The sequence below is a fragment of the Bos javanicus genome, chromosome 29, assembly GCF_032452875.1.
Source record: "Bos javanicus breed banteng chromosome 29, ARS-OSU_banteng_1.0, whole genome shotgun sequence".
Taxonomy (NCBI): Eukaryota; Metazoa; Chordata; class Mammalia; order Artiodactyla; family Bovidae; genus Bos; species Bos javanicus.
In genome coordinates this window covers 1,311,747-1,369,710 of record NC_083896.1, presented here as the reverse complement: position 1 = coordinate 1,369,710, position 57,964 = coordinate 1,311,747, and the positions used below count along the sequence as shown (strand labels likewise).

At 44.8% G+C, this 57,964-nt stretch overlaps 1 pseudogene; it reads left to right on the top strand.

Annotated features, from left to right (window-relative positions):
• The first annotated feature begins 6,121 nt into the window (after positions 1-6,121).
• LOC133240904 (uncharacterized) lies at positions 6,122-51,688 on the top strand (annotated as a pseudogene).
• Positions 51,689-57,964: the final 6,276 nt, after the last annotated feature.

Sequence of the window (57,964 nt, the reverse complement as noted above, 5' to 3'; positions counted from 1 at the left end):
CTGCTACTGTTTGAATCACGCCTCTGCTTCCTTTTCTCTCACCTACGTGGCAGACACATTAGCAGGTTAGAATATGGAGCCTAGAGAGGCATCACTCCAGGGACTGTGTCTGTGGCTGTGGGTCGGGAAGAAACTGGGGGTGAGTCAGGACTGAGACTTTGGGCTTGGGGTTTGGTCAGTGACAGAGTATGTGTGTGTACATGTGTGTGCCCACACACATGCGTGCACGCACATAAGTGTGTGCTTGTGGCAGGGGGAGTCCTTCTTAGGTCACCAACACTGTTCACCAGAGGGAAGCTACTTGACCCTAAGAGAAGATGTTGTTTTAATCTTACAAAGGGGGTACTTCCCAGGCGGCTCAGCAGTAAAGAATCCACCGGCAATGCAGGAGCCACAAGAGATGCAGGTTCGATCCCTGGGTTGAGAAGATCCCTTGGAGGAAGGCATGGCACCTCAATCCAGTATTCTTGCCAGGATAATCCCATGGACAGAGGAGCCTGGTAGGTTAGAGTCCATGGGGTCACAAAGAGTGGGATGTGACTGAAGCGACTTAAAACCCACACATACGAAGAGGAAAACTGAGACCCAGCACGTTTGAGACCAAGCCCAGCTGAATACAGAGGTCAAACACTTAACACCTTCAACAATGCTTCCTTCTGCAGGGACTCAACTGGTGTTATAATTAAATCCAATATGAATCCCCAGAAGCTGACAATCCAGAAAGACTCTTCTGGAACTAAAAAGGGGCTGAAATTTATCTTCCCTAAGCTGCGAGAGGAAAATATCCAACTTCTTGTGTTTTCAAGGGTAGCATAAAGTCCCAAACATTCACATTCCCACCAGGAGCAAGCCTACCCATGTCATACACTTAGCTGGAATTTGAATCCCTCAGAGAAGCCTGCTGTACAAGTATCAAGTATTACAATAAAAGTGTCTTTTTTCTCACTGATAGTAATATCAGACATACATAGTTTTTTAAAATTTAAAAAAAAAAGACTTTGAGCCAAATTATACCTACTCAATTCTACAGTAAAGGAAGGCTTGCTCATTTTTATAAAGCTGTAAAATCCCATAAAAGGGAACTTTCAGGATCTCTGCTTTCATTTGCACAAAGACATTGGGCCTCCCTGGTGGCTCAGACAGTAAAGAATCTGCCTGCAAGGCAGGAGATCTGGCTGGGTCGGGGAGATCCCCTGGAAGAGGAAATGGCAACCCACTCCAGTATCTTTGCCTGGAGAATCCCCATGGACAGAGGAGCCTGGCAGGCTACATCCAGTCGCAGAGAGTCAGACGTGAGTAACTAACACACACATTGGAGCAGTAATGAAAAGTTCAACCAAGACCTTTATGCGCACTGCCTCTGATTATTGAAGTTTAAGTCTTCAGCTAAAAAATGGAAAGGAATCCCTGCTCCACCCCACTGCCAACAACCAAAGCAAACTCTCAAGCCAGGAATGCCAGTCGATTCTCTCAACTTCATTTCTTCACAACTTTCTCCCTGCTGGCAAATGTTAAGTTTCTGTTTGAAGAGAAATGAGTTTCATTAACTTGCCTGTCTTTGTAGTCGTCTAATTCCTTTCAGGGTTTCATGGCATTTTTTAAATTTTTTACTCGGGAAAATAAGACCACAGTAACACACAACTCCCCAGAGTCCCGTTAAAGGCAGAACAGTTGAAACAGTTGGCATAGATGCAACAGAGCAGGAGCCTCTCCACTTTATATAGGTTGTATCTCACTACAGGTTTTCAATTCCAAACCGGAAAGCAATGTTTCTTAATTACCTTAACTCTCAGATTCATAACCCTTAAGATCTGCATCAGTGACACATATACCAGCTGTCCCTTTGGTCTGGCACAATTTTAACATCAAACGGTGTTTCTTGTCAACGGTGCCCTTGTCCTCAACTGAACCTCATCATTATCAGAAAACACTGACATGGTTTCTGAAGTATAAATCACTCAGTCATGTCCAATTCTTTGTGACCTTGTGGATTGAAGCCTTCTGTGTCCATGGAATTCTCCAGGCAAGAACACTGGAGGAGGTTGCCATTCCCTTCTTCGGGGGATCTTTCCCACCAAGGGGTTGAACCTGGGTCTCCTGCATTGCAGGTGGATTCTTTATCACCTGAGCCACCAGGGAAGCTTGTAGCCTATACTTAAATCTCTAATTACTCTGCACGTATTTCCTGAGCACTTCAAAGGTGCAGGCACTGCACTGAGTTTTGTGAATGGAGAGGCAAGCGAAAAAGACACAGTCCTTTGCCTACCTAGAAAACCTTGCAGACCAGTAGAAAAAAAAATAAACATGTAATTACAAATGATCTTAAGTGTTTTGAAGAAAAAGAACAAGGTACTATGAGAAAGTTTCATAACAGAATTTAGCTCTAAATTGAGAGGGTGGAGAGGAACTTTCTGGAAGTGACCTTAAAGCAGAGACCTGGGAGGTAAATGGGGGGTTGGGCCTGTGAGGGGCCCAGGGGCCACATGGTCCTCCTTACTCAAAGATTCTGTGTTTCTTGGATCATGACCAAGACAAGGAGTGTGACTTCTCAAAGGCTTGTTGCTTTCAGAGAGAAGTCCAGAGAGCCCCGTGTGCACACAGGCACAAACCCAGGACAGGATGCCCAGGGTCGTGCTTTGCTACTCAACCCGTATCCCGCTCTCTCAACTCCTGACTCCCAGCAGCAGCTCGTAAAGGCTCACCTAACCATAAAGAAGGCTGAGAGCCAAAGAATTGATGGTTTCAAACTGTGGTGCTGGAAAAGACTCTTGAGAGTCCCTTGGACTGCTAAGCAATCAAACCAGTCCATCCTAAAAGAGATCAATTCTGAGTGTTCATTGGAAGGATTGATGCTGAAGCTGAAACTCCAATACTTCAGCCACCTGATGCGAAGAGCTGACTCCTTGGAAAAGACCCTGATGCTGGGAAAGACTGAAGGCAGGAGGAGAAGGGGACGACAGAGGATGAGAAGGTTGGATGGCATCACCAACTCAATGGACCTGAATTTGAGTAAGCTCTAGGAGATGGTGAAGGACAGGGAGGCCTGGTGTGCTCTAGTCCATGGGGTCGCAGAGCAACATGGGGACACGACTGAGCACCTGCACACCAAAGTGTGCATCACTTAGGCTAGCAGTCCAGATGAGTGCTGTACCTGGTTCCTGTGTGTGTGCAGCCTCCACACCTATGCTGTAAGCTCTCAGAGAGCAGGTGACTCTGCTTTATTCTCCCTGTCTGATGCTCACAATGCCTAGAAAAGAGCTGGACTCGTAGCTGCTCTTCAGAGGACACCTGCTTAATTGAATCAGGCTTCATCTCGGCATTTAGTCATATGGTAAACATCTGATATGAAAAAGGAGCCAAACTAGACAAATAAAGTATGCTTTAGAAGAGCTGAGATTAAAAGAAAATATCATGAAGAGCATAGGAATGGAAGCACTTTCTGAAGCTTCCGGAAATGTAGCTTGTAAGACTCTGTGAGGCCACAGTTCTAAGACTCAGCTGTAAGACACAAAACGGATTTGATATAACAGCAGTTTACTTGTCTGGGCGTGGGGAGGAGAGTTGGGGTGCTTTCAATGTGTGTTTATATTGAGAGTTATATCCTGATTGCAGAAATATTAAAATGTTCCCAGAAAGTATCTTATAATAATAAAATAGTACCTGTCTATGGTTTTCATGGAACTTAAAAAATTATTTTCTCTTTTTTCTGCCTCATATCCACAGCAATTTTTTTTTTTCTGTTCTTTTTTTTTTCGTGTGTGTGTGCCTCAAATTCCTTCTGAGAAATGCTTCTTCCTCATCAGAGACAGCCTGCTGAGGTATTTGATCAAGGTATCCAGTTCTCCTCTAGCGCAGGAATGGGCTCCTAACCCAGCCGAGGACACTCAGACATTGGAATGATGATTGAGGGTCAAAAGCCTGGCCCCAGATGGAACCTACTTATTCTAGATGTGGAATGCAGATAAGACTGTCTAGAAGCTTCTGCTACAGCCATCCTCTAGAACTGCCTGGCTCCAGGCACTTTCTGTTATCTACAGCCAGGAAATGCTAAGTCATACAGTGCCCTTAACTGTTGGTGCATGTAAAACTGGCGATCTTAACCTGGGGTCCACGGGCTTGGAAATGGTCCACGGACGGGTGTCAGGAGGTCCATAGACATGATGTAATTTTTGCACATGTACTTGCACATGATGTAAATTTTGTACTAATAAATGCATTTGCAGGAGGGTGAGATGGCATACAGATAGCTTTTGTTAGATTCTCAAAGACATCCCTGGCTGAAAATATATTAGAAACCGTTGACTCCAGAATAAGGATTCTTAAGCAACATCAGTGGATGAACTTGGTTGGGGAAAAATGATAACTTTGTTTCCCCTAGCTTCCATGCATGTTCTTTTCCATTATGAATATAAGTGACAAATCACAGTAATATTAGAAATATCTGTGACTTCGCCACCAATATATTTTCATACCACTTTATAGTATTACAGATATCTCCAAATATAATTTACACCTCTCCCTACTTTAAGATTACAGTATTATTAGACCCACACTGCTGCTGCTGCTGCTAAGTCGCTTCAGTCGTGTCCGACTCTGTGCGACCCCATGGACTGCAGCCTACCAGGCTTCTCCATCCATCGGATTCTCCATTCAAGAACACTGGAGTGGGTTAGACCCACAACTAGGTCTCCTATTCAATACGTTAATAAAGAAGCATTAAATAAAACATGATCACCAAATACTTTAATATTTTATAACAGTCTCAGTATAATTAGCTTCCTTTGTAATCCTCTATGCTCTATTTTATCCAAATCACCATCCTGAGAGGAAGTCCAAGAGCTTCATCAGACTGCCAAGGGGTTAGTCACTGGTCATACGAAAAGGTTAATAGCCTCGCTTGGGAAAAGTTTGGTAGGACGGTAGGACTGTCTCCCGCCTTGCCTGTACTGGCTTCTACAGCGTTACCTGTGTAGCAGCCTCCCTGCAGTCCCTCTCCTTTCAACAACCTGATGTCTTGGCTACCATTCTGCAATCTCTGAATCCCTCCAAAACAGCCTGTGATCCAGAGAAACACACGAACACTTCTATGAATCATAAGACAGAAAGAAAAGCCAAAAATTAATACGAAATTTTAAAAATAGAAGGGTCTGGAATAGGTAAATCCATGGAGACAGAAAGCAGTTGAGTGGTTGGTTGCCAGGGGCTGAAAGGAGGAGGAGAGAACGGGTGACTGCTTAATGGATGCAGGGCTTCCTTCTGGGTAATGAAAACATTACAGAGCTAGGAACAGATGATGTCGGAGAGCACAACCCTGTGCGTGTGCTAAATGCCGTTGTATTACCCACCATAAAAGGGCTAATTTTATGTTATAGGAATTCTCTCTCAATAAAATATAAGATAAAATAATCAATAAGTACGAGGAAACTCCATTATAAAGTCACCTGGGAATTCAAGGCCCTACTTAGGGGAATAAAGAAAAAAGGTCCCAAAGTTTCAAGCTCTTTTGCCCCCTCTCCTCCCTGTCCTGCCCCCCAAGCAGCCCATGGACACTGCGACTGTAGATCACTCGTGAAATCGCTAATGTATACCCTAGGCTACACAGGAAATTCTGGTCTGCACTTATGCACATTAAAACACACCACTAAATACTCATCTGACAAGCTATATTTTAAACTTCAAACAAGGTTTTATTGTGCCTGGATGCATTTTAATATACCTACTAAATTTTCACTGGAGTGAAAAATGGCTGACAGTGATGACTGAGAAGGGAGGAGAGGGTCTCTCCCATCCTACCCACACATTCTGCTTTCGCTTTGAGAAACTAGGGATTGGCAGCCCCTACCTCCTGAGAGCTCGAGAGAGTTTTCAGGGAAGGTTTCCAGCGTGATCTGATAGCCTCAAACAGGATCTGAGAGGTTACTGGAAGGCTTCCCATCCCGGTAGCTCTAGGACTTCAGCGTCTCCCACCAGGGTTCTCAGTCCTCGGTGGCCTCCGTCAGAGAAGGCTAGGATTAACCTTCCACAAGCCCCTCTCACATCCTTCATAATCCCCTTTCTGCCTGGGCTTTGAAATCCTTTTCCTGTTCACCAGCTCTTCTGACTCCACACAGTCTGTGGGATAATGCCCAAGTATCTCAGGTTGAAACCGTTTACCTCAGATTGGGACTCGAACTCACAAGACCAAGACAGGAACCCAGACCAAGCCCATGGTCCTCCAACTGAGGTCACGGACCTGCTTTCAGGACCCAGTGAGGCTCAGGTTCTTACTATCTTGTGGCAGAAAGAATTCAGTGAGAGACAAAGTGAAAGGTAAGGAGTGGTTTTATTCAGAGAGAAACACACTCCACAGAATGTGTTGCAGAGGCTGTTGCAGAAGGCGAGTGCAGCCTCAGAATGTGGTGTGGTTAGTTTTCATGTTATTGTTGTTTAGTCATTAAGTCGTGTCCGACTTTTGCGACCCCATGGGTTGTAGCCCACCAGGCTCTTCTGTCCATGGGATTTCCCAGGCAAGAATACTGGCTGCTGCTACTGCTGCTAAGTTGCTTCAGTCGTGACCGACTCTGTGTGACCCCATGGACTGCAGCCTGGAGAATACTGGAAAATACTGCAGTGGGCTGCTATTTCCTACTCCATGGGATCTTCCTGGACCAGGGATTGAACTCACTCCTCCTGGGTCTCTTGCATTGCGGGTGGATTCTTTACCACTGTGCCATATAGGCTGGGTAATTTCATAGGTTCATGAGTGGGAAAATTATTCCAACTATTTTGGGGAAGGGACGGATATGACCAGAAACTGGGCCACTGCCTACTTTTTGGTCTTTGATGGTCAGCCTTGGAACTGTCATGGCACCTCTGGTGTCAAGACATTTAGCTTGCCGATGTGTCACAACGAGTATATACTGAGGGTCAAGGTCTAGTTGAAGCTGACTTATCTGCCATTCTGGACCCATTTGATTCTAACTACTGTACGTTGTTGGAGAAGGCAGTGGCACCCTACTCCAGTACTCTTGCCTGGAAAATCCCATGGACAGAGGAGCCTGGTAGGCTGCAGTCCATGGAGTCATGAAGAGTTGGACACGACTGAGCGACTTCCCTTTCACTTTTCACTTTCATGCATTGGAGAAGGAAATAGCAACCCACTCCAGTGTTCTTGCCTGGAGAATCCCAGGGACAGGGGAGCCCGGTGGGCTGCCGTCTATGGGGTCTCACAGAGTGGGACACGACTGAAGTGACTTAGCAGCAGCAGCAGCAGCAGTGTACGTTGTGCCCTCAGGCTTCCAAGGTTGTGCCCTGTCTCCTCTCTTCCTGTTTCGAACCCAGAACTGTCGTTTCAGGAGGGTCCAGACAGTGCTGGTTGCTGGGTTAGGTTTCCAAACCAGTGTCTTCAGCGATGCTTGTGAACAACACGGTTTTCTCACGGTCGTTTGGAGATGCAGAGACTAGGCTTGGGTCGCACTGGTCAAGCTCTCCCCACGTCCTACCACCTCCCTTCCATCCTCCTGCTGCCATTCCTGTGCTCAGCTTCAGCCGGGCTTCCCCTCCTTGGCCCCTGACTGTGTCACAGGGGCCTCACCCAGAATGTCTCTCCCCTTTGCACCCCCTCATTCCTCAGAGTGTGGCTTCCCCTCTCCAGGAAGCTTTCTCAGCCCCTGGGGTGCTGGCCTCCTCTGAATCCACTTCTTACACCAGCACACACGGAGCATAGCAGGGGTCACCCACAGCCACGCTGGGTCTTGCCTCCCTGCCCTGCCCCACACCACGCCCAGAGCAAAATCCTCACTCAGGACAGGGCCTGTGTCTTTTTCCTCTGTCTTTACTGCATGCAGTACCTGATAGGATTGAGAGATGGATATCACTTGCTTCTCTCCATCAGCAGGAGATGGATTTTTTTTCAGACTGAAGCTTCGGGCCTGTTTCCCTGGCCCCTTTCCCTGCCCCAGGAGGACTGACAGGGCTCCGAGTTGCTCTAAGCCACCCCCCACACAGGGGAGCCGGCTGAGCTCGGGGTTTTGTCCCCGCTGCAAGGCCTCTCCCAGATGTGGCCTGTTGCCTTTGCAGCTGGACGATGGAAAGGGCTCTTTTTCCCTTTACGTGTCCAATGGCATCGTCCCTCTCTGGCAGGGACATTGGGAGATTCACAGAAGTGAAACATGGCTGCTTATTCGGAGAAGGAGCAGGCTGGGCCCTGTGTCTCGGTGACAGCGGGCTGCCAAGGGGGTGGAATGTGTGAGGCAGGGATAGAGAGGCTCCGGGTTCAGCTGCTGGAGTTTGTCGTCTAAGGATAGACGCTCTAAGAGAAAGATAACAGGAGGATAACAGGAGGGGCTGAGCCCTGCCAAATAATAATAGAGACAAGATACTTCTCATTCTTGATGTCACGGAGATCATTCCAACTACACACACACAGAAAAACTCCTTGGAGGTCAAATAGTGAATGATGCCAACCCCATAAGCCTCTTTGCTGGAATCCACCTTGGCTGAGAGATGGGAACGCACACGTAAGAGGATCCTGAGGTCAGCCAAGTACAAACTCGGAACCAGACAAGGGAAGATGATCGGCCCAAGGAAATCTGGAAGAAACGCCCCATGTAAGTGATTTAAACTTCCACGAGGGCGCGACACTGAGTCTGCCTGCGTCTATACACACATACTGTGCTCTTTTTCTTCGTAACAAACACTTTACGTGTTTTACTACTTTCCGTCTTTGTGGGAGTTCATTTCTGCAAGGTCGAAAGGCCAGAGCCTGTCATTGGGCACTGGTACCTGGTGTGGTCCAGCAGTTAGGATTCAGCACTCGCACTCCCATAGCCTGACTTCAGTCTCCGGGCGAGAACCAAAATCCTGCTTCAAGACACTTGAGACCACGCAAGATCATGTGGATCATGCCGGCAAGAAGAAAGGGTTCAGTGGCATTAGGCACCCACAGGAGAGGACTGGCCTTGGGTGGGGGCTGCTGCACCGTGCAATTTCACGAGGCGGAAGACCCTATGGGGCTCCTACCACTTTCCCTCTGACCTTGTGATGGTTTCTTCTTCTTTCTTTCTGGGCTCAAATCTCCTACCATGTTCAGTTTTTCTCTGTTTTATATTATGTGGCTTCTTCCCTTCTACACTGTCTTGCCTTAGACGCATATGTTGGGAAGGGTAATTACGGGCGGAGTGGGTATGATGACATGTGTTTTCTGGGAAGATGGGTCCAGCTGGGAAAGGGCAAGAAAGCCCAGAATGAGTAGGCTTCACCCAGTTTCCACACAGGATTGATCGTCACGCTGGGGACACTTTGACAGGTACGGGCAGTCAGGGGTACGGTAGGAGGGGAAGGCAGCGTCTGTGCGGGAAAGGGCGTGAGACGAGGGGCAGGGGAGCAGAAGAAGCATCTGAATCGGGTCAGCCTGAGCAGTTCCCTGGGACAGGCAGCACCGGCCACGGAAACTCTGCCCTGCAAGGACAGGCTGAAGATGAGCGCTTAGAAGGGGAGCAGGTTTCGGGCGGGATCGCAGAGCGAAGGAGGAGCAGCCAGCCTACGAGCAGGCAGGAAGTCGGAATGAGTGACGTCATGCGCCCGCCCACCCCCGCCCCTGTTGGAGGGCAAAGCTCCAACCCAGCCCTTGCGGGGAGGGGCGAGGCCTGGAGGGGCGAGACGTGGGGGGGCTGGCACTAAAGAGTACAGCCGGTGCTGCGGGGGGACTAGAAGGCTGAGCAGCTTTTCCACAGAGAACTCGCTGTGAATCAGGGACACAGGAGAAGCACTGTTGTATGAGAGAAACAAGGTGTGCAGGTTTTTAAAATTATGGCAGGATACACATCACCTGCCATAAACTGATAAAATTTATCAGTTTAACTGATTTAAAGTGTACAATTCAATAGTATTCGTTACATTAACAGTGCCACGCAACCATCACTACTGTCTAGCTACAGAACATTTTCATCACCCTGAGCAGAAACCCTAGGCTTCCCATGTGGCGCTAGAGGTAAAGAACCTGCCTGCCAGTGCAGAGAGATGTAAGACACACGAGTTCTATCCCTGGGTCGGGAAGATCCCCCGGAGTAGGAAATGGCAACCCACTCCAGTGTTCTTGCCTAGAGAATCCCAGGGACAGAGGAGGCTGGCGGGCTACAGTCCCTGGGGTTGCACAGAGTCAGACATGACTGAAGTGACTTAGCACGAAACAGAAACGCCATACCCACGAATGAGTCACTGGCATTCCACCTCCCCACCAGTTCCTGGGCTGCCACTAATCCACTTCTTCTTTCTCTGGATTTGCCTGCTCTGGACATTTCATTTAAATGGAATCACACAACAGGTAACCTTTTGTGTCTGGCTTCTTTCACTTAGCATAATGGTTTCAAGGTTCATCTGTGGAGTAGTCCGTGATGGTTAATTTCGTGTGTCAACTTGACTGGGCTATAAGAGGTCCAGATATTTGGTGAAACATTATTTCTGGGCGTGTCTGTGAAAGTGTTTCTGGATGAGATGAACATTTGAATTGCTGAACTGAGTCATGCCCCTTTCCCTGCAGAGTATGGGTGAGCCTTATCCAATCCACTGAAGAGCTGAATAGAACAAAAAGGCTGAGCAAGGGAAATTTGCCCTCTCTCTCTCTCTCTCTCTGCCTGACTGATGTCAAGCAGGGAGGCTGGTCTTTGAACTTGGACTTAGACTGGAACTTACACCACTGATCGTCCAAGTTCTCCTGCCTTTGGACTTGGACTTAAAACCACACCATTTTGGTTCCACTGAGCATCGGCTTGCAGGTTGCAGATCTTGGGTCTTGTTAACCTCCATCACCGTGTGAGTTATTTCCCCATTTTGTAGGGATAACATAGCATGAATATATAACATATTAATCTATTTTATATATTTATATATTTTCCCCAAACTTTTTATTTTGGATTGGGGTATAGCCAATTAATAAAGTTGTGGTAGTTTCAGATGAACACCGAAGGGACTCAGCCATCCATACACACGTATCCATTCACTCCCAAACCCACCTCCCATCCAGGGTAGCATATAATATTGACCAGAGTTCCATGCGCTATACCATAGATCCTTGTTGGTTATTCATTTTAAATACAGCCGTGTGTACACAACCTTTTCAAAGTCACTAACTATCCCTTCCCCTTGGCAGCCGTAAGCTCATTCTCTAAGTCTGTGCGTCTGTTTCTGTTTTGTAAGTAAGTTCATTTCTATCACTTCTTTTTAGATCCTGCATATAAGGGATGCCATACAATATTTCTCCTTCTCTGTCTGACCTAAGTATATATTGATATATTAATATATTTTATATATTTCCTACTGGTAGATGATATGTAGGTACATAGGTATACGAATATTAATATATTTAATTATATAATGTATATTTTATACATATCCTATTGGTTCCGTTTCTTTGGAGAATCCTGACTAATACATAACATGGATCAGTACTTCATTTATTTAAATGACTGACTACCATCACATTGCAAGGATATACCATGTTTTGTTTATCCACTCACCAGTGGATGGGCATTTGGGTTGTTTCCACCATGAACCAGGTTTTGAATCCTGGTTAAGTCGAGTCACTTAACCGCTCTAGGCACCTGTTTCATCACACGTGATGTTTTTTATGAAGAGTAAACCGGATAAAACATGTAGAAGCCTGACATAGGGCAATCAGCAAGTTGGTTTCCTTACCTGGAATCAGAACCCAGATCGGAGTGAGTCCAAAGGCAGAGCTAGCTTGCAATGGACCTGGGTTCCTTAACTTCCCCTCAAATCAGAACCGGACCCGGAGCCAGGGCAGGGTGGACACCTCCAGGTGGAGGACAAAACAGTCTTAACTGTGAGTGTAAGAAGTCAAACCCTTCCTTGACCTCCCTCCTGCTCCCAGCAGCATCTTTGAGGACTGAAGATTCTAAATCGGGGCTCCAAATATGAGTATGGGTCTGTTTCACACCATCTCAGGCCAATAAATACTGTGAGGAAATATCTCACACTTGCACTGTTAGAAATACCACACATTTTGCCAGCATTTGAAAGATAAGGTACACACTGCCATCACACCTTATCCTAGAAATAAATACTCTTCAGGCTTATTTACAACTTTTGTTCACATTATTCCAGAGCATGCATTCACATTACATAAAACTTGAGAAAAAATAACACCCGTCATTCCCTAAATCACAGAATATCAGAAGTTTACACTTACATTCACTTTTTTTTTTTACGTGTTCTGTAACTGCAAATGCTGCTCTATAGATATCATAAAAGGCAATCTGAAAAGTTGAATTTAAATGCACTGAGCCTTGTTTGCTCCAGGTACACAGAGAAGAGCTTACCACCTACTTCACATGCACGAGTGACCAGGTCAATACCAGCCTAAGAGCTCTCAAGGCCCGTGTGACACGCCGGGGGCCGTGCACATGTCCCCTAACGGCGTGGAGCCTGCTTCCTCGCCTGGGCAGGCTATTCACTCAGCAGCACTCAGCGAGGATCACAGGGAGCCACCAGGCCAGGGTCTGGGTTACAGAAGAAAGGAAGATCTACACCTCCTGCTTTCACAGACCCAGTCAAGCAGGGATTTAGCTAGCACACTCAAGGTCTTACCATGTGCCAGGGGTTGTTCTTGCATTTCATAAATGTTAACTCATAAGATCCTTCCCACATCCCTATAAGTGGATAATATTACTCATACTATTATTACCTCCATTTCACAAATGAGGAAACTAAAGCACAGGCTGGTTCAGTAACTTACCTGGCTAGTAAGAGACCACTGTGCGGGCACTATGGAGAACAGCATAGAGGTTCCTTAATAAGTGAAAAACAGAACTACCACATGATCCAGCGATTTCACTCCTGGGTATAGATCCAGAAAAAATAAAAACACTAATTCCAGAAAATTCATGCAGCATTATTTACAATAGCCAAGATATGGAAGCAACCCAAGAACCCATCAACAGATGACTGGGTTAAGAAAATGTGCTTTCTATTGTTGTTGTTGTTATTCAGTCGATAAGTTGTGTCTGACTCTTTGCAACCCCACGGACTGCAGCAAACCAGGCCTCTCTGTCCCTCACCATCTCCTGGAGTTCACCCAAATTCATGTTCGCTGAATCGGTGCTGCCATCCAACTGTTTCATCCTCTGTTGCCCTCTTCTCCTTTTGCCTTCAACCTTTCCCAGCATCAGGATCTTTTCCAATGAGTCGGCTCTTCACATCAGGTGGTCAAAATAGTGAAGATTCAGCTTCAGCATCAGTCCTTACAATGAGCATTCAGGGTTTATTTCCCTTAGGATTGACTACATATATATGTGTCTATGTATACACACATACATACATATGTATATATATACACTTTGTAAACAAAGAGAATATATATATGTAGGAATATTACTCGGCCATATAAAAGAATGATATAATGCCATTTTCAGCAATGTGGATGGACCTAGAGAATATTATCCTTAGTGAAATAAGTCAGAGAAAGACAAATACTGTAGATATCATTTATATGTGAAATCTAAAAAATAATACAAAGGAATGTATATGCAAAACAGACTCACAAATATAGAAAACAAATGTCTGGTTACCAAAGGGGAAAGGGAAAGGCAGGGGCAAATTAGGAGCATGGGAGCAATAGATACAAACTGTTATGTATAAAATAGGTAGACAATAACAGTTGATTGTATAGCACGAGGAATTATACCCCTTATCTTGTAATAACTTATAATGAAATATAATCTGGAAAAATACTGAATCACTATGCTGGGCATCTAAAAGTAACACAAAATTGTAAGAAATTAGCTAAAGCTCAATTTTAAAAAAAGAGTCCACCCTGGACTACCCACTCACCGCAGATAGTGCCATAGTGCCCCAGTGAGTATTCACATAATAGTCCTCAATGCAAATGACACAGAAACAAAGAGCTGAGCTACTGATTTTACCTGAATGAGGGTAAGGAAGGCATCAGACGTGACTCTGTATCTTGGCCAAAAAAATGAGTAGGGTCTCAGCCAGCAGGGACAGGGGAAAGAAACCATCAAGAGCAGAACTCTGGAGGTGGCGCACATGTGACATAGTCAGGGAATGCTAAGAAAGCCCTGGTGAAAGCAGCAAGGCCGCACAGGTGAAAATGAAGAATCGGACACAGGCCTTCTCTGAAGACCCTTCTGGTTCTCAAGCCTGTGCCCTACTTACAAACTGTATCTACGATCCTTCATTCAAGGACACGCAATGCTTGTCTATCACACTGGCCTTAAGGAAGTACATACCACCCTATCCCAGCACCCAGATTTCCTTTAATCAGTTCATATGATGTGTTGTATATTTCATCATGTGTATTTTTAACATCTGCTGTTTCCTGAGCAAACACGTAGAGCACGAACTCAGTGCCCAGAGCCTCTCCATTCCTACTGCACCGTGGGCCTCACGTCTTGCCTGCAGGCTCTGCTCTCTGCAGTCCGTGTCCTCTCTCCTACATGGCATGAATCTACCATTCCCAGTTCCTAAGCTCTTCCCACTTCCACAGCCAACCACAGCTTCCAGTGCAAAGCCCGGCCTCTTCAGCATGGTACTTAGCACTTCTCTCCACTGTCTGTGGTCTAACCTGCAACCTCGTCTCCTGCCTCTCCTCACCCCTCCATCCCCACTCCATCCTCCCCAAGGCCCGCCCACACCAAACCACCCCCATCCAAAGAGCAAACACTGCCTTCATTCCTGGCAGCCCAGATGCCTGTCACTGCTCCATCCCACAGCTCTGCTCCTAAATGCACGGCAGTGCCCGCCTGACCATCCAGTTACCTCTGAAACACTGGGGTGCATTTCCCCAAGGCTCCCCTGATCTGCTTTCTGTATGTTTACTCAGGCAACAAACGCATGCCCATCGAGCGACTATACTAAAACAAGTCATGCTAATTTATGAACATTAACGTGGTTAGGTGGTCACTACTTACAAAGAAATGTTCAGGATATTTTTATAATGTATTACTTAATATTCTTAAGACATCATTTACCAAATACATATTGAGCTTACCAGAGGAGAATAGGGGAGGGATAAATGGGAGATCCAGACTGACATATACACACTACTGAATATAAGAAAATTAGAGATATCAAGGGAACATTTCATGCAAAGATGGGCTCGATAAAGGACAGAAATGGTATGAACCTAAGAGAAGTAGAAGATATTAAGAAGAGGTGGCAAGAATACACAGAAGAATTATACAAAAAAGATCTTCAGGACCCAGATAATCACAATGGTGTGATCACTCACCTAGAGCCAGACATCCTGGAATGTGACGTCAAGTGGGCCTTAGAAAACATCACTATGAACAAAGCTAGTGGAGGTGATGGAATTCCAGTTGAGCTATTTCAAATCCTGAAAGATGATGCTGTGAAAGTGCTGCACTCAATATGCCAGCAAATTTGGAAAACAGCAGTGGCCACAGGACTGGAAAAGATCAGTTTTAATTCCAATCCCAAAGAAAGGCAATGCCAAAGAATGCTCAAACTACCGCACAATTGCACTCATTTCAGAAGCCAGCAAAGTAATGCTCAAAATCCTCCAAGCCAGGCTTCAGCAATATGTGAACCATGAAATTCCAGATGTTCAAGCTGGTTTTAGAAAAGGCAGAGGAACCAGAGATCAAATTGCCAACATCCGCTGGATCATAGAAAAAGCAAGAGAGTTCCAGAAAAACATCTATTTCTGCTTTATTGACTATGCCAAAGCCTTTGACGGTATAGATCAAATAAACTGTGGAAAATTCTGTAAGAGAGGGGAATACCAGACCACCTGACCTCCCTCGTGAGAAACCTATATGCAGGTCAGGAAGCAATAGTTAGAACCGGACATGAAACAACATACTGGTTCCAAATAGGAAAAGGAGTACGTCAAGGCTGTATATTGTCACCCTGCTTATTTAACTTCTATGCAGAGTACATCATGAGAAACGCTGGGCTGGAAGAAGCACAAGCTGAAATCAAGATTGCCAGGAGAAATATCAATAACCTCAGATATGCAGATGACACCACCCTTATGGCAGAAAGTGAAGAGGAACTAAAAAGCCTCTTGATGAAAGTGAAAGAGGAGAGTGAAAAGTTGGCTTAAAGCTCAACATCAGAAAACGAAGATCACAGCATCCGGTCCCACCACTTCATGGGAAATAGATGGGGAAACAGTGGAAACAGTGTCAGACTTCATTTTTGGGGGCTCTAAAAATCACTACAGATGGTGACTGTAGCCATGAAATTAAAAGACGCTTACTCCTTGGAAGGAAAGTTATGACCAACCTAGATAGCATATTTAAAAGCAGAGACATTACTTTGCCAACAAAGGTCCGTCTAGTCAAGGCTATGGTTTTTCCAGTGGTCATGTATGGATGTGAGAGTTGGACTGTGAAGAAAGCTGAGCGCCAAAGAATTGATGCTTTTGAACTGTGGTGTTGGAGAAGACTCTTGAGAGTCCCTTGGACTGCAACGAGATCCAACCAGTCCATCCTAAAGGAGATCCGTCCTAGGTGTTCATTGGAAGGACTGATGCTGAAGCTGAAACTCAAATACATTGGCCACCTCATGCGAAGAGTTGATTCATTGGAAAAGACCCTGATGCTGAGAGGGATTGGGGGAAGGAATCACAGCACACCAGGCCTCCCTGACCATCACCAACTCCCAGAGTCCACCCAAACCCATGTCCTTAGAGTCAATGATGCCATCCAACCATCTCATCCTCTGTCATCCCCTTCTCCTCCTGCCCCCAATCCGTCCCAGCATCAGGGTCTTTTCCAATGAATCAACTCTTTGTTTCCATCTTTCAGCTTCAGCATTCATCCTTCCAATGAACACCCAGCACTGATCTCCTTAGGATGGACTGGTTGGATCTCATTGCAGTCCAAGTCTTCTCCAACACCACAGTTCAAAAGCATCAATTCTTCAGCACTCAGCTTTCTTCACAGTCCAACTCTCACATCCATACATGACCACTGGAAAAACCGTAGCCTTGACTAGATGGACTTTTATTGGCAAAGTAATGTCTCTGCTTTTGAATATGCTATCTAGGTTGCTCATAACTTTTCTTCCAATGAGTAAGCGTCTTTTAATTTCATGGCTGCAATCACCATCTGCAGTGATTTTGGAGCCCCAAAACAATAAAGTCTGACACTGTTTCCACTGTTTCCCCATCTATTTCCCATGAAGTGATGGGACCAAATGCCATGATCTTCATTTTCTGAATGTTGAGCTTTAAGCCAATTTTTTCACTCTCCTTTTACTTTCATCAAGAGGCTCTTTAGTTCTTCACTTTCTGCCATAAGAGTGGTGTCATCTGCGTATCTGAGGTTATTGATATTTCTCCCGGCAATCTTGATTCCAGCTTGTCCTTAATCCAGCCCCGAGTTTCTCATGATGTACTGTGCATATAAGTTAAATAAGCAGGGTGACAATATACAGCCTTCTCCTGATTTATAACCAGTCTGTTGCTCCATGTCCAGTTCTAACTATTGCTTCCTGACCTGCATATAGATTTCTCAAGAAGCAGGTCAGGCAGTCTGGTATTCCCATCTCTTGAAGAATTTTCCACAGTTTGTTGTGATCCACACAGTTAAAAGCTTTGGCATAGTCAATAAATCAGAAGTAGATGATTTTTCTGGAACTCTTGTGCTTTTTTGATGATCCAATGGATGTTGGCAATTTGATCTCTGTTTCCTCTGCCTTTTCGAAATCCAGCTTGAATATCTGCAAGTGCACGGTTCATGTACTGTTGAAGCCTGGCTTGGAGAATTTTGAGCATTACTTTACTAGCGTGTGAGATGAGTGCAATTGTGCAGTAGTTTGAGCATTCCTTGGCATTGCCTTTCTTTGGGATTGGAATGAAAACGGATCTATTCCAGTCCTGTGACCACTGCTGAATTTTCCAGATTTGCTGGCATATTGAGGGCAGCACTTTTCCAGCATCATCTTTTAGGATTGAAATAGTTTAACTGGAATTCCATCACCTCCACTAGCTTTGATCATACTGATGCTTCCTAACGCCCACTTGACTTCGCATTTCAGGATGTCTGGCCCTAGATGAGTGATCACACCATCGTGATTATCTGGGTCGTGAAGGTCTTTTTTGTATAGTTCTTCTGTGTATTCTTGCCACCTCTTCTTAATCAACTATACTCCAATAAAAATTTTAAAAATTACATATTGAGCGTCTCCTCTGTTCCTTGAATGCACTGGGTGCTGGTGATAGAGCAGTGGGCAAAACTAGTGAGAAAACCACCATGAAGATCTTACAAAATGTTCTAGGTGGGAAAGCAGATGAACACAAGAAAAGAAATAAACATGACCTCGGGAGGCCCTAATAAGTCTTCATCAGCAGGAAACAACGAGAGGAGCTGCTTACACCATCAGAACGGCCTCTAAGATGAAGTGACATTTGCACAGACTCCTGACTGGGTGCACAGGGGCCACTCATGAGAACTGGAATAGAGCGTCCAGGGTCCAGGGCACAGCACATGCCAAGGTCCAGATTGGGAAAGGGTTCTCTGGGTATTTGGAATAAAAAGGAGCAGAGTGCGTGTGTAAATTCGAGGGCAGGAGAGCTTGAGAAACAGCTAGGAGAGCTGTTGAAATGATTCAGTGAGAGAAAGCGTGTAGAGTGCATCATGGATACTCAAAAAGTGCTATCTGTCTATCAATTGTCATCATCATACGAGTTTGTAGAGTTAGGAGATAGACCATGCAGGTCACTGCAGCCCATAGGAAATCTGAGTTTTAATCTAAAAACAACTGCAAGTCATTGATGAGGAATTTGTAGGTAAGTGACATGGTCTGATTTATTGTTTTAAAAAGATCCAGGGCTGCTCAGTGCAGAGAGATTAGAGCAGAACAAGAGTGGAAGCAGGGAGAGGAGTTAGGAGGCCTTTATAAGAATCTGGATGCAAGGTTATACAACATAAAATGTCTGAACACCCATCTCTTATTTTGATCTTTACACAATTCATAAAAATTAAACTGTATGTGCTTCTGAGTTGGCTGCCAACTTTTGACAGAAATGTTTGTATCTTCTGACATTCTTCATGTTTAAAGATGGACAGCTTTATGTTGTTCTCTCAAGAAGGCCACCGGCGTGTTTTCCAACACCAGTGACCCATTCCGAGTCTCCAGGCACCAGCTGGGGAACCCACAGGTCAATTCTGATGCTACCAACCTGGAGTTAGCGTCTGATTCCTGGTGGCTCAGTTGGTAAAGTATCTGCCTACCACACGGAAGACCTGGGTTAGATCCCTGGAGAAGGAAATGGCAACCCAGTCCAGTATTCTTGCCTGGGCAATCCCACGGACAGAAGAGCCTGGCAGGCTATCATCCAGGGGATCACAAGAATTGGATGTGACTTAGCAACTAAACCACCACCACTCACAATGCAGCGAGCTCAGTTCCCCAAGGCTGCCTCACTTCAGATGTCTATCACAAGTCCTGGAGCACCTGTACTTCTGAGTGACGGGCTTTAAGGTGGGAGTTCCCACCAACCCCTAGTCAGTTTGATACTTTGCTAAAATGGCTCATAGAACTCCTAAGACACTTCACTTACGATTATCAATTTAATATAAAAGCTAGAACTCAGAAAGAGTCCAAAAGATGCCTGCCTATAGCTCGAGGTGTTTGCTCACTGAACCAGAAGCTTTCCAAACCCTGTTGTTTAGGGCTTTTTTTCCTGGAGTTTTCATCACGTAGGCCTGATGGGTTAGTAACTCAATCTTTAGCCCCTCTCCCTCCCCAGAGGCTGGGGAGTGAGGCTGAAATTTCTAGACTTCTAATCAAGATTTGGTCTTTCTGGCAACACGCCCCCATACTGAAGCTGTGCAGGGGCCCATCAAGAGTACTTCATTAAAACAAAGAACATTCCTTGCATCCTTATCACTCAGGAAATTCCAAAAGATTTAGGAGCTCTGTGTCCGGAACTGGAAATAAAGGCCACGTAGATATTTCTGATTATGCTACACCCATCATTGGACTAATCTAAGTATTTTACCTGAGAATAACACTCTTGCTCATTGAATCTAAGATAAAATGTCTTAATAGTCTGTAAATAACTGCTCAGATCTGCTAGCATGGCATGTGTCATGCCAGGCAGTCTTGGTTATTCTGTAAAATCATCGACATCCCTAGATGTTACCCTCATAGGACTGTTAGCTGCTCCCAAAGAACAGACCTGGTGATCTTTTTGTCTTTCTCTTGGCAAATACTTAGCACAGTTCCTAGTACATAATAGGTCCTCAATAAATGTTTCCCAAATGCACCAATGAATATTATGTGTTATGGACTGAATGCCTGAGTCCCCTTCCCAATTTGTATGTAAGAAAAATATTGTATGACATCCCTTGTATGTGGAATCTAAAAAGAAATGATACAAATGAACTTATCTACAACATAGAAAGAGACTCACAGACTTAGAGGATGAACTTATGGTTTCCAGGGGAAGGGATAGTTATGGAGTTTAGGATGGACATGTACACACTTCTGTATTTAAAATGAGTAACCAATAAGGACCTACTGAATAGCACAGGAAACTGTGCTCAACATCATGTGGCAGCCTGGATGGGAGCAGGGTCTGGGGGAGAATGGATACATGTCTATGTACAGCTGAGTCCCTTCCCTTTTTACCTGAAACTATCACAACGTTGTGACAGTTATACCCCAATGCAAAATAAAAAGTGTTAAAGAACTCCTCACCCTGCACGTGATAGGATGAGGGGGTAGGGTCCTTGGGAGACGATGAAGTCGTGATCAGGTCTCACCCCTCATGGACGGGATCCGTGCCCCAAAAGAAGGGAGAAAGGTCTCTCTCTGCCTGCACCCACCAAGGAAGAGAGCCCTCAAGAAGGATCTGACCAGGCTGGCACCCTGATCTCCAGCCTCCAACCTGAGAAATAAATGCCTATTATTTAAACCACCCAGCCTGTGGTATTTGTTACAGAAATCCAAGATGAAAGAGACATTATGAGAGCACCTTGGTAAGAAATGGTCCCTTCCCTCAAGGAGCTTGTAGTACATTCAGGAAGGAAAAAAGAGACCTGAACCCTTATATAATAATTCTTTTTGTGACCCTCACTCAAGACAGGTGCTGATATGTGGTCAGAGCTCTTAGACCCAGAATTAACTTGGGCGCTGTGCACGCGCTGTGTGCCCCTTGGTGAATTGCTCCAGCTCTCTGAGCTTTCCTGTCGCTTTCTGCAAAGGGCAGCTGGGAGAAGTAGATAATCTACACAAAGTGCTTAGATCAGTGCCTGGAACACAGAAAATGCTATCAATTTAAACCCCAAAGAGGGGATAATTTTTGTGCTGAGTAGCACAGATGTCAAGGCTAAAGTGTTTATTTGGGTTAATAAGAAACAAGGTTGATAATGAGATGATGGAAATCATGTGTGACTTGGCATCCTGTGAACCCCACAGGCGTAACCCCAACCCACACAGAGGTCTCCGGTCGTCAAAAGAGCAACTGGCGTTGGCAGCCCCTCCAGGTGGCTGGGACCTTGGCTGGGCCCTCCGCGGGTCCCTGCTGCGAAGCGTCCACCAGGGAACGGTCCAGGCACGGCTGTGACTGAACCGTCTCCAAGAAGTCAGTCATTCCGCTTTTGGCTGGAGGGAGGTTTGGGTGGCCACGACTGCCAAGTTTAGCTGGACGCTGGCCACGTGCTGTCAGTGAGGCTGTGGGAAAATGTGACCTCTTGCTTCATTCTGTTCTGCACGGGCGCGTCTCCAGAGCTTGCTTTCTCTCTGGCATGGAGCTGGTGCAGAGCGATGGAACAGCGGCTGCTCCTCAGGAAAACTGACTCACCAGCCTGGGCTCCACGCAAGTGACCGATGACGAGGAGGTGCCTCCTGCCCATCTGATCTCTCTTCTAGACCCTAGCTGGAACATGCTGCCCTCCCAGAAGTCCCACCTAGCTGTCATGGCAATACAGAGAATTGAAAACACCTCAGCAAGACTCAGAGCCAAAGGGACAGGCTCCTCCCTCACTCTCACCCCAACCCCTTCCAATTATTGCCATCAGAGGTATGTCACACTTCAGGGAACACACATGGAGAAGCCGAGAAGCCCTGCAGAAAACAAAGGAGACACGCCAAAACACTCAACTTATCAAATTCTTCAACTGCACTGAAAATGGTACCTGACACATTTCCAGAGCAGGACAGTTTACACGAAACTGGATATGATTATAGGGCAACAAGCCCATCTTCTAAAGCTTTTCTTTCTGCCCCAAAATCTAATTCAATGACACAGTCTACTACTCTTCCTTTGAATCATCTTTCACTTCTTTTCTCTACTTTTATATCATTTAAATGGAAATGTATCCTATATCTTATGTTTATTATGTGCTAAGTTGCTTCAGTCATGCCCAGCTCTTTGCAATCCTGTGGACTGAAGCCCACCAGGCTCCTCTGTCCATAGGATTCTCCAGGCAAGAATACTGGAGTGGGTGGTCATTCCCATTACCAGGGGATCTTCCCAGCCCAGAGAGCAAACCCATGTCTCTTCCATTTCCTGCTTTGGCAGGTAGGTTATTTACCCCTAGTGCCACATGGGAAGCCCCTATGTTTATTAGAGGAAGGCGAAAGATCATGGTGATGAAGTCTGTTTGGGCTGGAATCTCAGCCTCACGATTTACTAACCAGTGACTGGATCAAGTCCCCTAATCTCTCTGCTGCATTGTCTGTAAAAATGGGGCTTTTATGAGGCACAAATTAGATCATGCATTTAAATTCCTTAATTGGAGCACCTAACATAGAAAGCCCTCAGTGTGTATTTATCAATAATACTCTTCTTCCTAAAGCTTTTGGTCAGTCATTCAGATCATCCCCTCTTTTCCTTCTTTAGCTCCACTGACTACTAGCATAACAGGTATTTAGTTCATTCATTTATCATGCTTTTTAATGGATGAGTCATGTACTTTGATTTATGGTCATAATATTAAATAGCAGCAGTTAAATTTATTTAGTGTTTCCCATGTTCTGGGCTTTATGCTCAGCTATTTACACGTATCATCTCATTTAATCCTCATAGTGAATGGCTTCCAAAGGCCGGACACGGACTAGTGCTGGCATGGGACTAAAGTTGTCATCAGTCTAAAAATAAAGCCGTTGGAAAACACTGTTTCTTTAAGCTACGTTCACTTAAAGAAATTAACTTTTCCTACTCCTTTGGTGTTAAAATACTCTTATCGTGAGGATAGATGATAGTTTATTTTTTGAAATATTCCTATCTGAAAAAAATAAAAGATTGGCAACCATGCATGAGTAACTAGACTGTTTTTGGCCCATTGAATCCAACAGTCTAAAACCTGTTCCTCACAACTCCAATGGGTAGATATTATTCCTATTTTACAAAGCAGAAGCCAAGGCTCAGAGAGGTTATGGGACTGCCCGAGGTCACACAGCTAGCAAAAGGCAGAGCCCAGCATCCTAGCTCTAAGTCCTTAGTAATATCAGCTTACTGAGTCCCTACTGCATGCAGGACACACACCTCATTTTAGTCTCATAGCTACTCTGTGAGGAGGTGTGATTCCCCATTTTACAGAATAATGAAATTTGGGGACTTTAAGAATTTGCCAAGGTCGTAGAGTCTGAAAATACGAGAACAGGGTTGGAGCACAGAATTCTCTGATTCCAGTTCCTGTTCTCTTGGCACCTACAGTGTGCCAGACACCCTGAAGTGCGGCCTGTCACAAAGTCACAGAGAGCTGAAAGACGCGCTCCGGCCTCAGGGGCTCACAGTCTCCACAAGGACATGCTCCACAGCCATCATGGTGCCCTGAGAAGCACTGGGAAGGTGAGTCTGTGATACTTGGAGAACACAAAGAGGGGGAACTTATTTTAAGGCCCCTGGAAACATTTCTGACAATATTGGGGCATCTTACTATATTGTATTTTAAAGAAGAGTTGACAGGATATTTTTTTTTTCATTACAAGCATCTTTCTTGTATTATTGGATTGGCCAATAAGTTAGGAAAACCCCAAACGAAATTTGTGGCCAACCCAATATAATATGCTGCTCTGATTAGTCATTTGGTGTGAATTTTCTGGGATCCCATAGGCTAACCATTTTATTTTGAAAGTCAGAAAAAATTTCCTTTAATAATAAAAAAAAACCACCAAACACTTTAGATCCTTCAGCCCCTGTCATATCCTAAAATGATGAAACATTTCTCCTGTACCTTTAACGGTGCCAGTTTGGAACTTTGGGAAAAGACTAGAAAGAACTCGATTCTGTTCCCCTTCGCTAGCCCCAGAGCTACATTTTGAGTTTTATTTAATAGTTTGTAAATAATGAAACAGGAAATACAAACAGTAACTGAAGGTTAAATTATACCAGGTCAAAAGAGAAGTATAAAAGCTAAATTTCACTCTAAGCCCCAAAGACGTAGCAGGTAAAATGTCTTCGGGCCAAATCCTTTGCTCCAAACTGCACTGCAGAGGCTGAGTCAGATGCTCTGGGCCCAAGGAACTCCCTCTGACATCACTGCATACTTGGCGACAGGCTGTTAAAGCTACAGGGGGGCAGACGGTGGCCCTGACGGCAAAGCTGTTCCCTTGGACTTTGCCATTGAGGGTTAATGTATCACCATGCTTTCAAAAGTGTGGGCAGCCAGCTGGCTTCTGACAGGGTTTCGGGAATTGCTAAATCCCAACCTTTGAAGAGAAATATATTTTCTGACCTAACAGGGTAGATGCCTCCACAACGTACAGTGTCCTTGAATCTTGTTCTTTCAAAGTTAAAGATTCTTTGACCCAAGACTTAGAAGCTAGGCTTGCATCATCCTATTTTACTTTATTTTATCCATTTCCAGGAATCTATTCATAATGCTCTTTAACAAATATTTGTTGAAGGACTTGCTATGGCACATGGAAAAGCCAACAGAGACAAGCATGTCTAAGTTGCATGAAGCTGAGAGTCTAATTAAAAGCCAGACATTAAATCAATCAAGTCAGTCACACTAGTGAACGTGTGCTACTGAATCCACAGACTCAGGAGTGAAATGACATCTTCAGGGGACCTGGCCTAGAATGAGGAGTTAGGAGTGGAGAGGGTGAGGAAGAGGTTTCCAAGCAAAGGCCAGGGAGCAGGGGTCCCGAGAGAACAGAGAGCAGGCAGCTGATGGGAGGGGAGCTGAGAGCCGGGCAGGATCAGACCAAGCGGGGCCATCAGGGCTCTGTGGTTTGTCTGGTCCTCGTCTTAAGTTCATATCTGATCAGACAGGCCTCTTGGCAAGATACCCTGGCAGCTGTGCGGAGAAGAGGAGGAGGGAGATGGTCAGATTGTGATGTAAGAAGACCAGTTAGGAGACTCTAGTGGCGGTCCAGCCAAGGCCTGAAGACGCCTTGGCTGGGAAGATGGTAAAGAGGGTGGAGAGGAGAAAGAGGTATTTAAGTTAAATGTGACGGGGCTGAAGACGGTTGGATATAAGCCTGAGGGAGAAGGAATCTTAAGGATGGTGCCTGGGCGTCTAGTTTTTGGAACTGGGTAGATGCTGGTGCTGTTTAGTGAGATGGGAACCTTATAGAGGGCCAGATGCTTCAGTGGAAGGTCATTCCATCTCAGCCACAGGGGGTCTATGGTATCTTGGTGAGGATGGCTGTCTGAGCACCGAACTGGAGACAGGCAGGCCAGAGCTGGAGGTAGAAACTTGGGCGTCACCAGGCATTCGTGGACATCTAAGACGTGAATGGAATCCTCCAAGCCAGGAGAGAAAAGGGCTTGGGTGTGTCTTCAGGGATTTGACCATGCAGCTTGGAAAAAGCAGATGAGTGTAAAAAGGCCTCAGGTGGTTTTGCCGGGAAATACTTCTCCCACTGGTATGAGCCCCATCGAAGGCCTTTTATTCATAATTTTGTATTCTTTTAAAGAAAGACCCCTACATTGAAACTGTTTCTGTCTCCACAAAATCTGGTTGCACCTCTGGCATTCTTAGAGGTAGGAGGAAATTCAGGAAAACAAACAATACACAAAACCAGCAGAAGATAGTGTCTTGTGCAGGAAGACTGGCTCCAAGCATGCGAGGCTGCTGAGAGGTTAAGTGAGGTGATGGCCACGCAGGGAGGAGGCAGGCCGCGAGGCAGAGGAGAGGCCCTGGGCAGGCTTCCAGCTTTGGGACCGGGTGGGTGGTGTGCACAGGTAGGAATTCAGAAAGAGGAGCAGGACTGGTTCAGCCCTCTCTCAAGGCCACAGAGAACTTCCTTTCCATCATGGAAATCAAATGTCAAGATCCCTGTGGGCCTCAACCTCTTTTCTTGAAAGCAACACTTTTCCTTCAGATATCCTCATTACTTTCTTCCGAACAAGCTCCACATCCAGAAACTGAAGCCTGCCTCCCTGTGTGGTCCAAGCAGCCCCAAGAAGCATACTCCATTACCAAGCCTCCTCATTCCATACTTCATCTCAGTGATTCCCAGCTGGGGCTTCCTTTCACAGCCTTGCCTGCTTGTCAACTAAAAAACATCCCATTTTCTGCTCATGTTTTGCTTCTAAGCCACATCTCCCCCCTTATATTTGTGCCATTGGATTTCTTTTACCCCAACGTAGCATCTTCCATTTGTCTTCATTAAATTTCAAATCTGTAGATTCAGTCCATCTCCATAGTTTATGAAAGATGCTTTCCAGTCCTGATTCTTCATGTAATGTGTCTGCAGAGATATCTGTCCTGTACTGTGACATGGTCTCCAGTACAGCAGACAACACAGTAGGCAAGCTAATGATGTCTCGTATTGTTGCAGGCAAACTAAGAATCATGACTGCACAGCATAAATCTGTTCTCTGCTTACAATGGGTTACACCTCATTTAACATTTATGCAGGCATATATTTTTACCTCACTTAAATTAGAGTTGCATGTAGCAACATGGATAAATCAAAATATCATGTTGAGACAAAACAAAAGAACAACTTACAGAATAATATGTGCAATATTATATTATTTGTATAAAGTTTAAATATGTAAAAACACCATGCACTGTTTGTGAATTCACTCATACATGGTATGCTGCTGCTGCTGCTAAGTCACTTCAGTCGTGTCCAACTCTGTGCAACCCCATAGATGGCAGCCCACTAGGCTCCTCTGTCCCTGGGATTCTCCAGGCAAGGTTACTGGAGTGGGTTGCCATTTCCTTCTCCAATGCATGAAAGTGAAAAGTGAAAGTGAAGTCGCTCAGTCATGCCCAACTCTTAGCGACCCTATGGACTGCAGCCTACCAGGCTCCTCCGTCCATGGGATTTTCCAGGCAAGAGTACTGGAGTGGGTTGCCATATAAAAATATACAAATAAACAATAAATACAAAATTTAAGAGAGTGAGCACCTTTGAGAGTGAGGAAAGGGAAAGGCATTGGGAAGAGGTCCTATGAGACTTTAACTGTATCTACAAAAGTCATGTTTGATTTTTTAAAACCTCTGAAGCAAATAGAGCAAAAATGCTATGATTTGTCAAGAATGGGTACCTGGGAGTTTATTATTCGCTATACACTTTGTAAGGTGCTTAGAATATTTCAAAACTTTAAAAAAGTCCCAATCAAGTGGAGAAATGAAAAGCAATATAAAACAGGCATTGACAAAAGATTACAGGAGGACAGGAGAAGAAAAAATTAATTCTAACGGGAGTTTTTATGATGCTAACTTCATCATCAAAAAAAATATGGCCAATGTATGTGTCTGGTTCTTCTAATTCAAACAATATTTATTAAGCACCATCATGTTAGTTATTAGAGGCACAGATATGGCTATGGCATCAAATCATACAGTCTTAGCAAAAGGTAAAATCAGATTCTTTCCTCATACCATACACACACAAAAATTCCAATGGATTAAAAACTTAAATTTTGATAATTTAGGGAAGAATATTAAAGAATAAACGTGTGACTTCAAGAAAAACATTTCTTAAAACACACACTGAAAAATAAATATAAGAAGTGAGAACTTGATCATTAAATCATTGTAAAATTAAGAATTTCTGTTCATAAGCTTCATAGACTCAGAGAAAATATTTGTGCATTTATAGTAAAAACACATTTGTTGCACTTGCAGTAAAAATCTGATATATTTAATGAATGTGCCAAAAGGTAAAAAGATAATAAGCCCAATAAAAAATGAAAAATGAAGAGAACATTATAAGTAAAAAAAAAAATCATACAGTCTAAAAAGGGAACAGTCTTCATAGACAGTGAAATGATAACTGGGCAATGTTACATTAGGGGTAAGCAAAAGGTACTGAGACACATATATCTGCCTGTAGATGGAGGAAAGCTTCACAGGGTGTGAATCTCTAAGAAATAGAAATCAATAAGGAGAAAGAGTGCATGCATACTCAGTTGTGACTATTTGTGATCCCAAGAGCCATGGCCCGCCAGGCTCCTCTGTCCATGGAATTTTCTAGGCAAGAATACTGGAGTGGGTTGCCATTTCCTACTCAGGGATCTTCCCGACCCAGGGATGGAAACTGAGACTCCTGTGTCTCCTGCATTGGCAGGTGGACTCTCTACCACCGAGCCACCTGGGAAGCCCAAGAAGAGAGAGAAGGAAGGGCAAACAGGCGACAGGCATAGAAGGTATAAAGAAACAGAGTTGTGAAAGCTCCCAGGGACCAGCAATGAGCCTGGAGGGAGGCCAGGCCGTGAGAGGCTGGGTGCAGCCACTCGGCGTGCCCTGCAGAGCTGAGTGCCTGCCTGCGCCCAGCCAGTGAGCATCTATGAGAGGAAGAAGGGAGGGAGGAAGCGGAAACGTGCGTCTCAGCCTGTCAACAGAGTGTAGCCAACGGAAGCGATTTCATCAGGGAGTGGCAGCATGTGAATAGGAACAGTGAGGAGGAAAACACTGGCTGGAGTTGAGGGGTGAGGCGTTGAGGAAAGACTGGAGGCTCTCACCTCAGCACAGGGACTCTAAGGACCTGAACTAAGACCCAGGGACAGAGGGTGAGAGGAGAGACTCATCTGGGGGAAATGTTTGAAGTCAAAGCAGGAGATTTGAATAACTGATTAGTTGGAGGAGGTGACAAAAAGGAATAGAAGGAAGAGGTTGAACACTCCTTGAAAAGTTCTTATTGGCTGGTTAAATTAGCTCTACAAAGTTACGCTTTACATAAAGTTAAAATGTGTCAATTTTGATATATGATTTTCATAAGTTTTGACAAATATATACATCCATGTAACCACAGCCAAGACATGAAATATTTTCATCATCCCAAAGGTTCTCTTATGCTCTCAGTCAGTAAGCAGTTCCCCTACCTTGCCCAGATAGCCACTGATATATTTACTTTCTGTCCTCATAAATTAGTTTTTTTCTTTTCTAGAATTCCATGTAGGTAGAATCTTGCAGCACGCACTGTTTTTGAATGTGCCTTCTTTCACTCAGCATAATAGTTTTGAAAGTCATATAGGATGCTGTCTGTATCAGTGGTTTGTGCCTTCATTTCACTGAATATTATTCTGTTGTTTCCTGTACTCTGTTTTATTTGTTCAGTCACTCGCTGATGGATGTTTGTGTTGGTTTCAATTTGAAGCTGTTACAAACAAAGCTGTTTCTTTGTATGAAATATGTTTTTAATTTCTTATCAAGGAAATAGCTTGGAGTGAATTGCCAGATTACAGAGTAAATGTAAAAGCAACTTTATAAAAAACTGCCAAACAGTTCTCCAAAGTGGTTGCACCATTTTGCATTTCCACCAGCAATACATGTCGCTCCATGTCCTTGCCAATACTTATGTTTCCTTTTAATTTTAGACATTCTTGTGCACAGAGTCTGATATGACTGAAGGGACTTAGCAAGTACTCATGTGGGTATATAATGGTATTTTACAGTGGTTTTAATTTTCATCTATTTGATGACTGATGATGTTAAGCAATGCTTTCATGCGCTTGTCCATTTATATGTATTCTTTTTAAAGCATCTGTTCTGGGGGCTTTCCTAGTGGTCCAGTGGTTAAGAATCTACCTTGCAGTGCAACGGACGCTGGTTCGATTCCTGGCCCAGGAGGATTTCATATGTTGTGCAGCAACTAAGCCTATGGCTGCAACTATTGCGCTTGTGCTCTAGAACCGGCGAGCTGCCACTGCTGAGCACATGCACTGCAGCTACTGAGGCCTGCGTGCCTCCAGCCTGCGCTCCACAGCAGGAGCAGCCATGCAACTAGAGAAAGCCCACGTGCAGCAACAAAGACCCACAACAGCCAGAAAATAAATAAATAAAAATTTTTAAGGTAAAAAATATAAAGCACCTGTTCTGTCTTTTGATTATGCGTTAGTTATATACCTTGAGAGACTGGGAAAGTAGAGAAGGCATTAACTAAGATAAGGGAGCAGTAGAGAAAGAGCTGGACAGAGCACTCTCAAGCCTGTGAGAGAGTGATCCCAAAACAGGGTGAATTTCAAGAAGTAAATGCTCATTTAACATTAAGTATCACCAAGAGTTCAAGTAAAAAAAGATTGAAAAATGAATGGTTGGTTTTCAGCCATGGTTTTGAAACTGTGGATGACAACCTGTCAAAAGCCAGTTTAGTGGAGCTTCACCAGTACTTCTTTTAATGAAATAGATTGGAAAAGTACATTGCTGGTACTGAGCTTAAGTAGAGTTTCATGAAACTCATTTTGTTATGTATGTGATTAGCTAATGGGTAAGACATAACTTTTGCTTTGGATTATGGTGGAAGAATCTTGAAAGAGGGAGAGCACAGAAGTTCTTCCCAATGTTATCCAGGTACAGGGTACAAGGCTGAGGATATAAACTCATCTGGGTCTGGGTTTAAGCCCTGGTGTCTTCCTCTTTGTTAGATATTTGTATAATCTTGACTATTATGGAAACTCAAATTTTCCCTTTCCTTAAGTGTAGAATGGAGAAGGAAATGGCAACCCACTCCAGTATTCTTGCTTGGGAAATCCCATGGACAGAGGAGCCTGTGGGCTACAGTCCATGGGGTCAAAAAGAGTCAGACCCAACTGAGTGACTAACACAACACACTTTAAGTATAGTTTCAGAATAAGGATAGTTAGAAAAAAGAAAGTTAAGTTGCTCAGTTGTGTCCGACTCTTTTTGACCCCATGGACTGTAGCCTGCCAGGCTCCTCAGTCCACGGAATTTTCCAGGCAAGGGTTTTGGAGTGGGTTTCCATTTCCTTCTCCAGGAATAAAAACAATATTTACCCCAAGTGCTGGTGACAGAGTTGCCTTTGTGCACACTGGGGAGACCAGTGCCTCTCCCTCAGGGCAGACACAGCCACCAGACTCTGGGCTGGTTTTCACTTCCCAGCCCCTGTGCTGGGCTGTCTGGTGTAAGGCTAACCTGCACAAGCTTTTGTCCCATGAGGATTAGGTGGGGTTATACCCATAAACCTCTGTGTACAATACCCAGAACAGGGCAAGCTCTCCATCACCATTGGCTGTAGTCAATACTAGCTGTTATTCTGGTTAAAGCCAAAGCCAGATCCCACTAGGTTAAGGAAGTGGAGATAATACATAGGGGCTAGCCTTAAAAGGTTTGGTTGGTGAACAGGGAATGTAGCCAATATTTTATAAACAGAAAGTAAACATTAAAAATTGTATAAAATTTTTAAATTTTTAAAAAGAAAAAAAAGGTTGGTTGATGGAAACAACCCAGTGTTCATCAACTACAGAACAAAGTGTGATGCAGTGGAATTCTATTCAGTCATAAAAAAGAGTGAGGTATTAACACATGCCACAAAGTGGACGCACCTAGCTAAGCAAAGGCAGCTCTTTGGAAAAGGTCACAGACTGAATAATAAATATTCAGAACAGGCAAACCCATAGCGATAACAAGCAGGTTAGTGGTTGCCAGGGGGCGGTGGGAAGAGGGAATGGGGACAAACTACTTAAAGGTGGAGGGGGTTCCTTTTGGGGAGATGAAAGTCTCCTGGACCTGGGTAGTGGTGCTGTTTGCCCAATATTATGGATGAAGTAAGTGCCATTAACCTGAACACTTTAAAATGGTCAAAATGTTACATTTATTATGTATTTTACCGTAATTTTTTAAAGCGTAATTCAACTTAAGGATGCTTCTCGGTTCTTTCATAACACATCCCCAAGCTATTTCTAAAAAAGAGGGGGGAAAAAAATCAGTTTGATTGGGAGCACAACGAGAAAGATTAGCTCAAGAAGGAAATTTCTGTGCAACTCTAAAAGCTTCTTACGAGCTATGTTACCTGCTAAGTGGTCCTCGGTGCCAACTCAGGACAATCTCCCTGTTGAAAGGACCCTCAAACAGCGAGGGAGGCACGGATGGCGCCTTCCTGCCCTCATTAAATGTGGAGCATACATTGTGGCTCTTCCTCAGGGAGAGGGGCGGGATTGGGAGATAATTAACAGTGATCCCCTGTGACTGCCTCTCTGGCTGTGGCCTCAGGAGCTCAGAAGCTAAATAGCTCTTTATTATAAACTGATTTCTCAGTGAATGAGGCTATTGGTATTAATAATTAGAGCTAATTTACCATTATGTACATTATCGAGTGGTGCAATACTGTGTATAATTTGGAGCACATGATGATTTTTTTAATGCTTTGCATTGTGTTCCAGGTATTTAGGGGCTTACCTTGTGGCTCAGCTGGTAAAGAATCCGCCTTCAACGCAGGAGACTTGGGTTCGATCCCTGGGTTGAGAAAGTCCCTTGGAGAGGGGAACGGCTACCCACTCCAGTGTTCTGGCCTGGAGAATTCCATGGACTGTATAGTCCGTGGGGTCGCAAAGAGTCAGACATGACTAAGTGACTTTCACGTCACTTCACTTCCAGGACTTTGACTCCCCTCTAAGACATTTCCTTCTTTTAAAGTTAACTCATTTACTTTTGGCTGCACTGAGTCTGTGTTGCTGTGCACAGGCTTTCTCTAGCTGTGGTGAGCAGGGGCTGCTCTTGAGTAGCAGGGCGTGGGCTCCTCACTGTGGGATCTGCTGTTGTTGCAGAACGTGGGCTCTAGGGAGCGCAGGCTTCAGCAGTTGCAGTGTGCGTACTCAGCAGTTGCGGCCCCCATGCTCTAGAGCATGGGCCTCGGAGTTGTGGCTCTCAGTCTTAGTTGCCCTGCGTCATGTGGGGTCTTCCCAGGCCAGCGACTGAACCCATGTCCCCTGCATTGGCAGACGGATTCTTAACCACTGGACTGCCAAGGAAGTCCAATACATTTCCTTTTCTGATTCTGTCTGATGAGGCATAATTTGAAAATCACTTTACATTCCCAGAGGCGGGCCATGCATACATCTTTCCTCTGGCTTCTTTCCTCCCCCAGACATGCATGGTATGGCCCATTCTAAGAAATTTTAGCCTTAGGCTAAAACCAGTGGGATTTTTTTTTTTAATTCTGTAAATAAAATTATTGAGAGTGGGATATATTGGATGATTATGACAGTAATTAATATGTCTCTGACTAATCTGCCATAAAACATTTTGGCAGTACCTACTAGTCAATATTTAAATCTCCTTGTTAAGTTATTCATTCAATATTTGAGGCCAAGTAGCAGGTACAGGAGATGCAGAAATAAATAAGATGTGATTATTGTTCTCCAGGAACCACTGGTATAGAAGAGGAGACAGGCATAGAAAGAAATATATGCCCACAAATTTAGTAAGTATAAGGAAAAAGCAATCAACTCAACCTGGGGTGAGGCCTTTGGTGAAAATACACATGAGCACTATCTAAAAATATTGCCTCCCTGTAGCCCAAAGATCGGAGAAGGCAATGGCACCCCACTCCAGTACTCTTGCCTGGAAAATCCCATGGATGGAGGAGCCTGGTAGGCTGCAGTCCATGGGGTCGTGAAGAGTCGGACACGACTGAGCCACTTCACTTTCACTTTTCACTTTCATGCATTGGAGGAGGAAATGGCAACCCACTCCAGTATTCTTGCCTGGAGAATCCAGCGGAGCCTGGTGAGCTGCCGTCTATGGAGTTGCACAGAGTTGGACACGACTGAAGCGACTTAGCAGCAGCAGCCCAAAGATATGATCCCGCTTTCATTTATGTAGATCCAACCCAATCTGGGATTAAAATTCACCTGTCTTCAGTGAGCTGAGACTGTCTTCTTTAAACTATTGCTGATAGTTTGTTTTTTCATTTATTTTTAGTCTTATTGCATTAATAGTGTTGCTTTTGTTGACACAGTCCAGCTTCTCTCCATCAGCCTAAAAGAATGACAGGCAATAAAAAGCTTAACTGTTTTCCTGGCAAATGTCTCAGGCCTGAAGTTTATAAAAAAGAGCTTTTGGCCAGCTGCGGGAAGACGGATGATCACATCCAGACCCCGGTTGTGAGTCATGTGTGTTCCCACCCCAGGCTCTTGAAAACTCTTTAATCAATAGATGTTAATGAGGCCTTCCTGGGGTCGGGCTACAGCACAAGGGGATGAAAACAAGAAGCAGGTGTTCTTGTTCTCTATCCAACTGGGGCCAGAGGTGAGCTGGTTCCTTTTTAACTTTTTATTTTGTATTGGAGTATAGCTGATTAACAAAGTTGCGATAGTTTCAGGTGGACCCCAAAGGGCCTCGACCACACACACGTTTGTATCCATTCTCCCCCAAACTCCCCTCCCATCTAGGCTGCCACATAACATGGAGCAGAGTTCCTTGTGCTATATGGTAGGATAACTTGTGATTATCCATTTTAAATGTAGAAGAGTTACATGTCAACCCAAAACTTCCTGTCTCGTCCCCCTATTCTCCCCGCCAAGGCCCAAGCAACCATAAGTTCCTTCTCCAAGTCTGTGAGTCTCTTCCTGTTTGTAAATATGTTCGTTTGTATCATGTCTTTTTGATTCCGCATGTAAGGGGTGTTATATAATGTTTCTCCTCTCTCTGACTTACTTCTCTCAGCATGACAGTCTCTAGGTCCCGCTGTTTCCTTAATTGGGGTAAGGACAGGGGTGGGTCGGTGGGTGGGGCAATAGGTGTAGCTTAGGGGGTCTACGGACCCCCTGCCCCAGTGGTGTGTGCAGGGAGCATGCGCAGTAGCCCGCTTTTGCTCCCTGCACCTCAGGAACGGCCATTGGTTTGTGGCCTTTGGTATCCTATTCTCCTAATTGCCCCAACTGTGCATGCATGCAGTTATTTTTAGGTCCTCACAGTTTCTTTGTGTTTGCTTACTGGAGGAGACTTTGTCCGGGTGCAAACACTCTTACCTTGGCAGCGGTCCCAGGTCCCACCCTGTGTCACCCGCAGACTCCTGATCCGCGCGGGGCTTTTGACGAGGTGGGTGGTGGGTGACGCTTGCTCTCGGCTGACAAGCTGCCGCCCTCCGTCCCTGACCTGTCTCCGGGTCGTGCAGTCCGGGGACAATAGGTTCAGTGCACTGTTAACACTTTGGTGACCAAGACATTAGTAGGATGATAAGTGAGCATAAATTTCACCTCTCCCAGGCCTCCGTGAAGATATCATGGTGGATAGCATTACAGATTTTATTGCCTCTGGCTGGGGCGAAGTCTCTTCAACATTGTCCAAGTGAAAGGATACAGAAGACAAGGTGATTCTGTGGTTGGAATGGACCTTAAGGTCTTCTCAATTTAGCTCAATTGTTCAGTCATTGATTCATGCATCAGTATTTAAGGAGGGCCTACTGTATGCTAGGCACTGTGTGTGGTGCTAGGTTGATCTATGGAATTTACAGTCCAGCAGGGGAGAAAGACCAGAGAAGGCAATGGCACCCCACTCCAGTACTCTTGCCTGGAAAATCCCACGGATGGAGGAGCCTGGTAGGCTACAGTCCATGGGGTCGCTAAGAGTCAGCACAACTGAGCAACTTCACTTTCACTTTTCACTTTCATGCATTGGAGAAGGAAATGGCAACCCACTCCAGTGCTCTTGCCTGGAGAATCCCAGGGACAGGGAAGCCTGGTGGGCTGCCGTCTATGGGGTCATACAGAGTCGGACACGACTGAAGTGACACAGCAGCAGCAGGGGAGAAAGACAGGAAATGAGGAAACAGATAAATAAATCAATACAAGACCTCAAATCAGTGTAGGAGGACAGGGTGGCAGGCACCTTAGATAGGGTGGTAGCAGCAGTTAGGGCAGGAGATTAAGGCCAGATGTCACCAAAGTAGGATTGGGAGCTCCGGCTGGAGAAGTGGAGAGACTAGTTTCGATATTCCACCCTGGTGCTACAAGAAGTCTCAAAAAGGAAGCTGAGGGACTTACCTGCTAGTCCCTTTCCAGGCAGTCCAGTGGCTACTTGTTTGCAGTCCCAATGCAGGGACCCAGGTTCAATCCCTGGTCAAGGAACTAGATTCTCATACCAAAGTTAAAGATCCCATGGGCCGAAACCAAGACCCAGTGCAACCAAATAAACAAATAATAAATATTTTTTAAGTAAAGAAGCTGAGCCTGGAGAGAGGTATGACCTAGCTTTCATCAGTCATAGAATTTTAGAGATTATCTAGCTGTCAGGGGCCAAATTTTTCCCCCTACCCAAATTTGTATGTTGAGCCCCTAGACACCAGAAAAAAGACCTTGTGAACAAATAGCAAGAAGCTGCCATTTGCAAGCCAGAGGAGGAGGTTTCTGGAGAAGCCAAGCCTGTCAATCAATCATCTTGGACTTCCACCCTGCAGAACTGCAAAAAAACTAATGTCTGTTGCTTAAGCCACCTAGTCTGTGGTCTTTTGTTATGGCAGCCCTCCCAAACTAATACACTAGCCCAAGGGTTATTCATATCAGGTGTTTATTAATAAACATAACTTTGGGTCCTGTGCTCCATTCCACGTAAAAATAAAAAATAAAAGTTTACGTGGGGAATCGGATGTATGTGTGTGCTCAGTCACGTCCAACTCTGTCCGACCCCATGGACTGTACCCACCAGGCTCCTCTGTCCGTGGCATTTCCCAGGCAAGAGTACTGGAGTGGGCTGCCATTTCTTCCTCCAGGGGGTCTTCTTGACCGAGGGATCAAACCTGATCTTCTGCATTGGCAGGCAGATTGTTTACCACTGCACCACGTAGGAAGTCAGGGAAGGGGCTAGAAAGCTGGAATTTAAGCAAGCACCCTCTCAAAAATAAATAAATAATCCAATAATTGTCAACATTTTCATCTGCACTGAAATTTGAAAAGTGCTACAATTAAGATCAACCTGTTCGTTTGATCCCAGGAGGCAGGCAGGTTGGGGAGCAGGACCTGCCAGCAAGGTCTCCTGATACTGAGCTCACTGCCCTGTGCTCTGCCCCGGCCGGGCCTGGGAAGTGCGCTGCTGGGAGTCAAATCCCAGACTCAGCAGAGGCCTCCGAGCATTGCTCACCAGGCAGTTGGCAGGAGCGGCTCCAACCGTCTGTCCCCTGGAGCTGAGACTGAGGGCTTGTGGGTGCGGGTAATGAGATCAACAGAAAGCAGCGTGCGGGTCCTTATCTCAGAGCCACGCCCTGTGCTAACACTGCAGTCACATGGACGCTTAGTAATTCTGGAATGAGGTTCCATTGTAGCTTCTCAACATTTCTGGCTATAGCTAAAATCTATTCCTTTTTTCCTCTTGGCAAAGAAAAATAACTGACTACTATAACAAAAGGCACTGACTGGTAAAGTTCCGCTTTTTCCCCTTGAACAAATAGCCATCTTTAACCTTTCAGCAGCAGAGAAGGCAATGGCACCCCACTCCAGTACTCTTGCCTGGAAAATCCCATGGACGGAGGAGCCTGGTAGGCTGCAGTCCATGGGGTCGTTAAGAGTCGGACACGACTGAGCAACTTCACTTTTACTTTTCACTTTCCTGCATTGGAGAGGGAAATGGCAACCCACTCCAGTGTTCTTGCCTGGAGAATCCCAGGGACGGAAGAGCCTGGTGGGTTGCCGTCTATGGGGTCACACAGAGTCGGATACGACTGAAGTGACTTAGCAGCAACCTTTCAGCAGAGCTCATTTTTTACAAGAATCTTTTATCAATTTGTTTGTTTTTATAGTCTTTCAAATGCTTCCCATACTTGGGGAACCCAAACTAGCCAAAATAAAAATGTAATCCATGACAACTGAATAATTATGTTGATAATGAAGAAACAATTCTCCTTTTTATTCCTCCTTTCTTCTAGGCCATGTTTGTGGTTAAAAAAAAAATCTATAAGAACAAAAAAGAACCCATGCATTTACTCACAGAAGGTTCATCATGCAAAATGTTAACTTGTGAGAAATAAATGCTTCAGTCTTAACACATAATTACCAGCTTGCACTGCCCTGGTCTCTCATGGCTTTATGCAGTTTTTTAGGTGCCATGTTCATTTCATACTTTCTGATCGCCTTGTCTTTTACCTCAATCTTGTTTTGATCACTTTTCATTATAAAGCACTTTTTCTTTCTTTTAAATAATGAGAAAGTTGTTGTCATGGGAAACCAGAGTTCTGCTATTTACTTAGCTGGAGCAGGGGCTCCCAGGCAGGAAGGGAGGGGTCTTTGGGGATGGGAGTAGATCCCAGGCATCAGTCAAGGTGCCATTCACTTATCCAGTCACTCGACCTTCTCCCCAGCCCCAGTCCATGTCATACAGAAGGAAACTCAGCAAGACTAAGTGACTCTTCAATGCACAGGAAATGGTGTTGCTGGGATTCCAACTGTGTGACTTCAAAGTCCCAGGTGGCGCTAGTGGTAAAGAATCTGCCTATCAGTGCAGGATGTGGGTTCCATCCCTGGGTTAGGAAGAGCTCCTGGAGGAGGGCATGGCAATCCACCCTAGGACTCTTGCCTGGAGAATCCTGTGGACAGAGGAGCCTGGTGGGCTACAGTCCACGGGGTCACAAAGAGTCAGACTGAACCACTAACACTTTCACTTTTCATCTACATGAGGACAGCTATCAGGAGAGAAAACAAATGGAAGCAGAAAATCACGCATCAAACCAGTTTTGCTGCATTGTTGTTTAGGTGGCTAATCTGGGGGTTGGGTCAAAACTGGAAGAGAAGGATCTGAATGCCAGACCCTGTGAACTTTGGTGTTTGCTTTCCAGAGACTAGGAGTTTCTGCAGCTGGTGAGACCTGTGGGCAATTACTGCTGGTCGGTGGTGGGTGTGATGCAATAGGCCAGGGGGAGGGGCTCCTAAGGAGCTGGTTCCTGAGTTTCATCCCTCAGGCTTATGAAAACACGTCCTCAGCCACCCAAGGGACGACTGGCCCTGTTGTGTGGTGTCCAGTAGGGGTCAGCAGAGAGGACCAGCAGGACAGCAGGCAAGCTCTGTGTGTGTGTGTAGTGTGTGTGTGTGTGTGTGTGTGTGTGTATGTGCGTGCATGTGTGTGTGCGTGCGCGTGTGCGTCAGGACTCAGTCGCTCAGTCGTGTCTGACTCTTTTGTGACCTCATGGACTGTAGCCCACCAGGCTCCTCTGTCCATGGGATTCTCCAGGCAAGAATACTGGAGTGGGTTGCCATTTCCTCCTCAAGAGAATCTTTCCGACCCAGGGACCAAACCTGTGTCTCGTGCACTGGAAAGCAAATTCTTTACCACTGAGCCACCAGGGAAGCCCTAGGCAAGATTGAGGACACTCAAAAAAATGAGAGAAAATGTGGTTGGGCTGGCTGCCAGTAAGATAGAGGTTACAAACCAGAGCTCTGGAGCCTGATAGAGTGAATCCCAAACAGCTCTAGCACCTAAATAACCATATTTAGGTTCTCTCCCCTCTACTTTCCTCCTCTATAAAAGTAGTATAAGAATGATGTCTACTTACACCCTGGTTAAAACGATTTACTGAGATAAATATACTTCAGGTATTTAGAAAAGTGCCTGGTATTCCATAAATACTCAATAAATATTAGTTGTAAGTAACTGAGAGTTTCTCAATACATAAAATTCTCAGAGTCTTTGGGCAGCTGTTATTAGCCCTCTTTGATAGCTGGCAAAGTAATCCTCAAAATTCTTCAAGCTAGGCTTCAACAGTATGTGAACCATAAACTTCCAGATGTTCAAGCTGGATTTAGAAAAGGTAGAGGAACCAGAGATCAAATTGCCAATATCTGTCGGATGATAGAAAAAGCAACAGAGTTCCAAAAAAGCATCTACTTCTGCTTTATTGACTATGCCAAAGCCTTTGACTGTGTGGATCACAACAAACTGTGGAAAATTCTTCAAGAGACTGAAATACCAGACCACCTCACCTGCCTCCTGAGAAATCTGTATGCAGGTCAAGAAGCAACAGTTACAACTGGACACGGGACAAGACTTGTTCCAAATAGGGAAAGGAGTATGTTAAGGCTGTGTATTGTCACCCTGCTTATTTAACTTATATGCAGAGTACATCATACTAAATGCCAGGTTGGATGAAGCACAAGCTGGAATCAAGATTGCTGGGAAAAATATCAATAACCTCAGATATGCAGATGACACCACCCTTATGGCAAAAAGTGAAGAGAAACTAAAGAGCCTCTTGATGAAGGTGAAAGAGGAGAGTGAAAAGGCTGACTTAAAACTCAACATTCAAAAAGCTAAGATCATGGCATCTGGTCCCATCACTTCATGGCAAATAGATGGGGAAACATAGAAACAGTGAGAGACTTTATTTTCTTGGGCTCCAAAATCACTGCCAATAGTGACTGCAGCCATGAAATTAAAAGACGCTTACTCCTTGGAAGAAAAGCTATGACAAACCTAGAAGCATATTAAAAAGCAGAGATATTATTTTGCCAGCAAAGGTCCGTCTAGTCAAAGCTATGGTTTTCCCAGTAGTCATTTATGGATGTGAGAGTTGAACCATAAAGAAGGCTGAGCACCAAAGAATTGATGCTTTTGAATTGTGGTGTTGGGGAAGATTCTTCAGAGTCCCTTGGACAGCAAGGAGATCAAACCAATCAATCCTAATGAAAATGAACCCTGAATATTCATATGAAGGACTGATACTGAAGCTGAAACTCCAATACTTTGGCCACCTGATGCAAAGAACCGACTCATTGGAAAAGACTCTGATGCTGGCAAAGACTGAGGGCAGAAGGAGAAGGGGATGACAGAAGACAAGATAGTTGGATGGCATCACCAACTCAATGGACATGAGTTTGAGTAAACTCGGGAGTTGGCGATGGACAGGGAAGTGTGCTGCAGCCCATGGGATCGCAAGGAGTCAGACACGGCTGAGCGACTGAACTGAGCTGAATGTACATAATGTCAACACTGTACATAGAGTGAACCTGTTGACTCAGAAAGTAAAGAATCTGTCCGCAATGCAGAAGACCAAAGTTCAATCACTGGGTCAAGAAGATCCCCTAGAGAAGGGAATGGCTACCCACTCCAGTACTCTTGCCTGAAGAATTCCACAGACAATGGAGCCTGGTGGGCTGCAGTCCATGGGGTCACAAAAGTCAGACCCGACTGAGCGACTGAACAACACAGCTGAAGAAACAGAGATTTAGAAAATTACATAACTTGCCCAAGGTCACTGAGGTGTGGACTGAGGAGTGCAGATTTGATGTCTCCAAGGCCCTCTTTTCACCTACATTTATAACCAACAAGAAATCTCACAGCCCAGGAAAATCAGCTCCACCAGGGCAGGGGGTTGAGTGGTGAAGAAGACAGAGAAACGGAAAGCGATGAGCATAACACAGGGATGAAACCAGGGATTTCAACCACTAGAAGCCCAAATTAAAGGCTAATTAACAGAAGGCAAGTTCAGTGGCTTAGATGAAACCAATGCAAAAGGGTTGACTGGAGAGTATGCTGTGCAGATGATAACCAGTACCTTGGTCCAGAAAGAAAGCCCTTCAAGCCTCCAGCTTCCTAACGCTTTCATCCAGATGGGATGTGGTCCCCAGGGATTCTGTCTCTGGGCCCCAGTACCCTCACCCCTTTAATAAGGAACTGAAAGGATCAGAATATGACACCCTAAGATGTGCCACTTTGGCATAGAGATTATTTCTGAGTTAAACAAGTTAAGAAGTGGCAAATTCAGAAACAGCTCTTTGCCCTCGCCCTACCTGCCTGAAAGCTGACTAAAAAGTTTCCTTTGCAAACATTTTCTCTTTCCTGTCTTCCACATCAGGAGAACAGCCAGGAGACAGAAAGCCCCAAGATGGGTCTGCACAAACGAGTCTTGCTAAAACAGCACCCATCTTCCATTAGTTTTCCCCAGCTTCCCTGGTGGCTCAGCTGGTAAAGAATCCGCCTGCAATGTAGGAGACCTGGGTTTGACTCCGGAAGATCCCCTGGGGAAGGGAAAGGCTACCCACTCCAGTATTCTGGCATGGAGAATTCCACGGACTGTATAGTCCGTGGGGTCACAAAGAGTCGGACACTACTGAGTGACTTTCACTTTCAAATATTTATCTTTCCACGATTTATTGCCTTGTCTTGTCGTTTTTCTGTAAATATATTGCCCTTTGATACAATAGTATATAAGCCCCCAGGTTTAACTGCCTTGTTGAGTCTTAACTTTTCTGTGAAGTTCTCTGTGCACGTAAAAAATAAAGTATTACCATCAAGTAAAATTTGTGTGTGACTTTTCTCCTCTTAATTTGTCCTTTCTAAAATGCTCTTTATTGTGGTGAAAGTCACATAATACAAAGCATACTATTTTAACCATATTTGACTGTACAGTTCAGTGGCACTAAGTACATTCTCATTGTTATGCAACTCTCACCTTCATTCATCTGCTGAATTTTTCGTTTTTCTAAACAGAAACTCTGTCCCCACTAAACACCAAGCCCCCTTCCCCCACTGCCACTCCCAACCCCTGAAACCCTGGCACCTACCAATGTCCTTTCTGACTCTATGAATTTGACTGTAAGTGGAATCAAACAGTATTTGTCTGCACCTGGTGTTTACTGAAATGCATTTTTCAGTTCAGTTGCTCAGTTATGTCCAACTCTTTGTGACCCCATGGACTGCAGCACTCCAGGCCTCCCTGTCCATCACCAACTCCCAGAATTGCTCAAATTCATGTCCATTGAGTCAGTGATGCCATACAACCATCTCATCCTCTGTCGAACCCTTCTCCTCCTGCCTTCAATCTTTCCCAGCATCAGGGGCTTTTCCAATGAGTCAGTTCTTTGCATCAGGTGGCCAAAGTATTGGAGTTTCAGCTTTAGCGCCAGTCCTTCCAATGAACACTCAGGACTGATTTCCTTTAGGATTGATTGGTTGGATCTCCTTGCAGTCCAACAGACTCTCAAGAGTCTTCTCCAACACCACAGTTCAAAAGCATCAATTCTTCAGTGCTCAGCTTTCTTTATGGTTCAACTCTCATATCCATACATGACTACCAGAAAAACCATAGCTTTGACTAGACAGACCTTTGTTGGTAAAGTAATGTCTCTGCTTTTTAATATGCTCTCTAGGTTGGTCATAGCACTTCTTCCAAGGAGCAACTGTCTTTTAATTTCAAGGCTGCACTCACCATCTGCAGTGATTTTGGAGCCCCTAAAATAAAGTCTCTCACTGTTTCCACTGTTTCCCCATCTATTTCCCATGAAATGATGGGCCCAGATACCATAATCTTAGTTTTCTGAATGTTAATTTTTAAGCAAACGTTTTCACTCTCCTCTTTCACTTTCATCAAGAGGCTCTTTAGTTCTTCACTTTCTGCCATAAGGGTGGTGTCATCTGCATATCTGAGGTCATTGATATTTCTCCCAGCAATCTTGACTCCAGTTTGTGCTTCATCCAGCCCGGCATTTTGCATGATGTACTCTGCATGTAAGTTAAATAAGCAGAGTGACAATACATAATCTTGATGTATTCCTTTCCTGATTTGGAACCAGTCTGATTTTCCACGTCCAGTTGTAACTGTTGCTTCTTGACCTGCATACAGATTTCTCAGGAGGCAGGTGAGGTGGTCTGGTATTCCAATCTCTTGAAGATCTTCATTTCCCACAGTTTGTTGTGATCCACACAGTCAAAGGCTTTGGCATAGCCAATAAAGCAGAAGTAGATGTTTTTCTGGAACTCTCTTGCTTTTTCAGTGATCCAGTGGATGTTGTCAATTTGATCTCTTGTTCCTTTGTCTTTCCTAAATTCAGCTTGAACATCTGGAAGTTCATGGTTCACGTACTGTTGAAGCCTGACTTGGAGGATTTTGAGCATTAATTTGCTGGCTTGTGAAATGAGTGCAATTGTGTGGTAGTTTGAACATTCTTTGGCATTGCCTTTCTTTGGGATTGGAGTGAAAACTGACCTTTTCCAGTCCTGTGGCCACTGCTGACTTTTCCAAATTTGCTGGCATATCGAGTGCAACACTTTCACAGAGTCATCTTTTAGGATTTGAAATAGCTCAACCGGAATTCCATCACCTCCACTAGCTTTGTTTGTAGTGATGCTTCCTAAGGCCCACTTGACTTCACATTCCAGGATGTCTGGCTCTAGGTGAGTGATCACACCATCGTGATTATCTGGGTCCTGAAGATCTTTTTTGTATATGGCAAGTTTGTATTCTTGCCACCTCTTCTTAATATCGTCTGCTTCTGTTAGGTCCATACCATTTCTGTCCTTTATTGAGCCCATCTTTGCATGAAATGTTCCCTTGGTATCTCTAATTTTCTTGAAGAGATCTCTAGTCTTTCCCATTCTATTGTTTTCTTCTATTTCTTTGCATTGATCACTGAGGAAGGCTTTCTTATCTCTCCTTGCTATTCTTTGGAACTCTGCATTGAATTGGGTATATCTTTCCTTTTCTCCTTTGCCTTTAGCTTCTCTTCTTTTCTCAGCTATTTGTAAGGTCTCCTCAGACTACCATTTTACTTTTTTGCATTTCTTTTTCTTGGGGATAGTCTTGATCAATGCCTCCTGTAGAATGTCATGGATCTCCATACACAGTTTTTCAGGCACTCTGTCTATCAGATCTAATCCCTTGAATCTATTTCTCACTTCTACCTTATAATTGTAAGGGATTTGATTTAGGTCATACTAATGATCTAGTGGTTTTCCCTACTTCCTTCCATTTCAGTCTGAATTTGGCAATAAGTTCATGATCTGAGCCACAGTCAGTTCCCGGTCTTGTTTTGGCTTACTGTATAGAGCTTCTCCATCTTTGGCTGCAAAGAATATAATCAATCTGATTTCGGTATTGACCACAAGAGCCTTCTCTTGTGTTGTTGGAAAGGGTGTTTGCTATGACCAGTGCATTCTCTTGGCAGAACTCTGTTAGCATTTGACCTGCTTCATTTTGTACTCCAAGGCCAAATTTGCTTGTTACTCCAGGTATCTCTTGACTTACTACTTTTGCATTCCAGTCCCATATAATGAAAAGGACATATTTTCGGCATGTTAGTTCTAGAAGGTCTTATAGGTCTTCATAGAACCATACTGGTTGGAGCATAGACTTGGATTACTGTGACATTGAATAGTTTGCCTTGGAAGAGAATAGGCATTCTCTTGTTTTTGAGATTGCATCCAAGTACTGCATTTCAGACATTTGTTTACTATGATGGCTACTCCATTTCTTCTAAGAGATTCCTGCCCATGTAGTAGATATAATGGTCATATATAATATAATGGTCTAAGTTATATAATATTATAATTATAATATTAATATTATATAATATGTAGTTTATATAATATTATATTATGTATTATATAATATGTAATTTATATATTATATATAATATATAATACAATATATATATTATATATTATATAATATTATAATTATATTATATTATGTATTAATTATATTATATATTATTTAATATATATTATATTATATTATATATTATTAATAATATATATTATATAATATTATAATTATAATATATAATATAATGGTCTGAGTTAAATTCACCCATTCCAGTTTATTTTAGTTCACTGATTCCTAAAATGTCTATGTTCACTCTTGCCACCTCCTGTTTGACCATTTCCAGTTTGCCTTGATTCATGGACCTAACATTCCAGGTTTCTGTGCAATATTGCTCTTTACAGCATCCAACCTTGGTTTTATATATATATATATAATATGTAATATTTAATATATAATATATTCTATATAATATATAATATATTTATATATTATATATAATATATTGCTTCCATCACCAGTCACATCCACAACTGGGTGTTGTTTTTGCTTTGTCTCCATCTCTTCATTCTTTCTGGACTTATTTCTCCATTGATCTCCAGTAGCATATTGGGCACCTACCGACCTGGGGAGTTCATCTTTCAGTGTCCTATCTTTTTGCCTTTTCATACTGTTCATGGGGTTCTCAAGGCAGGAATACTGAAGTGGTTTGCTATTCCCTTCTCCAGTGAACCACATTTTGTCAGAACTCGTTTTGTCAGAAATGCACTTTTAAGGTGAATTTAATATATGTCCGACAAACAGATTGTACCATCTTTTTTCCCCCCTCTGCTATACAATAAGTTCTCATTAGTTACTTATTTTATGCATGTGCTAAGTCACTTCAGTCAAGTCTGGCTCTTTGTGACCCTATGGACTAATACCCACCAGGCTCTTCTGGCCATGGAATTTTCCAGGCAAGAATACTAGAGTGAGTTGCCATGTCCTCCTCCAGGGGATCTTCCTGACCCAGGGCTCAAACCCACATCTCTTAAATCTCTTGCATTGACAGGCAGGTTCTTTACCACTAGTACCATCTGGGAAGCCCATTTGATACGTAGTATATATATATGTATATATATATATATATATATATATATATATCAATCCTAGTCTCCCAATTTATCCCCAACCTGTTTTCCCCACTTGTGCATTAATCTGTCTTTTGTCAGCTTAATCCTCAGGTTCCAGACACATATAAGAGGGTAGAGAAGGAGGTGTCTTTAAATATCCTACAGTTCAAAGTCTTTTATTCTACAATCTGAAAAAGTTTAAAAGCAGATATCCTGGGGAAGGCAACACTTTTACTTACAGACCATACTCTTAGACTATAGATATATTTATCTTGTATATTAGTGCAACAACAGTACCTAGCTTGACACTTAAAAGAATGGATAGATATTCATTTGTAAGTAAATTAACAAGTAATGATAGGACTTCCCTGGTGGCTCAGATGGTAAAGCGTCTGCCTACAATGTGGGAGACCCGTGTTTGATCCCTGGGTTGGGAAGATCCTCTGGAGAAGGAAATGGCCACCCAATCCAGTACTCTTGCTGGGACAATCCCACGGACAGAGGAGCCTGGTAGGCTACAGTCCATGGGGTGACAAAGAGTCCGACACGACTGAGCAACTAAACTAAACTTTAAACAACTAATGAAATAAACAAACAAATTATATCAAAATATTTTCTGGGCTTCCCTGGTGGCTTTGGGGGTGAAGAATCCACCTGCCAATATAGGAGACACAGGTTCAATCCCTGATCCAGGAAGATCCCACATGCCTCGGAGCAACTAAGCCCAAGCGGCCAAACTCCTGAGCCTGTGCTCCAGAGCCGGGGAGCCACAACTACTGAAGCCCTTGTGCCCTGGAAAGTGCAAGTTGCAACTACAGCAGCCTGTGCACCTGCAGCCCGCGTTCCACAGCAAGAGAAGCCACTGCAGTGAGAAGCCCGCATGCTGCAACTGGAGAAAAGCTCGTGCAGCAGTGAGGAACAGCACAGCCTAAAATAAGTCAAAAAAATTATTCTTAGTATTTTCTAAGATGTTTTAATACCAGCAGATAGTAAGTGCTCAATAAATAAATGAGGAAATTAATAATGAAGATAAATGAGAATATTAAAAGATGTTACAAGAAAGGCAAGTCATGAAAGCAAAGAGAATCAAGTGAGCCCATTTCACAGTTTTATTGAATCAGTTTTGTGACACTTACTTTGGCTGTGTGTGGAAGATTTGATGTCTCTGGCTTCCAGTTGTTTAGGAAAAGAAGATACTCCAAGAAGAAAATAGCAGGACGGTTGGGAGCGGAGGCTGCGCCCTGCACAGACAGAGGACAGGAGACCACACTTTCTCATCCTCAGTCAGGAGACCTCCTTGCGACACTGGAGGTCAGACAGGAAGGGGGCGCGCGGCGCCCGGCAGACGGGCACAGGCGCGGAGGCCTCAGAGAGGCGACCCGCGGCGGGCGCTCTGCCGGAGCCGAGCAGCGAAGCTGCGCGGTCCTTCCGATGGAACGTCTGGGGATACTGCTCTCTCCCACGTGTTGTTGAGAGTTTGGGCGGTAACGAGATGGCATACAGGGTCAAACCTTTCCGCAGGACCTTACCAGGGGAATCAAAGACGCCATCTGGGGAATCTGTGTCCTCTCAAAGCTGAATGCTCGAATTCAGCAAAAGAGAGAAGGCTTCGGAGAAGGGCAAGAGGTGTCCTGGCTCAGAGGAGAGCCCAGAGCTAGAGGGGAAGCAGTGGGGGTGAGCCACGGGGCTGTTGGCAGAGATTTTCGGTGCTGCGCTTGGAAGGGTGGTCTGTGTCTGGTTCCGGCTCCTCTTGTTTTATCCAGTGTTTATTCCTGTCCTCAGTCAGTAACGGCCCAGACTGGTGATCTGGGTGATCCAGATTGGTGATCTGTCACTACCAGGGGATGTCTGCTGGTGACTGGGATTCTTCCTCACGTCAGTTTTCAGTGCTGTCTGGATGCTCCCCGTCTCTGTGCTCAGCAAAGTCCTCGTGCGATTTGCTTTCAGGACATAGCTGACCTGGCACTAGAGCTATCTGTGAGGAGGCCTCCCCCGTTCCCTGGCGTTGCTGACACGCTCTTCAACCTCTTGCTTGAGGCCCTCTTCCTCCTTCAGGAATCGAAATGCGCCCACGGCTGTCAGGCATAGAAAGTAACTGGCCTTGCCACTTTGGATTGGTTTGCCTGGCTTTCCTCACAAGGCGATCCTCCTGCGTTCTCAGTGGATCCTCTTCTCTCTCCTCTTTCCTCTATTCATTATCAGCGCCAGTGAAGCAAAGACCCCGGCAAAGCATAGCTTTTCCAGGTGCGCCTCTTCTTCTTGGTGGTTTTCTTAAGCAATAGCCTCTTCCACAAGCTGGTCTACCTGCGAGCGGCCCTAAGGAACTCCACTTCTGCTGTGGAAAAACTCCCCCTCTCCGCACCAGCTCCTGTCAAACTGAAGGCTGCTGCAGGCCGCGGAGGGGTCGCCCGCCACCCAGAGGGGCCGGCTGGGCTGGAAGCCGCTGGCTCCCCTCCACCCCTCCCAGGGGAGGCAGGGCCCGCCTGTCAAGAGCCCTGTCCGCAGTCCCTTCTCTCTGAGGAATCCGGATTTTTGTCTCTGGTGCATGTAAGGCAGAATCTTCCTGACACCAGTATGGATTTTAAACACCAGTGAGTCTGAAAAGACCGCAGGTTTTTCTACAGCTCTTTTCTAGCGTTTGCCAGCCCCATGCCTGGACTGACCTGAATCCCCTTTCTCCCTGCCGCTTTTCCCCTCCCACTTCCTCTGCCTGCCCCCCACCACCTTCTTGCTGCCCTTGGATGAATGGACCTTTGTAATTCTAGCTGTTGTATTTTGTGGACCTATTATTATTATTTTTCTGTGAAGCACATATGTTGGATGCGGGAGGGACGGAGGCTCCCCTGCTCCTGGTCACTCCCTTTACAGGCATCTACATTTAAATTTCCCCCAAAGATAGGGAGGTGCCAATTTCCAACAAGTGCCACTGCAGCACAGAATCAGAGAAGCTGAACTTTTAAACTCTGGCTGTCTGAACTTGACTGCTGGCCACTGCTGGGTCTGTCTGGTGTTTCAAAGGAATATTGGGTGCTGCAAATAGGAACTGAAGACGTAAACTTATTAAACCCATTAAACCTGTAAAAAAAAGTGGGGGGGAGAGGGGGCATCACCTCATGGAAGTGAAGCTAACTACCCACAGGCCTCTTCGCTATACCCCATGTTGGCTAAGAGATGCATTTGCACACATGGGAGGAGCCTGAGACATACCAAATATGGACTCAGAACCAGGCAAATCAAAATGACTGGCCAAAGGAAACCTGGAAAAAATGCCCCATTTAAGTGATTTAAAGTACCACAAGGGCACAACTATCTCTGTCTGACTCAGCCTGTGTGTCTACCCACACGTACTATACTCTTTTTCCTCCTCATAAATACTGTACTTGTTTCACTACTTTTTGTCTTTGTAGGAATTCTTTTTCTGCAAAGATGAAGTGCCAGGCCTTGTCACTGACCACCGATCTAGGGGCTAGGATTTGGAGCTCTCACTGCCATGACCCGCCCTCAGTCTCTGGCTGGGAATCAAAATTCTGTTTCAAGTCACTGCTGACCAAGGCTGCCAGAGATCAAAAAGACAGTGATCACAAAGAAGTGGTACACTTGATTAGGATTATTTAAAAGTAATACAAATGTTGGCGTATGTGTGTGTCTCTCCAAATATTTTTGGAACTAATTGGTAAGGGATAGTTTTAATAGAGTGTGTAGATTGAATAACCCTACAATATTTTAAGGCTAAATAAATGTCTGAGATATTAGCTGAACACAACTGTACGCATAAACGAAACCCAACTTTGAAAGAGAGTTTTCAAGCAGAGTAAGCTTTGCCTTAGAACATGGTTCAGACTGGTTTTCTGTATCTCTTGGGTTGGTACATTATTTTGGTGCAGCCAAAGAGTTTACCCTGAGCTGAGAAGTAGCTTGATGCTCTGAAACAGGCCTCCTCCTCCTGTTTTAGTGTTTTCTTCCTTTTCTTTCTTTGTTTCTCCTCTGTTCCTTTTCCCTTTTATTCTTTTAAATCTATAACATTGCCCCAAATGGTTTTTCTCTGTTTATGTACACAAGATCTGTACTAATGACAGAGCATTCATTTACTTACAATTAAACTTTCCCCAAAAGAAATGCTTTGGGCTGTGATTTGGCTCTTATGGCTCCCTCATAGCTCTTCATTTCCCTTTCATCCAGGAAACATTTCCCCAGGTCGCATTTGGATCCTAAAGGTTGCTAGATCTGTGTAGTTTAAGATCAATCAGAACCCGCCTTCCTTCAGGGATCTGAGACTCTTTTGCCACCAGGAAACATGGGCGCGGAGGCCCTGCTTCTCCCGTGCTTTCTGGGTCAGGGCACGCTGAACAAAGCCACACCGAAAATTTGCAGAGGGGAGGAAACCACTGTTTGAAAGTTTTAGAAACCTTGTGGTTTTTGGAAGCCCTGAGCCAATGGAAACTCCTGGCTGTTTTATCTGAGGATGTTTGCTGATGACAGCGCAAGCAGGACGCAGGGACCTGGGGAAAAGCAGCCACACCAGCCACCTCTGCCCAGGACCTCAAGTTACTTCCTCTTCCTGGGTCTAGGAACACAGTCACCCTCCCTGAAGATGTCCGCATCCTAATCCCCAGGATGTGTGCTCCCTTACTAGGGCAAAAAGGCCTTTACAGATGGGGTTTAACTGAGGATCCTCACAGGAAGGAGGCAGGGGAGGCTCAGAGGCAGAGAAGGAGTTGTCACGACAGAAGCAGAGGCTGCAGGGATGTGCTTCCAAGAGGAGGAAGAGGCCACAAGCGGAGAAACGCCTTGAGGGGCTGGAAAGGCGGGGAACAGATCCTCCCCTGCAGCCTATGGGAGGAGCATAGCGCTGCCCACCCCTTGGTGTTAGCCCAGGGAGACTCATTTTGGACTTCTGAGCTCCAGAACTTGAAGATGATCGACTTGTGTTGCTTAAAGCCACCAGCTTTGAGGAACTCTGTTTGTTCATCCGTTCTTTCAACTGTTCCAGCAGCACTGGGGACGGAGGCAGTGAAGCGGTGACAGGAGGAGGAAAAGCAGAGAGGTTAAGACCCTTGGGCCTCCCGCCTATCGCCCATCCGCCCCGGATTTCAGGTGCTCCCTTCCAGCCTCCAGGTGGGGGCGATGTCACTTGCGGCAGAGAGAGGCAGAGGGCTGTGCTCAGCGTCCGCCAGCCAGCGGATTCCACATAGAGGATTGTGGCGTCGACAGCCCAGGCAGCGTGATCGTAGGACTAGTAGAGCTGGTCAGCCAGTCTGCCCAGGACAGACGTGATCAACAAAGATGTCCTCTACGGCGGGACAGGGAGAGAGGAGGGGATAGCTTTGAGGTGAATCTACCTGCTGCCCATTCTAGGCGCCCAGGCCACTCCAGGCAGCAGTCACATGCAGTGTCAGGCTGGCCCATGGCCAGCACTGCAAAAGAGGAAAGGCCTGGTTCCTCTGCTGTGTGGTCAGCATTGCCCAGTGCAGCTTGCGGGGTAGGGGGGTCTCAACTCAGCCTCACAGTGGAATTGCTGGGGAACCTCAAAGGCCCCACACCCAGCCCCCAGCCCAGGGATTCCCTGTCACCAAGGCTGGGGGGGCCTCTGGCACCAGAAATTTTTTCTGAGTTCCCAGATGGTTCTCGAGTAGGACAACTTGGGGAGGCCCCCATCAGAGCCTTCCTAGAGCGTGTGCGTCAGTCTCTATCCCAGGACTGTGAGGGGGAGCAGGGGAGCCAGCCCCCCGAGAACCCGGACCAGGCAGAGCCAAACAAGCCGTGCCAGCTTCAAGCAGGCAGTAGACTGCAAGGCTTGGGTCACCTTCTCCAAACCGGGGAGGGTTCTCCAACCCCACAAACAGGCAGACTGAGGCACTTAGAGTAAGCTGCCACCTGCCCTCTTTCATACAGCGTTCTCAGGTGCTTGAGTAGCAAATCCCACGCCCTCAGACCCCCAGTCCTGAAGCCCTGCCTGCACCCAGTGAGGCGGGCTGGTTGAGGCTCTTCCCTAAGCTCCAGCCCTCAGGGCCAGGCCCCGCCCCATCTTCCATTTCCCTGCCTTTAAACTCCTCAGCTCACAGCCTGCCATACCTTCCCCCGCCTCTCTGTCTCCCCAGGAATCCCCTCAAGTTCCCACCAGTGATCACTGCCCCCTCTTTCCTCTTGGCCAGCTATGATCCTGTCTTCCCCTGGTTTCTGAACCCCACTCCAGCTCTCCCACCCTGCCTGGGACCTTCTGGGTGTTCCGGTACACTTTACCCCTCTATGAGGATGGGGACCCCTGATGCCACCCCAAGGGGCTCATTCCCCTGGTGTTTCCTGAGAAAGCAGCAAGATCGAGGCCCTGTGCTGGGAAGGAGACTCTCACCCCAGTGGGAGGCCAGGGGGAACCCAACAAAAGAGGTTCTTGTTTGGCCAAGGGACATAGGATACACAGAGAGCCCCCGACCCCTTACCTGGGGATTCAGGGGAGTCCTCAAGAGGAGATGGGGGTTTGCACCGGAAGCATGTCCCAATCCAAGAGGAGAGATGTCTAAACAGGAGGAAGGTGCAGGGCCACGCTTGATCAGGCCAAGGCCCTGGAGGGGTGGGGGAGCGTCCAAGCACATGGGTCAGAGCGGCGACCCGGAGAGCAGGGAAGACGGGAGGGCAGTGGGCAGGGCACGGCTCAGCCACCGGGCACTGGTCAGCCCCTCTCAGGGAACAGGCTGGAGAAATGAGGCAGTTCTGTTGTAGCAGAAGATACTATACGTAATCTGCATGTCCAACAGGGAATCCGTTAAACAACTCATCACCCAGCTATATGTGGCCATAAAGAAAAAAATCAACTGGAAATCAGACCACCTGAAAACACAGTACTTCCTTAATGTCTTAATATAGACATATCTCAGCCACATCAAATTTTGTTGAATGGATAAAAATTATGAGTAAGTAAATGACTGAGGAAAAGAATGAAATAAAAGAAAAACTAGTGTTTTTCTATCTCTGTCATAAATATCCCTTATCAATAAAATTTACAGTGGAGGAGGGATAAATTGGGAGTTTAGGATTAACATATACACGTTACTGTATATAAAATAAACAAGGACCTACTGTATAGCACTGAGAACTATTCTCAATATCTTGTGATAACCTATAATGGAAATGAATGTAAAGTAGAATATATAAATGTGGAACTGAGTCACTTTGCTGTACACTTAAAGCTAACACAACATTGTAAATCGACTATATTTCAATAAAATTTTTTAAAAAAATAAAATTTAAATGCATTAGAAACTATACTCCAAAATATTTTGATATTTTGGATATCTTTCCCACCTTAACATGAGTTCAGTGGACATAAACCCTTCTTTGCTTGATGACTCAGAGTCATATTTCTCTGTGCTATAATACAGAAATACATGTAGGGATTATTGAAGCACTTCACCCTCTATGTCAGAGACCCTGGAGTGGCAGATGTTGAGTTTGGACATCTGCTAGACATAGTGGGCTATAGCTGCTCCTTCTATTAGAATTACAGGTGATACTACCAGCACCTTAATGGAACAGGTTGCTGCTAATCTTTAATTGGCTAAGAAACCAGAAACCACTCATTGAAGTGAGTTAAAATTGTGTCCAATATAAGAATAGAGAAAAATAGTACAGATGAACCTATTTGCAAAGCAGAAATAGAGACACAGATGTGTACAACAATTGTATGGACACCAAGAAGGGAAAGGGGGTGGGATAAATCGGGAGATTGGGATCGATGTATATACACTGCCGTGTATAAAATAGCTAGTGAGAACCTATATAGTGCAGGGGATAGAAAAGGAAGGCACAAGACTGTTTGTAGGACATACATTAAATTAACCCTAAAAATGCATTCCAATATACGTTGCTCAGTCACTTCAGTCACGTCCAGCTCTTTGCAACCCATGAACTGTAGCCCCCCAGGCTCCTCTGACCATGGGATTCTCCAAGCAAGAATACTGGAGTGGGTTGCCATGCCCTTCTCCAGGGAATCTTCCCAACACAGGGATCGAACCTGCGGCTCCTGTGGCTCCTGCATAGAGGGCAAATTCTTCACCACTGAGCCACCAGGGAAGCACAATATGCAGACAAATACTGTTTGAGTCCACTTGCATGAGGTACCTAAAGAGTCAAACTGAGAGTCAGAAAGTACATTGGTAGAGGCCCAGGGCTGGGTGGGTGGGAGGGGTGGGGAGGGAAAATAGGAAGTTAATGTTTAAGGGAGACAGAGTTTCAGTTTAGGAAGGTGATGAAAATTCAGGAGATGGATGATGATAAAAATTGTACAACAATGTCAATGTACTTAGTGCCATGGAACCGTACAGTTAAATATGGCTAAATAGTATGTTTCATATTATGTAAATTTTACTACAATAAAAAACTTAGAAAAAGAATATATTGATTCTGAGTGAAGAATCATGAAGCTGGACTCTTATGAAAAGCGTGTGAGCTTAAGTCTGCTGATTTGAGTCTATCTGTTTTACTCGCTCTGTATTTGATTTTGCTTCAGGGTTTTTTTGTTACTGTTTTTGTCTTGAGGGACACTGGTTTTGGTTTTTTTTCCTTCTTTGTCTTTATTCTAGGTCATCTGCTTTTTTCAGTGAGTCAAGGCTGCCACTTAATTGCCTCCTGATTACTCTCTGTCCCAGGGCCTAATCTCAAGCTTTTCTGTGTCTTTTCAGGGAGCATATTTTGATATTAGATGATTAGAATACTAGATTACAAGAATCTCTTTTCCCAGGTGGGTGTCCTGACTGGAACCCACAGTGATTTGCAATTAGCATAGTGACCATGCATGCAGTATGTCGAGATTTCTAAATCCTGGATTCTAACACAAAATCACCTAATTCATGGTCTGGAGCACAGCATACATTCAAAAAAACCAATTCACCTCCCTTGAGATCATGTTCTAATCACTATGCTCAGAGCTTATATGACACTGTGGCCTATAACTTGGTGATAACTTGCTGTTTTCTTTTTCTCCTTCCTGAGTTAAAAATAAAATGGCTAAAAACATACAAACAAATGTGCACACACATACACACACACAAATAAATCCTCCTTGTGATCCCTGGGTTGGGAAGATCCTCTGGAGAAGGAAATGGCAACCCACTCCAGTACTCTTGCCTGGAAAATCCCATGGACAAAGGAGCGTAGTAGGCTACAGTCCATGGGGTCGCAAAGAGTCGGACACGACTGAGCGACTTCATTTCACTTCACTTCACTTGACTTCACTTGAGGTCCCACTAAATTTTAATTCATGGAACAGAGACATGACTAAAGCTTATTCCTAAAAGTTTACTTACTAGAATAAACAAAGTTTCAGGAAGAATACTGAGAGTAAAAAGCATGCTTAAAGACAGCCCTTGAGAAGCATCAACATATTGCACACACAGTCACTAGGCTAACTACAAATCGTTGTCAGCTCGTCAGGACACCCACATGGGAAAATGTGGACCCAGTCTGAGCTATTATTGAGTGATTATTTGCATTTAGGAGTATAAAAAGTGAATTTCTTTGAAAACATTCCATAAATCAGACAATTCTTCTCCCTAGCTGGTCTCAATAAGCCAGGCTTGGCAGAGCGGCCTACAGAAAGGGATTGAACCAGAGCGATGGTGAGTGCACACTTTCTTCATCGTTCCCTTTCATCTTACAAAAGGAAATGAATTCTAGTCTTTTGATTTGCCTCATGTACTTTGACAGCATGGATGTCCAGCTGCTCTTCCAAAGATGCTGAGCCCCAGTCAGACCTCTAATACAGCCATTAGTTCTTCCCCCTACTCCCAAGCATGGCATCCTCCCCAGATAATGATCCTTATACAAATAAGACAGTCTGTATTTTAAGAATCTCTTATGTAGTTCAATCGACATAATGGGTATACTGCAGGGGAGATGCATTTTAAAGTATTATTACCAGGAGAGTATTTCACAAATCCCTAAGTCATAAGGATAGATACAGCAATTTAGAAAGAGTTGAGCACAAAGTCTTTATGTGTGCATTTCATAAAGTGGAATGGACTTCATGAATTTCAATGTGGCAGGATCTTCACTCTGCTGTCCTGGCATTACCAAACAAGATGCTTGTTATAAAAAAGAAATATGTGTGACTGGTGAGGACATTGTGTTATTAATGCCCGTGTTCTGCTCTCTGTAAAATCCTTCATTGGAAGTTGTCACCTGCGCTAAAAGATATGCACAAACTTTCTTACCTAAATTATCTTGCTGAAGACAGCCAGAAGATGCTAACTCCACAAATCTCCGAATAAAAAGGCACTTTAACAAACCCCCATGTCCTTATATTTAATGTAGGAATAAAATGCCAGAATTCTGACATCTATGGATGATTCTTCTCTAGTGAGTTGCAAGATATTTCTATTTGTTAATTGCTCCATGAAGTTAGTTTTAATAAGCAAAAGCTGTGTTAAAAAGCCAAGAGACTTATATTTTTAATTTGTGAAAGTATGATTGGCTTATGAGGTGCTGTTTGTAATAAAATGCATGGAGCTAATTACTCTCAGGATATTAGGGAGGACATCTACAGAAGAGGTCAGGATTACCTCCGCTGGGGGCAGGGGAGAGGGTGTATCTGTGAAAGAAGTCCATGTGTCTTCCTTCTGACAGCAACCCCTCCTTCTGCTGAGCTCTTGGTTCCACCTTTCCAGGCCCTTTCAGGGTATTGTCCTTTGTAACACTGCCAGACTCTCTTTTTTTCTATCGGCTCCTCCCTTTCTGCATACAATCCTGCTCAAATCTGCCCTCACCTGAGAACCCTCCATGGTTCTCCATGTGGACAGACGGCTCCACTAGCTTACTCCTGCAGCCATTACTTTTTTAACCTGCTGCTCATTTCCTCAGGGCTTCCCTGGTGGCTCAGTGGTAAAGAACCTACCTGCAATGCAGGAGATCTGGGTCTGATCCCTGGGTTGGGAAGATCCCCTGGAGACAGGAATGGCTCCCTACTCCAGTGTTCCGGCCTGGGAAACCCCACAGACAGAGGAGCCTGGGGGGCTACACAGTCCATCAGGTCACCAAGAGTCAGACACAACTAAGTGACTAACACTTCCTTTTTTCATGTCCAAAGAACTGTGTTCACTTCTGCCTCTCCTTGGAAATTACACTATGCAAAAACTCAAATGGGCTTTTAATCCCAAATTTAACAGCAGGTGTGCTGTGTCCTCAATCTCCTAGTGTCTCTGGATCTACCGTATGGCTGGTGTTTCTGAGGAAAGAGGACCCCTCGGACTAAGCATGTGCAGAAAACCTCCTTCAAGATCAAAATGGGAAGAGGGGTGCCATCCCATAGTAAGTGATGCTAACTACCCGCAGGCCTTTTCAGTAGAATCCATTTTGGCTAAGAGATACATGTGCACACATGGGAGGATCCTGAGACATAGCAAATATGGACTCAGAACCAGGCAAATCAAAATGATTGGCTATAGGAAACTCAAATGAAATGCCCCATAAAAGTGATT